At 33.1% G+C, this 72,089-nt stretch overlaps 2 protein-coding genes and 1 pseudogene across 2 annotated transcripts; 1 reads left to right on the forward strand and 2 right to left on the reverse strand.

Moving 5' to 3' along the window:
* Positions 1-4,820: 4,820 nt before the first annotated feature.
* LOC149555853 (uncharacterized) lies at positions 4,821-5,699 on the forward strand. Its single transcript, XM_089829575.1, has one exon. The coding sequence runs from the start codon at positions 4,821-4,823 to the stop codon at positions 5,697-5,699; it is 879 nt and encodes a 292-aa protein (XP_089685701.1).
* A 25,865-nt stretch (positions 5,700-31,564) lies between these two features.
* Positions 31,565-35,975, reverse strand: LOC149555854 (putative disease resistance protein At5g47280; annotated as a pseudogene).
* Positions 35,976-68,667: 32,692 nt separating this feature from the next.
* LOC149555855 (putative disease resistance protein At5g47280) lies at positions 68,668-69,767 on the reverse strand. Its single transcript, XM_089829578.1, has 3 exons — positions 69,703-69,767; positions 69,266-69,450; positions 68,668-69,149 (listed from the first exon to the last, which is right to left on the reverse strand). Exons 1-3 carry the CDS (start codon positions 69,765-69,767, stop codon positions 68,668-68,670), a joined length of 732 nt encoding a protein of 243 aa, XP_089685704.1.
* Positions 69,768-72,089: the final 2,322 nt, after the last annotated feature.

The raw sequence follows: 72,089 nt of genomic DNA on the forward strand, positions 1-72,089 counted from the left end.
CTCCTAAAGGTCCTTAATAGAAGCCCTAAGGGTTCTATCCTATAGGATATCTTCCTCCATGAAGTATCAATCCAACCAATATTCTTCTAAGGGACCAGTGATTGAGCAAAAATATTTGAGGAAACACAGGTTCCCCTTGTAGGAATCACTTTCTACCCAGAAGCCAATCGGATTTTCTATGAAGATGATTGGGTAAGTGACAATGGGTTCCCCACAAACATAAAGAATCAGAAGTTTTTTTTTAATGGGATGGTAAGGTCATCCCTAATAGTTGGGAGGATAGTGTCCAAGTCACCAAGCAAGGCATCTTCAAACAATTCCCTACATAAGATGTCTATGAGATCATGATCTGCATAAAAATAGTGAATGACTGCAATGAAAATGGATATAATATATGGGTTGGATTAGAATATATTAAGACTATTAAGAAGTTGAGTCCCTAAGAATTGAAGGATAACCTGCCAAATGACCATGTTCTTAAGTTTGACAATTCACATCATGCACTCTATTTTGATTGTTCTGTCGAAAACCATAAGTGGAGATGGGAAAGAAATCTTGATCATAGTATCCATTGAAGAAGAGTGGACCCTAGAAATCCAACCCTTGAGATAAATAGGTGAAGGGAAGCTTTCCAACCTATCACTATAAATGCCATAAAGGCATACAATCTAATCACTGAGAATTTTTTTTGAAAAGTATTGCCCTTAACACGAAAGTAACAAAGAAGGCATATATTGTATGGTGATATTCTTGGTAAAGATGCCATCTAGTGAGAGATGTGGAAAGGAAGAGTAAATGTGAGCTGTGTAAAAGAAAAGAAACCTTAAGAAGAGATACATGATGTCAAACTATCTCAAAAAAACATGGACACGTTTCTTCCTTACAAAGGACAATTAAAAAAATGAATCCTAACTTTAAACTTTTGTTCGAAATACAATTTGAGCCTTTGATTTTTTTTTAATTGAACTGATGGAAATGAGTGTTCATTATTTATGGCATTAAACTTCATAAGTGAAAACATTAATTGATGTTTGTATTAGTATTATTAATAATAATAATGTGAATTTTCTATTTGAGTATACTCGAAATGTGTCTTGTTTGTGGGGGAGGACAACAAAAACTTTTAAAGGGATTAACTTCATTACGAATGCAAAAAATTTTAAGATGAAAGCTTAATCATATTTAACTTTAAAATCACATTTCCAAATCTTTTAAGGAGTCTATAAGCCCATAATCCATTAAACAAAATTTGAAATGAAACCACATATTTTCATTAATATTCAAACAATAATTATAATATTCACAAGGAATGATGCATATTTTCTTGTAATTTGTTAAAACAAAGCAAAACCCAAAATACAACAATTACGGGTCCTCAACCCTAGGAAACCCTAGTGGTGGTTCCCATCATCAGTACAAAATTTTCATGTAAGGATTAAATTTGTAAATTCATCAAGATATGTATTCCATGCAAAGCCATCCACAATCTAGATAAAACTATTTTCTTAAAAAGTCTCTTCCACGTTGCACCCATTTCACATGGTGCCTAAACTACCCAACTATGAGGTCCAATATAAAAGGTTGTGTTGTCACATTTTGGCCAGGTTGTAAAAGCTTACACAATTGAAAAGCCCAAGGGATGCCCACCCCTAATTCTGCATGCATGACATCCATGTCATCACCCAAATACATTTCTTTGAATTTCTTCCTCAACAACATAAGCATGCCCACCTTTTGTCCTCCAATATCCAGGAGATACAGTAGAAATCAAGAAGTAATGTTCACATTAACATAGTACTCATTTTCATTCTCTATAAACTAGTGACCGTGCACCATTTTTACGGCCTTTTTGACAAAAGGACCAACATCATTGCAAATTTCATTTAGGTTTTCATCAAGAAAAGGTCCTAAAAATTCCCTTTGTGGTTCTTCCAATTTGTACCTCAATCTTATTCGAGTGTCCATTACAGGTAATTTACCTAAACCAAACAATTTGTACCACCAACACCAAAGGCGGGGGGGATTTACCTAAGCTAGATAGATTTTTCCTAAACTAGACAAAAATTATCACTACAAAACACTACCATAGTCACTTTGAATTTTTTTTTGATAAATGAAAAAGAAAAGAACCTACTAATAGCTTAATAAGGTCGATAGCCATGGCATTCATTTAACCTTTTGTATACCTTAGTCCTTAAAGTCAAATTCTATTAGTAGAAAATCTTTGGAAATCTTTCCCACATATGTAGGATTATAGTTTATAATTTTTCTTCAACACCAAAGAAAAAGTGAATCATTTGAAGTGAATGGTAAAGGGAATGTAATTAATAGTGATGGGACATATAATTAATGCCAACTTGTAACGCCCCGCCAAGGGATCCAAAGAATTAACCTAAAGTTTCACTAAGTTTGGTAGCATTTTTTTTTTTAAACATGAAAGTAAAACCATTCATAACATAGTAGCAAAAGCAATAACTATATCCAACTAAAAGTAGCATACATACATAACAAGTTACATTCTTAAGGATCCCTTAACGTTAAATCACATCTAACATAACTATTAATGTTTCCATCTAATACTACATCCACATAAAATAATAATGAAAAGTCCAATGTTCATACAATACATTTCAAAATGCTCAATCATCCGCTGTACATGCCACAGGGTATGAAAGGCTTAAAAGAATATACATATGTGAAAATAAAATACATCTTCATCCTAATTCTAGTTCATGATGCAATAAAGTAAACGTAATCACATGACATACATGATACATCATCATAAAAGATATAAACATTCATCGTAACAGATAACCATAAATCACAACATAACTAATTAAGTGCATGGTTCCTCCCAACTATAAATAGCATCATTAGACCATCATGGGCCCTAGCCATCCCTTCATGCGTAACATTCCAAATCATCGAAGGGATCATCGGTATTATCAAGTAGGAATGTCACTCCTAAATCATACTACATCATATGCAGAAAAGAAATCTAAGATGCAAAGTAAAGCATAAGATAACATCATCTAACATAAGCAAAACATCAATGTAAGGAAACGTGTCCAACGTCATAATCCATGAATAGAATGAAGATAGATGCCAACAAGGAATGCATCAGCCATGGTGTCTCAAACAAATCTCAAATGATAAGAGTGGAAAAGCATTACTACCCGACCACATGGAACCTAAATGGTCCACTCCCATCACGTTGAGGAGATAATCTCAAGTCCCAAATAGGCTATCAATCACATAGCACAAATACTCTCTAAGTCCAAGAATCCTAAAAGTATACTAACTCAAAGGTTCCAATCACAAAACTGACATCTAATCCCAAAGGCACACAAAGACATGTAAGAAACCTACTATGCAAGCGAGAAAGTGTCATCGCACGGGTCATGCTAGAGCTACCCTAGTAGTCTCCCAATAGACCCCGGCCCCCTATTGATCCCTGTGTGGCCACTAATATCATCTCATACTAACGAGGCTTACTACGGAATGCAAGGTCACAACCATGCATTCTCTCTACTCCCATCCTAGTCTGTACTAGCACTTGAGGCATGGGTGAGAACAAACAATTATTTTTTAGGTTCATTAAGTCAGTATTAGGTGTGAATGTTTTCTCTTATTAAAACAACTTACAATGAGTTACCCTAGCAACCTCTTAGGGTCCCGGCCCCCGTTGCAAGCCACTTCTCAACACTACAAGTAGATAACCTACCCTAAGCTCATGGAATCATAAAACACAAAATACCAAAATATAATCCACAATATAAACATCAAATCTCCATGAGTTAACTAAAAAGCATCCATAGATAATCATGACCACAACAGTTCTCTATTGGCAACTAAAGGTATCACCGATAATCACAATAATCATTGGTTCTTAATAAGCAACCAAAAAAGCATCTCAAAATAATACTGATCAAAAACTCCAAAATGGTTGAGTCAAAACATGTCCCAACATGACATCATCAAGATCAGATAACAATTCATTCCCATCAAAGTAACTAGAAAGTAATCCAATACAGCTGATCGATAACTCATAAAAAGGTTACATATATCACAACTTACACAAGAAGATTAAATACAATGTTAGTTAGCATGCCATCACATAACCATGGTTGAGTTTAAAAGATCGAGATCAAAAGACATTATCATGACACCACAATCATAACACCCAAGCCTCTGGTACATGTCCTATAACTGGTCAACACTAGTCAACTCAAAAACTCAAAACAAGAAGCATAGAGAAAACACAATGCAAGCACATGTTTTGGTTTGCTAAAATCTTATAATTGAACTAAGTGTGGAGGTCTCAATTTTCATTTCAAATTTAGATATCAAGTGGAGAAATTTGTACGTTATACCTAACCCACATATATGTTTGGTAGATAAAAATATTTTCCCCATCATTATCTTAAGATGTTTCTAAGAATATAATATTTGAAAAAGACCCCCATCATGTTTCCATTAAGACACATTGTAAAAAAAAACTACCAAGAATGATTACCAATTTCTCCTTATTATTTTCTATCGTTCACAACTAGATTTTATTAAACAACTAAATTAAATTTATATTGTAAAACTAAAATATTGCAAAATGATTAATTATTAAAGAGATAATCCATTAATAAAAATTTATTTATAATATGTATATTAATTAGTATTATATAATAATTAATATTATATAATAATAATTAATATTTTAATTATATATATTAGATATATATAGCATCGACCAAAAAAAAATCTCAGATAAGTATAGCAACCCATTCCATGATCTAAAGTCAGGTGAAGGTCTGTGGTTTGCTGTGATGACAGATGTCTTCAAATTGGAGAATCAAATCCCTCTGCTTGCCTTAGAGTCGCTCTATGCTTTTATTTGTGGTCCACTAAATCAGTCTAATTTCAAGAACTTTGTTGAAGGCATATGCTCTAGATACTCCCCCTTGTGGATTGAACACAGACATGAAGAGCCACTAGATGTAGATAGCTATCGACATCTCCTGCCTTCCATCCATGCGAGGCTCTATAGGAAGTGCCATCATGAGGGCTCTGACCAATGCCCTACTCAAAATGGCTGGTCTCCTCTTGCACGGCTTAGAAATAGAAATCACAAGGAGCGACAATCAGAAGAGGTCAGGCTTCGCAACCAACGAAAGATTGGTATTCCGTCCACTTCAGACTTGAGCAAAATTGGAGTAAAATTCAGCCGTTTCGATGGAGGCATTGAGCTGATACGGTTTGACACCACTCATTCTACTTTATATCTTCCCATGCTAAAGATTGGTATTATGACTGAGACGATCATTAGAAACTTGATAGCATTTGAGGTATGCTCACCAGAGATTAAAGAAAACGCTGCTACTGCTTTTATTCAGTTGTTGAAGGAGCTAATCCACAACACCAATGACGTGGAGTTGCTAAGGAAAAATGAAATCTTTCCAACCTTAGGCATGGACGATGAGGAGATTGTGGAGATTGTGAAAAGATTGAGCAGATCAACATGGAATCCAATCTGTGAACCTGTCAACAATGTCGACAAAGGCCTCTATAACTACTATATGAGAAATTTGGGTTTTGATCACAGCTTCGTGCGCAGGGTCAGTGGCGCTTCTTATGACTGCGGTGCAAGTTTTTTGTCTGTTCTACACCTGCAGTATATAATAGTAGTTTTTAGGGGTATGCAATAAGTGTTTTTTTAATAAAACTATTAGTAGATTTCTACGGTCATGTCTACTTACCGTAGGCCTTTTGAGTCTTACACCCGTTGTATTAGATTGTTGTGCGTGCAGCACTAGTCCCTGTTTGGGGTGGGGTTAGCACTAGTCCACTAGTCCCTGAATGATATCATACTCTGGTTTCTTTGTTTATGCTACATCTGTTAGTGGTTTATATGAAATTTTCTTTGTGAAGGAAAATGATCTTCGTAATGTGGTTAAATTTTAGAACAAAGCACCCTCCTCCAGATGGACGATTTGCAAGTTTTGGTAATGGTTTTAGTGGTTTCCTTGGTGCTCTTCTTGATTGTTATTTGATATCATACTAGATGCTCTATCCTACACTGTAAAATGGTCTCACACCTTTGAAAATATTTTATTGCGTAATAAATTATTATCATAATCAAAAAATAGATGTTTGAATTACTATTTAAAATACAATTTTCTTCCACTTTTTAAAAACCATAAGCCTCGTCTTTTGCTTCCACATTTTCCAAGCATTCTGTTCGAATAATTTTAGGGTCATTCCTGTGCATTTTAAAGGTAACAGTGCAGTTTGACCACTGTTTCACCTCTATTTCATGGACTCTTTTTGCACGCAAAGCTTCCATGTCCAGCTCCACTTCAAACTGGAGTCTTATAATAAGGAACAATAAGCATCGTTTCCATAGGAATTGTTCATTTCATTTCATCAGAAAATATACTATTATTATTTCCAGTTTTTGCTTTTCGTTCCTCGTTTCTCTAGTATAGAGAACGAGTTATTACCAGTGTAAAATTTGTAATATTCATATTTGGGTACAACGGGATGTTTTGGACAAGTTTTTGGGATGGCAACAGCGGGTCTCAATTTTGGAGGGGATGGTGACAAGGTCATTGATCATTTAACATGGTAACATATTACATATCTATTAGTAACATTCAAAAATTAAATTTCAAATAGATATTCAAGTACTTATCCTAGTTGCACCATGGTTGTAGAATGGCTGAGGTGGGGGGATGGAGTCCACATGTTTCACTGGTTATTACATTAAGCAATATGATGTTATTGAAACACCTCTTTCACAAGGTATCGATCATCTCATTTAAGGTTTTTTTTTGTTCAATTTTTTTCCATTGTCATTATGGTTTTTAAGACATTCAAAAATTTTAAATAATGTTTATTCAATTTTGATTTTTTCACGAACGATATTTTTTTTTAAATCTATGCTAATTTTTCTCAAATTTAGTGCTTTTATTATATTTTTCCTCAAGAAGAGGGCCTTCAAAAACATTGCCAAAGTGTGAAAAATAACAATTGCAATCATTGATTATTAATCTCCTATCTTGAAAGATTATTTACCTCTCAAAAACTAATTCACAACCAAACATTAAACAACAACACAATTGCAACTTCACAAATATTCTACAAAAAGAAATTTGAACACGATGACACAATATTTTTGGACAAAATTTTTCCTAGAAAAACCTCTAAGGGAAAACCAATTCTTCAAATGAAAAATATATTAATCTTCAGCAATATAAGAGTTACAAAAGAATTCCTTGCCTCTCACTGGAAAAACTCTAACAAACTCCCAATATCTCCCATTGATATTCCCCACTATTATCCCAATGCTAACATTGTGCCCTTGTCCCACTGTAACATTATTCTCTTTCATTGTGAATGCATTTTCTATCACTGCAAATGATTTCACAAAATTTGATCAACTACTTGATTTGCTAACACTACAAATACATTTGTTATTGCTACAAATGTGTCTTCAAGACTTGATGATTACAAATGCCCCCTAGCCCTCCTTTTATACTACTCTCTTTGAAAAGAAAATAATCAATGTCATTAGCTGAGATAAAATAAATCTTAACAACCATAATTAAATTGGTTGTAAGAATTTAATAATTAAACAATTATTTAATTAACCAAGGTTCTCGGTAAAATAAGTAATTATTTAATTAGGACTGGACAACTTTCTCACTACAAAAATTAACACTCCCTCTTAGCAAGGAAGTTGTTCCACATGATACCCAACTTATCCCTAAAGAAGATGAATTTAGCCTTCCCCAATGCCTTAGTCAGAATTTTTGCTACCTACCCATCTATAGGTATGCATTGTAGCTAAACAACCTATATATGTACACAACCTCTAATGAAGTAATATCTAATGTCTATAAGTTTAGAACTATCATGAAACATTGGATTCTCAAACAACTTGATGCAACTCTGATTGTCATAATGTATCACAGTAGTTTCAACTCTTTGACCAAAAAAGGCTACTAGCAACTTCCGAAGCCATATAGCTTCACATGTCACCGTGCTAGCTACAACTCTGATTGTCACAATACACCACAGTAGTTTCAACTCTCTAACCAAACAAGGCTATCAACAACTTTTGAAGCCATATAGCTTCACATGTCACAGTGCTAGTTGTTATGTATTGTACTTCTGCTGAACTTAAAGCCACAAACTTTTGTTTCCTACTGAACCAAGAAACAACTACTAATCCCAAACTGAAAAAACACCTTGAAGTTGTAATGCCCCACCATGTGACCCAAAATAAGTTAACCTAAAGTTTTGCTAAGTTTTTCAAACATTTTTTTTAAAGTTAAAGGTAATAACTTAACAACAACAGTTATAACATAGCAGAAGCAATTAACATACATCAACAACACATAAACAAGTTACAACTCTTAAGGTTTCCATGACGTTGAATCACATTGTACATGCCATAGGGTATGAAAGGCTGAAATAATATACATCATGAAATAAATTGCACCATCTCTTAAGATCTTATAAAATCAAATACAATACAATAGTACAACCATCCATCATAGAAATACAAGAATAGATAGAAAGGAACATCTGCACAAACACATCCACCAACGATATTTGACAGTCAGATCTCAATGGTATAAGAAAAAGTACTCCCATCCGACCTCGTGGAACCCAAAAAGGCCCACTCCCGCCATGCTGAGGAGATAGTCTCAAGTCCCAAACATGATATCAAACTCAATAATCAAATCCAACATCTAGGTTCAAGGAATCACCTAAAAGCAATCTAACTCAAAGGTACCGAGACACAAGTATCAACTAATCCTAGAGGCAACATAGACACGTAAGAAATCTACTATGCAAGTGGGCAAGTGTCATAACACGAATCAATGCTAGATTTACCCTAGCAATCTAACTTGACCTCGGCCCCCTAGTGACTCTATGCGGCACTAGTATCCTTTTGTACTGACAAGGCATACTAACAATGCATGGTCACAACCAAGCATCATCTCTACTTCCATCCTATTCTATACTAGAACTCAAGGCATGGGCGAGGAAATACAAAGACTCTTATTAGGTTCATTTTATTCCCATTTATTGTAATGTTTTCGCTTATTAAACAACTTACAATGGGTTACCCTAGCAGTCACTTTAGGCCCTCACCTCCATTGTAAGCCACTTCTCGACATGACATTATAAATAACTTACTCTAAGGTCAATAAAATCAAAAGATCACAAAAGACCACATACCATACATCAGTTCTTAAAGAAGCAACTGACAAGTACTAAAAAAACACTAATCATAATCACGGATTCCACCAATACGATCATCCTAATGGGACTGACCCCAAAATCAAGTATACAGAAACCAATCCATGGCATAACATGACATCACAAAGAAAAAATCATACAAACACCTTAGTCCTATAAAAGCGACTCGAAAGCAATCCAAATACAACTGATCGAAGACTCAAAGGTTATATTAGATAAGTCACACCATTCACCTCAATTTCACACAAGAACATTGGAAAGCAACAATCAATGCATCAAAACATCTCATAGAGCATACCAAACACATTATTGTGGTTGAGTATAAAAGATCGAGATCAAAACATCATCATGACATCACAAAATAGAACTCTCGAGCCTCTGGTAAACATCTTGACTGGCCAAATCTAAGTCAAACCCAAAAACCCAAACACCAGTAAATCGCACGTTACATAAAGTGCATACAAAAGTGAATTTCACAATTCATTAGGTTTTGAAAACCCTAAAGTTCAATATTTACTAAAATTTTTTAGATTAAATCACAAACAATTCTATAATAGAAATCAATTTTCTCAAACAAGAGTTTCAACCCAAAGAACTTCTGAAAATAGAAACACAACAGACATGAAGAAGACATGAATTTGAAAAATGAGCAACTACTGCACAAACCCACATTATCCTACATGGATATGATGCTAAAACAATGAATGCACAAACACACAAGAATCTTCCTTTTCCTTCGAAAACCCTATTTTCAAAAATTGGCTCCTCCAAACCTGTGTATCTAGAAATGAGCTCTAATTTCTTTAATAAAGAGTTTTCCCCCAAATCAAGGCTTTGATCATGCAATCATGTGAAAAGCCTTTGTCTTTAATTACTATATTTTAATTTTCATGCACACACTTTATGCAATTTAATTAAAGTAAACTTTATTAAATTAAAGCTTTCTCTCCCTTATCAAATCATGCGACGATTTTTTATATAATATTTATTAATTTAACTAATAATATTATTTAGAGTTTATTAAAAATAAAACTCCTAAATAAATTATTATCAAATTAAATAAATATAAATACACCTAAATTAGAACTTTAATCAAATATTTTAAATTTAATTAGTGTAAGCACTATTTAAAGCATAGTTTATTATTTAAATTAATAAGAATAATTAGCGCTCATTATTTAAATGCAACTCTAATTTAATATTTATTAATTAAAGAATCATAATAAAATAATATTTAATATTTAATTTTTTAATCTTTTAATTCTATTTTTATGCAACTTCTTAAATTAAACTTTTAAACTAAATATTTTAAACTGAAGTACATATTTAATTAATTTCTAATTAATTTCAAAACATCATATTCTAATCTTTCTTTAACCAATTTTCTAAATTTAAACTTTTTATTTAAATCATAAATTTAATTAGCTTTTAATTAATCAAATTAAAACATATTATAATATTTCTTTTTAATCAAATAATATTTATTACTCAACTGATAATATTATTTAGAGTTTATTATTAAAATAAAACTCTTAAATAATAATTATTAAATTGAATAAATATAAATATGCTATAATTAGAACTTTAATTTAATCTTTTAAATTTAATTATATTATTTAGTAATTTTTTCAATTAATTAAATATTGAATTTTCTATATACAATTTTCATGCGACAACTTTAAGCAATTTAAATTAAAATATATTTATTAAATTAATTTTTTTATCAATTTAATTAACCATGAGACATTTTTAATATAATATTTATTAATTTAACTAATAATATTATTTAGATTTTATTAATAAAACTCCTAAACAAATTATTATTAAATTAAATAATTATAAATATGCCAAAATTAGAACTATAACTTTATCTTTAAAACTTATTCTTTTATTTAAGTAATTCACGAGACATTTTTAATAATATATTTATTAACTTAATTAATAACATTATTTAGAGTTTATTATTAAAATAAAACTCCTAAATAATTATCATTAAATTAAATAAATATAAATAAATCAAAAATAAAACTTTAATAAAATATTTAAATTTAATTTTTTTATTTAATTAATCCAAGAGACACTTTTAATAATATATTTATTAACTTAATTATAAAAATTATTTAGAGTTTATTATTAAAATAAAACTCCTAAATAATTATCATTAAATTAAATAAATATAAATACGTCAAATTAGAACTTTAATAAAATCTTTAAATTTAATTCTTTTATTTAATTAATTTCTGAATTAATTAAATATAATTGAATATCAAATTTATTTATAAATTTTTTATTAAATTAAATCATTAAATTATATTTTAATTTGATTTAATTATAACAGAAAATCACCACATACCCATAAAACAAAAAATGACAACTCAACTGAAGGCAAAGAACACTTGAATCAAATACTAGGGTCAAAATCACAAATTCATGTCACTTGACAAATTCGGATGGGTAAACTAACTCGAATATTTGTCCTAATTTCTAAGATAATTAGCTTAGGGTTTAGGATTTGGACTCAAGAGTTATATCCCCACTTATACCATTGAAATACTATGATAAGGTGTGCTCATCTTGGCAATTCAGGGAAGTCGATAACCGATACCTATAATCTGCATAAAATCCACACATATACAAACACAATATTTTAAACTAAATAAGCAATGGCAGGAAGTGGTTCATCGTGCTGATCTCGACTAGCAGGTGACTACGAATCCCTTCCTCAACCACATCAGAAACATCAAACATAAACAAAACATACACGCACACCATACACATGCAACTATTGGATAAGTATCCCTAGAAATCACATAAAATTCATTCATCTAACTAACATAATTCAATAACTAAAATAATTGGCACTAAGTACCTCTATATATATATATAGATAGATAGATAGATAGATAGATAGATACATAGATAGATAGATAGATAGATAGATAGATATCAACTGAATATGAAATACAACTAATCAATTCCAGTAATCTAACACTGCTAATCATAAAACATAATAATAGAACATGCCTAAAAGAATCCAATCAAAAAAAATTAGAAAAGTCAAGTAGGGGTAGGCATTACAAAAGTGCTCCTTATGTCTGTCGCACTGCCTATCCAATCTGTGTCAATATAGCCCATCAACTTGATACCTTCACCTTGAACATATCTAGTCCCATACTCAACTTGATGTTGTGCAACATCATGATAATTGGAAGGCTCATTGTCTATCAATTGACTAACTAATGCCACATAGTCATTGAACTTGGATGGTTGCCTCCATTGTATAGTACTCTTCCTAGGAGATCCCACAAACTCCTGAGTATCCCTTTGTGCCTCTTGAACCTCATGGTTCCTATTGCCAACTATAGAGGATGAAATATCAACCTCTAAGTCTTCTAGATGCATTTCCTATTGCGCATGTTACTCCATACTCTATGAATCTTCACCACCTAAGTCTATGCTCGTACTAGTAACTATACTTGAGCTTTGTTACCCTTGACTAGAGGTCTTGGAGCTTCTGTTGGTTGCTCACTCTGATCATCTACAAGCCAAAATTTGGACCTTCTAAATATCTTGTCCTCCATGAACTTAACATCACGTCTAACTATAATTATTTTGATCCATAGATTAAAAATCTTATATGCCTTTGAGGTTTCATTGTACCCAACAAAGTACCCCCTCTCTATTGTCTGATCTAACTTGGTACGTGTATCACCTGGAATATGAGAATATGCCAAACTCTAAAATACTCTAAAGTGACCAACATTTGGTTTCTTTCCTGTAAAAGCTTCGTCTAGTATCATCTTCCCTAGCACCTTGTGTAGAACCCTATTCTGAATGTAAAGTGTTTTACTACATGCTTTTGCCCATTAATAGTCAAGCATGTCCTGGTCATGTAGCATAGCCCTTGCCACCTATGATATAGAATGGTTCTCCCTCTCAGCAACTCCCTTCTATTGTGGATTGTAAGGAAAAATCGACTCTCTCTTGATTCCTTCCTTAGTACAGAACTCTTGGAAGATGTTTCCTTTGTACTTGTCACCATTGTCTAACTAAAGGACCTTTGTCTTCTTTCTGTCACATTCTCCACAAGAGCCTTCAACTCTTAGAATTGACTAAAAACCTCATCTTTGGTCATCAAGAAGTATATCTAGGTCTTCTTGAAGAAATCATCAATAAAAGAAGCATAGTGTTCATATCCTTTGGGAGACTTCAACGACATCAGTCCACATACATCTAAATGCACTAGATCAAGAACACCCTCAAATTTGGTATCGCTCCTTGGAAAAGATGCTTTCACAAACTTTTCCAACACACATCCCTTGCATACATCATAATGCTTTGTGCTCACCTCTATAACACCTATCACTATCTCACAAAGAAATTTAAGTGCTCCACAATGAATACGGCCCATCCTGCTATGTCATAACTCTGAAAGATCTCTAGGATTATTTCTACTTATGAGTGCCTTAGGAGTATCAAACTACAACCTATAAAGGCAACCACTCCTAATTCTAATAGTTATGGGTGATTTCCAATCCTTATGCTTAATCAACACATGAGTCCCTCTAAAGAGTACACTATACCCCTTATCTTGAAGAACATATATAGAAATCAGATTCATACCTAAGCTAAGAACATGCAACAAACCATGAAGTGGAATTATCTTTCCATTCTCCCTTTAAAACTAAGCAATCCCTTTCCCAACTGGGTTGAGTTTGGACAAGTTTCCCATAGAAATTTGGATATTGGTTTTCTCCTTATAATTGGAGAAGTACTCTCTAACTCGTATCGCATGAAATAATGCCTCATCTATATATCAAAAACACTGTGAGGTTGAACTAACAAAACAAGCTATGAGTGCAAACTCATCTTCCCTTCTACTAGCGAGTTCTTTTGCACTTGTTGAAGTTGCTACCCACTTCTTTGCCTTCTTCTTTTTTGAGCAATCACTAACTTAGTGACCATACTCATGACAACCAAAGCACTTGACTTTACAAAGGTCCTTTATCTTCTCACTTTGTGAATTCGATCCTTTGCTAGACCCCTTCTTTTCTTTCCCTTTTCCTGCTAGGGCAACACTTTCACGTTCCACCTCATTTTTTTGACTCTTGTCGGCCTCATTGACAAGACATAGTCTAAAATCCTGCTGAGTGAAATCAATCCATAGTCGATCCCAACTTGATAAGGTGCATCGTCCACTAACAACTTGAACAAAGACACTCCACTACTTAGTAAACCCATTTAGGGCTATTCTCACTAGCTCGTGATCACTAAGACTATCTCCAACAACTGTTAACTCATCCTTGACAAGTCTAATCCTGGTGAGGTAACTTGTGACATCTTCTCTTTGGTTCATCAAGGTATTCTTCAACTTTTCTCTAAGAATCATCTTCATGTTGGTGGTAGCATTCTGGTACATATTCAAAATGGCATCCCGCATCTTCTTTGATGTATCTAGCTCTAAGATATGTGGAACAATATGATCCTTGACACCATCAAGGATTATCGTCCTCACCTTGGCATCGTCCTTCTTGTATGTTGCAAGTTGTATCACATTTGTAGGTATACGTACAACACTGGTAACATAATTTTTAATACCATTCTCTTCCAACAATAAAGATAGTCTAGCCTTCCAGACACCAAAATTTGAGGCACCATCCAATCTATCTCGATCTCTCACAAAAGCAGAAGCCATCTTAAGGGATTAAAGCAATAATAAATCTAAAGAGATTAGGTTTTAATAAACCCTTAATTTCTTTACTAGGATAGATTATTTCTACGGGGGGTTGGGGGTAGCGCCCCTGCAAGGTCCTAGGGTAGCACCCCAAGTGTGCTCCCTATCACATTACAAGGTGGGGTGAAGAGGCAATGCCCCCCAAAAACCAAAAATGCCCTTATATTGTAAAAGGCATAGGCTACTATTTTTCTATCATTCTAGCACTAATTTTGTAAACAACAAAATCTTGTATAAAAATGCTTAGGGTTAGGGATTTCATGATGAATGGTGATATTGTAGCTTCTTGCGGTGGTATTGATCTGTAAGGGATCACAAATCATAATTAATTTGTAATCACTGGATAATAATAATATTGGACTTCTTGTTGGTGGACATAGCCCAAGGATTGGGTGAACCACGTTAACTCTTGGTGTCTTGTGTTCTCTTTTATGCAATCTACTATTTTCTGGTATTGGTTATATTTGCATGTAATTGTTATTTATGTCTGAGGTTAATCCTAACATTCTTTACCCTCAACATTGCTCTAGTACTCTATGAAAAAGAGCTATTGCAATCATTGATTATTAATCTCCTATCGTGAAAGATTATTTAATTGTCGAAAACTAATTCACAACCAAATATTGAATAACAACACAATTGCAAGTTCACAAAAATTATGTGAAAAGAAATTTGAACACAGTGACACAATATTTTTGAACAAAATTGTCCTTGGAAAAACCCATAAGGGAAAACTAGTTCTTCAGATGGAAGATATATTAATCTTCAACAATATAAGATTTACAAAAGAATCCCTTGCCTCTCACTGGCAGAACTTTGACAAACTCCCAATGTCTCCCGCTGATATCCCCCACTACTATCCCAACGCTAGCATTGCGCCCTCACTTCCGCTATAAGATTATTCACTTCAATTGACAATGATTTCACAAAATTTGATCTTCTGCTTGATCTGCTAACAGTGCAAATACATATGCTATTACTACAAATCTGTCTTCAAGACTTGATCTTCAAACTTGATGATTACAAATACCACCTTGCCCTTCTTTTATTCTACTCTCATTGAAAAGAAAATAACGACTAACATTGGCTGAGATAAAATAAATCTTAACAACCATAATTAAATTGGTTGTAAGCATATAATAATTAAACAAGTATTTAATTAACCAAGGTTCTCGGTAAAATAAATAATTATTTAAGTAGGGCTAGACAACTTTCTCGCTACAAAATTTAACACTAGGGTCATGGGGAATGTGAGGACCCTAGGCAATGTTAGGTAAAAGGCAAAGTTATCAAGAAATTAATAAAAGTTAAGGATTTGGGCATCCTTAAATCACTTCTATTTCTTTTCGGTACATGTGTATGTATACAATTATTTTTTTCATTAATATGGGGTCTAATTGTAGACACCCAAAAATGGACAGACTTGCAAATTTACATTTAACATGCTTATTATTCTTCTATTGATTATTAATTATTTAATTATTAATTAATCATCTTATTTCTTCTATAATCAAATCTTTGCATCATTTAATCATTCCCTAATTTTAATTAAATTAATTAAATTTATTTAATTATTTAACCTTTAATTAATTGATCATTATTAGTTAGTTAAATTCAATTTCCCACAATTTAAATAATAATTATTGATTTTTTAAATTAACTAATCTATTCCTCTTTATTAAATTTAATTTAATTTCATCTTCATTTCACATCAATTTCAATTTCTAATTAAGCCGATAGGCTTATTGTGGGAGCTTTTCTCCTCAATTTGCCTTTTTTGCACGAAAATGTTGTAAGACTGGACGGAAATATTGTAAGACTTCACGGTTTTATGATTTTTCGTTGATCTAATAGACGCAGTTAAAAAAATTTGGAGTTTCCTTTATCATTGTTAATTTTGTAGGAAAGTTTCTAACTTTTATTTCTTCTTCAAAAGTTTCTATTTCTTCTTCTATTTAACTTAAATGTTTATCAATTAACCTATTTTTTCTCTCATTTCTAACATTGTGTAGGTTCTATTGGATTTCCTATCAACATTTTTGGTTATTATAATGCCATAAGTTTATATACTGGTTTGAATTGCTTGACAAGTTTATCATAATAATAAGTACATAATGAGTAGTTACAAAATGTATGCATATAGATTATAACAAGTTTATATATTCATTTGAATTGTTTGACAAGTTTCATATAGTAATAAATGCATAGTGAGCAATTACAAAATGCATGCATATTGATTATAGAAAAGTTGAGGAAGCAAATAGAAATGGTAATACATGCATGACAAGAAATAAATATGAACAAGATTAAATCATATTAGTTTTGTTTCAATTTATATATTGTTCAAATCATTTTTGATAGCCTCAATTTGATTTGCAAATATATTCATTTCTAAATATATTTACTCATAAATCTGTGTTATTTATGACAGATCTTAAAAATCTATTATTTTTATTATCAAATATATTGGCAATGATTCATATTTTTTTGAATAAATCTTAAAAATAATAAAGATAGTTAATTTATATACACATTTTGATTTTAAAATTAAAAAATTAAATTATCTTAAATTAAAACTTGAAATGCATAAAGTAAATAGAATACAAAATTTTAAAAGATAAAAAAAGATTGCATTTGAATCTAGATTTTATATTTAGAACTGTTGATTAAGAAAAAAATATTGAAAGATTGTTTTCATATCAATTACAATTTGAAATTATATGCATCCAAAAATATAAAATAGAATACAAATATTTATATTGTTAAAAAATATATAAAGTTCGCATTAAGTCTAGATTTTTAGTTTTTTGGTTTTAAATTTAAGTTGATTCATTTTAGAAAATTGAAAATATAATTTAATATAATTCTAATTTTTTAAGTAATATATAAGGAAGAAGAAAAATTAAAATATATATATCTAGCACATATATATTTATATTTTTTGGATTTAGTAATAATTAAGATAAAAATAAAATGTATGAAAAAATGTAGTTTACATATCTTCAATAGATATAGACATATTTCCTTTGTAAGTAGATTTTAGTTTTAAATTTTTAGTTTAATGTTATCATTTGATTTTTTACACAAAAATAATTTCATATTTAGAAAATTTTGTTATATACATAGATTACTTTCTATATTTTTTATAAATTCTAATACAAATGTTGTTTAGAGTATAAATATAAAATAATTGTTTTCTTATCAATATGCATGCAAAATCATAAAATAAAGTAGAAATGTTTTTTTTAAAAAAAAAATATCGAAAGGTAACATTTAAGTATAGATTTCAATTTTTTAGTTTTTAATTTATGTTGATTCATTTTGAGAAATAGATATAGAACTTTGTTTAGTTTTAAAATTTGAAATGATTTACAAACTAGAAGAAAAATTAAAATATATGTTATAAAAATTTATTTCTATTTTAAAATAAAATCATTTCTATTTTTTAATTTATTAAGTATTAAGATAAAAATGAAATGCATGCAATTAAATATTGTTTACATACCTTTAATAAATAGAGAGATTTTATTTGTATCTAGGTTTTAGTTGTAAAATTATAGTTTAATTTTATAATTTGAATTTTTTTTACTTTAAAAGGATTTGAAATTTAGAAATGTTTGTCATATATGTAAATTAATTTCTATTTCTTTTTTATTTTCATAATTTGAACAATTATTTATTTATTTAAAATAAATTATTTTATTTTAATTCCAACATAATACATAATATAAGCATTTATTTACCTATATTATAATAATGTATTCTAAGATCATCATATTCTCACAACTGATAGAGCTATCCATTATGTAAATCCTAGCAATAGCCATAATCTCAATCCTAACTATAATCATAATCCCAATTTTAACAATAATCATTTTCCCAAACCCTTAACCCTAGGCTAAACCTTAATCCAAACTTTAACCATAATGTAACTACAATGTGACAAGTTTATATACTGGTTTGAATTGCTTGACAAGTTTATCATAATAATAAGTACATAATGAGTAGTTACAAAATGTATGCATATAGATTATAAAAAGTTTATATATTCGTTTGAAGTGTTTGACAAGTTTCATATAGTAATAAATGCATAGTGAGCAATTACAAAATGCATGCATATTGATTATAGAGAAGTTGAGGAAGCAAATAGAAATGGTAATACATGCATGACAAAAAATAAATATGAACAAGATTAAATCATATTAGTTTTGTTTCAATTTATATATTATTCAAATCATTTTCTATAGCCTCGATTTGATTTGCAAATATATCCATTTCTAAATATATGTACTCATAAATCTGTGTTATTTATGAAAGATCTTAAAAATCTATTATTTTTATTATCAAATATATTGGCAATGATTCATATTTTTTTCAATAAATCTTTAAAAAAATAAAGATAGTTAATTTATATATACATTTTGATTTTAAAATTAAAAAATTAAATTATCTTAAATTAAAACTTGAAATGCATAGAGTAAATAGAATACAAAATTTTAAAAGATAAAAAAAGATTGCATTTGTATCTAGATTTTATATTTAGAATATAAAATATGCATCCAAAAATATAAAATAGAATAAAAATATTTATATTGTTAGAAAATATATAAATTTCGCATTAAGTCTAAATTTTTTGTTTATTGAAAGTCTCGGTTGGCTGCCGACTGGGCTAGGGTTTTTCCCCTAGCCTGTTCTTTGTGTTTGATCTTTACTATTTTTCTGTTCTGTTTGGATTGTTAGCTACTGGACATAATTTGCGTCGATGTTTTTGGAGATCTTCTGCAATCAATTTTGGATTGGGGGTTTTATTGTTTGCATGGCAGGGCCTAGGATTTCTTCTCCGTTGGTGAGAACAGATGGTTCTTCTCCAACTATGCATGCAATGCGATCTGAATCGTTTTATTCAGGGGAGAGCTCCAAGCTGAAAAAAGTTAATGGTTGTTTTCGCGTAGCCATGATCGCCCTGTTCTGGTTATTCCTCAAACGGCTATAATGGAGGACATTGATTATTGGACCAAGCATGCTTTGATATGCAAATTTCTTGGAATTCAAATTTCCCTATCCGCTCTTGAGGCATGGATCTGCCGCTCTTGGTAGGTGGAAGGCGATATGGAGATTATGTTGGCAGGGAATAGTTATTTTTTTGTTGTATTCTCTTGCATGTCTGATCGTGATCGTGTTTTTGAAGGAGGCCCTTATTTCTACAACAATGTGGGGTTATTTGTCAAACCTTGGCATTCAGGTTTTAATTCTGCTGAGGATCTCCCTTCAACAGTGCCATTTTGGGTTCGCTTGCCTTGTCTTCCCTTGAAATTTTGGCGTGAAGACATCCTTCGACAAATTGCTGCTTTTTTGGGGAAGCCAGCTGCGATCGCACATCAAACCCTCGATAAAAAGGTTATTTCTTTTGCTAGAATTTGTGTTGAAATTAATTTGAATAACCCAGTACCAGATTCTTTGGAAATTTGTCTGGGGGATTCTTCTTGGGTGCAGCAGTTAGATTATGAATCCCTCCCTTTCCATTGCCGAATTTGTCATGAGTATGGTCATTTACTGTGGCAGTGCCCCTGTAACTCAAGTTTCAAAGGAGTGGATCGATCTACAGCTGGAAATGCTGGTGGTTTGGCAGATACTATAGGGAAAGGACAATCTCAAATGGTTAATACTACCAAGGGGATGAATCCACAAGATGCTATAGGTAAGGGTAAGGCTCCAATGCAGGATAATGATGGATTTACCCCTGTTCGTCCTCGAGCTAAGGGACTTGGTCAAAAGAGGCCTTTGAAAGAAAGATTATCTTATTCAAGTTTTAACTGTTTTGAGGTGCTGGATAGTATGGTTCTAGAGGAGGGTATTTCTCCTCCTATCTCTTCTGATCCAGCTTGCCTAGATGAGAGATCTGTTCCTAATGATGCTTGTGGGGCATCTCAAGTTGTAGTATATCAGAATTGTGAGGTTCCTGTAGCTCCTGTGATAGCGGCTCTGGTGACTCCTGCAGTGTTGGAAGATGATGATGTTGTTTTGGCTGACTTGGTTAAGGGCGTGCTACCATCAGGTAAGGGCAAGGGATCTCCTCTCCCCTTGGGGTTGCTGCCTCGACCCTTTAAGCGGGCTTCTTCTTCTCCCGCTCTAAGGAGTGGGCGCAAAACAGACCAAGAGAAGATTAAACTCACAGGAGATATATTGATTGAGTCTGGTTCAGTGAAACCTTTGGATTATCTACCTAATGATGATTATTCTCTCATGGAATCTAAGGGGGTTGAATAGCATCCCTAGACAAAAGGCTATTCATAACTTGGTGGTTGATCATAGTCCTGATGTTTTTTATATCCAAGAGACTAAGCTCTCTATGGAGTCTATGGTCCAACATGCCTCTATTATTTGGTCTCGTGGCCAATGCCAGTGTGTTGGGGCAACAGGAAGTGCTGGTGGTTTAGCTATATTTTGGGATCCTCAAAAAATTTCTCCTCTTGGCTGGATGTCTTCTCGCTCAGCTCTCTCTATGGTAGCTTCTGCTCTAGACTCAGGAGAGGTAATCATGGTTACTAATGTGTATGCACCTGTTGATCTTGTGGGAAAGGAGGAACTTTGGGAACATATTCAATATGTTAGAAATTGTCATCCTTATCATCCTTGGGTGTTAGCAGGGGACTTCAACTCAGTTTTAAGTCTGGAAGAGAAGCATGGTGGTTTGGCTAGATTGGGGCCTTCTTCTGCTCTTCTTCGGCAACACATATCTCTTTTGCATCTCTTTGATGTTAAGCCTTCTAATGGCCTCTATACCTGGAATAATCGCAGGACTGGTGTTGCTGCTATCTCAGAACGCCTAGATAGATTTCTTGTTTCTTGCTTCTGGCTTAGTGGCACCCTTACTATCTCTTTAGAAATCCTTGATTGGAGGGGTTCAGATCATTGGCCAATCAAATTTTCCTCTATAGGGGATTATGTTTCAAAGCATCCTCCTTTTAAGTTCCAGTTGATGTGGCTTCGTGACTCCTCTCTTCATGATTTTGTTTTTTGTTGGTGGAAAGATGGTGCCCCTGCATATGGTACTGCAATGTTCTCATTTTCTAAAAGGCTTCAATATGTTAAAAGGCAGCTCAAGATATGGAATAGGGAATGCTTTGGGAATCTTCACTTTATGAAGAGGCTTGCTCAAGAAAATCTTGATGTCATCACAAGGGAGATTAGAGATCGAGGTTTCTCGGAGGATCTTGGCTAGGCTGAATCCCTTGCTTCTAGAGCTCTAGAAGAATGGGAACTTCAAGAGGAAATTTTTTGGAAGAAAAAGGCTCGAGTTGATTGGCTCCACGAAGGTGATCAAAGCACTGCCTTTTTCCATAAAACAGTGCAATCTTGCCGGAATCAGAGCACTATCTCTTCTTTGGTTAATTCTCAAGGTATCCAACTAAATTCCTTGCTAGCTTTGTTCTAGGAGGCTATTTTGTACTTCTCTACCCTCTTCTCTGAGGACTCTCCTCCTGCTGATAATGAAGAAAATATTATTTTGTCCTGTATTCCTTCCCTTATCACTCAGGAAATGAATGATTATCTCATGTGTCCTATCTCTTTGGAAGAGCTGGAGGTGGTGGTCTTTGGCATGCCTAAGGGGAAGGCTCCTGGTCCTGATGGTTTTCCAGTTGAATTCTTTCAAGAATTTTGGGACATCATTAATCATGATTTGTTGGAGGTGGTTAAAGAATCCTATGCTAGCAAGCAGATGCTTCGAGCTTTGAACTCTACATTCTTGACTCTTATTCCTAAGAGAGAGGGTGCTAATCAATTGGAGCTTTTTAGACCAATTGCCTTATGTAATGTGGTCTACAAAGTTATTACTAAGCTGATTGCTGAGAGACTGAAAAGCTGGCTTCCCATTATTATCTCAGAAGAACAAGGTGGTTTTGTTGCTGGAAGACAAATTTTGGATGGGGTGGTTATTGCTACTGAGGCTATTCACTCTATGGCTACTTCAAGGGAGAGAGCCATGTTTGTTAAGCTGGATATGGCTAAGCCCTACGATAGAGTTAAATGGAGCTTCCTAAGGAGTATTCTTCTTTCTTTTGGATTTAGCTCTGACTGGGTGAGTTGGATTATGAGTTGCATTACTTCTGCCTCTTTTTCTATTCTTATTAATGGTCAACCTTCACAACTATTTGGTGCTTCTAGAGGCCTCTGCCAGGGTGACCCTCTCTCCCCATATCTATTCATCATCATGGCTGAAGGCTTGGGTAGATTCATTAAGCATCAGGTGTCCCAGAATTCTATTCAAGGCTGGCGGTGGGGTAATGGCTTACCTTCTCTTTCCCATCTTCAATTTGTGGATGATTCTGCTCTTGCCGGTCTTGCTAGGATCAAGGAAGCTGACGCCTTTCGACATGCTTTGGATGTTTATTTGGCAGCTTCAGGCCAGAAAGTTAATGAGCACAAATCTTTCATTTACTTTTTTAACACTTCTGATTCTATTCAGCACAGGATTGTTGGTATCCTACGGTTTCAAATAGGTTCACTTCCTTTGACTTATCTTGGCATTCCTATTGCTGTTTTTAGGCAGCCACGTCTCTTTTGGCAAAATTTGATTACCAAGCTTCAGGATAAGGTAAATCATTGGACTCATAGATGGCTTTCTACTGCTGCTCGGGTTACTCTTCTTCAAGCTGTTATCCAAGCTCTTCCTACTTATAGAAGCATGGTTCATGCTGCACCTATTTACTTTCTCAAGGAGTTTGATGCTCTTTCTCGAAAATTCCTTTGGAGTGGTAATTTGCGTAGTACTAAATGGAGCTTGGTTAATTGGGCAACTGTTTTTAGGCCTAAAAAGGAGGGTGGTCTTGGTCTTTGTTCTGCTCTATTGAGTAGACAAGCTTTGGCTGCTAAACTTTATTGGCGATGGTGCTCTGGACAGCATCAACTTTGGGCTCGTATAATCACTCATAAATATTTTCATGGTGCTGATCCTTGCTCTGTTTCTGCACTTCCTCTTGAAGGTTGTGGCTCAATGGTTTGGCATACTTTGAATACAGGTGCGATGTTGGTGAAGAGGGGTCTGTTCTGGATATGTAAAGGAGGTTCTCAGGCTTTGTTTTGGTCTGATGCTTGGGATGGATTCCCTTCTATTTTATCCATATACCCTCATCTTCAGCCTCTTTGTGACTCTTTTCTGGCCGCTGGATGGGATAAAGTGGCTCATTACAAGACTCCTTATCAATTGGGACCTGTTGTTGGTTATAGATGGAAGCATTCCTCTTATTGGCCTCCTAGAGGTACAGACATGGATCATCAGGAGCTTTCTCAAATTCTGGCCTGTAGAGAGTGTTCCTCTTTGCTTGGTCCATATGTATTGGCTTGGGGCGGTACCTTGTCTGGTAAATATCATGTATCTGCTGGGTATCAGGAGATAACTAGACAATTATTTGGGGATGCTGAGGTCCCTTGGTGGAAGCAAGTCTGGAATAAAGTTTCTTGGTAGAAGTGCAATTTTTTCATGTGGCTAGTGGCTCACAACTGTTGTCTTACCTGGGATAATCTTTGTAAACGTGGATTTCAGGGCCCCTCTTATTGTGTTTTGTGTGGTAATGGAGAGGAGTCTGTCTCCCATCTGTTCTTCCATTGCTCCTATTCTACTCAGATATGGCACCTTTGGTGGAGCACTTGGGGTTGCTCTTGTCGGCATGCTTCCTCTTTGCCTGAGTTCTAGGCTCACTTGGGTAGTGCTCCCTCCAAGTCTTCTTCTCTCCATGCTGCTTGGATTTTTGGCCCATCTTTCATGCTTTGGCATATCTGGTTGGAGAGGAATCGTCGCATATTCCAAGATGTTTAGCTTGGTGTTTTGCATCTTTGGTGGAAAATATCAAATTCTCTCTAGGAAACTATTCTTGTGAAGTGTGAGCTTGATGGGGGTATGGATCTGGTTGATCTTGCTATCTGTAATCGCCTCAATTTTCATCTGCAGGATGGGGTTGCGGCTCATAGGTTTCCTTCTATGTCCAGGCAGCTTCACCATCAGAGGAAGGGTTGAGTTAACCGGGATGGGCACTCGACTCATCCTCCCTGTGGAGTTCTGAAAATTAACACTGATGGTTCTTCTCGTGGGAATCCTGGTCCAGCTGGTATTGGCGGAGTGGCTCGTTGTAGTTCTGGGAATGTTAAATTTTTCTTCTCAATTCATAAGGGTGATTATACTAACAATCTCATGGAAGCTCAGGCTATTTTATATGCTGTGGAAAATTGTTGCTTGTGGGGACGGAGTAAGATTATTTGTGAGACTGATTCCCAGGTGGTGGTGAACATGCTTTGTTCGCAAGAGCTTGAGGATGTTAGTTGGCAGCTGGCCACTGTTGTTACGCAAATTCTTTTCTTCTCTTCCTCTTTTCAGTTCATTAGGTTCAAGTATATTCTGCGAGAATGGAATAGACTTGCTGATTGTTTAGCCAAATGGGCTTCTAGTCATGATCCGGGTTGGAATATTAGGGATAGGGGACAACTGTCCTTTGAGATGGTGCAAGAATTTGATGATCTTGTTGCTCAGGATCGAGCTCCTTGTTGAGCTCTCCTTGTTGTATTCCTTTTTGTCTTAATAAACTTTTACCCCTCTTTTTGCTAAATTTTTAGTTTTTTGGTTTTAAATTTAAGTTGGTTCATTTTAGAAAATTGAAAATATAATTTAATATAATTCTAATTTTTTAAATAATATATAAGGAAGAAGAAAAATTAAAATATATATATCTAGCACATATATATTTATATTTTTTGGATTTAGTAATTACTAAGATAAAAATAAAATGTATGAAAAAATGTAGTTTACATATCTCCAATAGATATAGACATATTTCTTTTGTAAGTAGATTTTAGTTTTAAATTTGTAGTTTAATGTTATCATTTGATTTTTTACACAAAAATAATTTCATATTTAGAAAAGTTTGTTATATAGATAGATTACTTTCTATATTTTTTATAAATTCTAATACAAATGTTTTTTAGAGTATAAATATAAAATAATTGTTTTCTTATCAATATGCATGCAAAAGCATAAAATAAAGTAGAAATGTTTTTTTTTTTTAAAAAAATATAGAAAGGTAACATTTAAGTATAGATTTCAATTTTTTAGTTTTTAATTTATGTTGATTCATTTTGAGAAATAGATATAGAACTTTGTTTAGTTTTAAAATTTGAAATGATTTACAAACTTGAGGAAAAATTAAATATATGTTATACAAATTTATTTCTATTTTAAAATAAAATCATTTCTATTTTTTAATTTAGTAAGTATCAAGATAAAAATGAAATGCATGCAATTAAATATTGTTTACATACCTTTAATAAATAGAGAGATTTTATTTTTATCTAGGTTTTAGTTGTAAAATTATAGTTTAATTTTATAATTTGAAATTTTTTACATTAAAAGGATTTGAAATTTAGAAATGTTTGTCATATATGTAAATTAATTTCTATTTCTTTTTTATTTTCATAATTTTCACAATTATTTATTTATTTAAAATAAATTATTTTATTTTAATTTCAACATAATACATAATATTAGCATTTATTTACCTATATTATAATAATGTATTCTAAGATCATCATATTCTCACAACTTATAGAGCTATCCATTATGTAAATCCTAGCAATAACCATAATCGCAATCCTAACTATAATCATAATCCCAATTTTAACAATAATCATTTTCCCAAACCCTTAACCCTAGGCTAAACCTTAATCCAAACTTTAACCATAATGTAACTACAATGTGACCTTAACTATGGCTTAAACCTTAAACATAATCTTAATCCTAACTTAATTCAATATTGTCTATGGATTGAAAATTGTATTCACCTGCTAAAAATATAAATCCATCTATCTTAATAAATTAACCATTAACCTAAAATTAAGCTTTATTAAATCATAGTTAGAAATCGAAGCCTTACTCTAGAAATAATGAGTTTTCAATATTGTCCAAAATCTTCTCCAATAAATTAAGCTTTTAACCTAACTCGAATACCTACACATAAACAAGTTAACCCTAATCTTACACTATGTAATTGATTTTAAGAAATGTTAGTGTACTATTGCATTAATCCTAAGTGATATTAAAAATTTAAGATATATTTAAATCATAATCCTAAATCTAATCTTGGCCAACTTGAAACATGTAACCTCAAACTTAACTCTAACCCTAATTAAATATTAAGATAAATTGTAAACCTAATCTAATTATAATTCTAAATTTAACCATAATAGTTCTTTGTTTCCTTTCATTCAATTACACAAATCATTCCTATCGCTAATCATTGCACGTACATAAATGTGCAACTCCTAGTTAATTTCATCTTTCAAATCTAATTGAAGTTTTACTTCAATTAAATCTTCTAAAATTTGAAAAATTAATTTTATGAGAAATTGAAATTTAAAAATTAGAAAATCTTCATAAACTGAAAAATTAATTTTTTCTAAAAATACAAAATCAGAAATGATTCTGAAGTATCAATTTTCAATTTTTGGAAACTTTATCTCTCCAAAATTGAAAATATCTCAAATTTTATCCTTTGTCTTTTTCAATTTAAAATTGGAAACTTTCCAATTTTTCCTCCAGTCTCTTTCATCCTTGTCCATTCATTATGATTTTCCCAAATTGATCTCAACCATTTATGGATTTCCAAAAAATCTATATAAACAATTCTCATATATCTTAATTTCATAACTGACTTTCAGATTGAACCTATGTCATTTTGCTATCATTTGAAATCCTATCTTTTTATCATATTTCTTGGATCTCAGAGTCTAAGTGCTACCAAAATCACAGTTGTGTGCACACTTCATACGACCAAAGAGAAGTAACAAAATCTTGGAGTATTTGATTGGTTTGCATATTTTATTATGTGATTCCAATTATTTAATGCTTCTTATTTTGTTGAACATTCATAGGCTCATGTTTGGTAGCTTATGTGATTTCATTATTAGATTATTTGGTGCTACTAATCCTCATTTATTGAGTGTGTGGATTTAAGCCTATACACTAACTAGTTTTTTTATAGAGGTCTAAATAGAGAGGGGATTGGGGAAGTTATGTCTGAACTAAAGTACAAATCATTTTTATGAAAACGTAAGCCTCCTACTGACACCGAGTTAATCGATATTTTCCCCAACACACTAAAATAGCCCAGTCGCTACAATATAAATATATTGTCACTTCCATTTATAGTTATAGTCTTCAAGTTTGTCAATCTACCAATCTCATAACTAAATTTTGAATAGCTAATCTATAGCTAGACTAGTGAGTATCTTCATTTTCCACCTGATTGTTGTACCCATGTAAAAAAATTTGTCATGTTCATATGGCTTGCCACTTCCTCCCAAGTTGTTTTTGTCTGCATGATTAGTTTGATTTTATATGATTAGTCTGATTTTTTCGTTGTATTTTATCTCTTGATCAGTCCATGGGCCTTTTAATGACTTGGTCAAAAATCCACCAATTATTTTGGTTCATCCAAGTTTTATTTATTCTATTCAACTTTCGTTCCATACTAGAATGGGCCACTTGTCAGATTTCATGATCTTTTTGAGATACCCTAGTAGGTGAACTATAGCTACTTCTGTAATTCGACAAGTAACCATTCTCTATAGAGGGATCTCAAATAAGATTTTAGTCTTTAATCTTGAATCTATTCATGGTAACTTGCTTTTGAGCTCTTTTGTCTAGCTATATTTGAGATTCGATTTGCTGCTTATCCAAACATCCCATCCATAAAGCTCCATTGACATGACAAGTAACCCATGTTCTTGGATACCTGGATGTGTTTTGAAGAGTATATAGTGTTTTCAAACCTCCTTTATCTCTCTTAATCCTCTATGATTCCCAGCTAAGCTTTTATTATTTAAGATTAGTCCTATGCATAGGTATCCTTATTATGTCATGATCTCCGTGGAGCTCCACATAAGTGTGAAAGTTTGTATGTTACCACATTATTTTCCTTTTTAAGTGAAAAGACCAACATCTTGGTTTGTTGACGTTTAGTTACATCCATGTTTCTTTGGAAAATAGATGTGTTCCTTTCAAATGGTCGAGCTTAAGCAACACACTAAGCTTTGACTGCTTAGGTGGTTGTGGGCTCGTTTCTTCCCCTTGCTTCATTTCAATTTATAAAATAATTGTCATTAATGTTTGAGTTTGTACAATTTTTTGTTCCAACCTATTCAATTGCATAGAAAAAAGTGAATGACAATATATTGTCATCTAACTTACCACTGAGATATTTTAAAACATTTCCTACTTAATGCAATGAACACAAGCCATGGGCGTCCTAACAATTCAGTCACATCAACAGTTTGGTTGGATGCCCCGTGGTCTCATGAAAGGGTGTAGTTACAGGTTGCAAGTCATGGTTTTGGTCTTTGCACGGAGTAGCATTTATCACCTTTTTAAATATGTTTTATCATGTTTTATTCATATCTAACTAATCTAGAAATTTATTTCTATTACAGAGTAAGTATTATATTATATTTTATTAAGAAAATGATCTAAGGTAAGGAAAGTGGAGAGATAGAGGGGTACTGAGAAATGTTGTTGGTAAGAGAGGCAATATTAATTAATAACAATCAAACCAGATTACTGATCCAAGTCATAATCTAAGATTGAGGATGAAAAAAAGTCAGTGTATGAGTTGTTATTCTTAGAAGAAGCAGAGCCAAGGCTTTTATTCTCTAATTAGTTAGAGCCACCAAAATTTAATAAGTGCTTGTAAAGTGTGACAATAGGAGGGAAACAATGCAAGAGAAAATGCACCCTCTAGTGGAAAATAACACTTGTGATTTCCTTTCACTTCTCCTAAAGCACTGAGCTTTTAAAAATCAATAGACATTTTGATTGACATAAGAAGACAGGTAAGAAAAGATACAAAACCAAATTGATTGCAGAAGGCATTGATCAGTACAAGGAAATTGACTAGGGTTCATAATTTTAAAATTAAAAATTTTGAAGTTGAAAGAAGATTTCTTCCAATTAAAAAGAGAGAGTTGCACGGGGAAGTAGACGTCATACCATAAGATTTGCTAATTGGGCCTCATATTAGAAGAAAGGACTTCTCAATTTTCAATTTACAGTGGTTGGTTTTGGGTTGAGGCTAGAAAATCCCCTACGAATTTAAGTGTTGTTTGTAAAAATGATTTGATTTGAACACACTTAGTAGATTTTGGGTAAGATGTAAGTCCCTACAATAAAATGATACAGCATATCCAGATTGATGGAGGCTTTTTAGTTCCAGAAAAAATACTTTTAGCCCCTAACAAAAATATAACAATCAATAAGAATGATGAAATTAGTCAATATAAATAAATTTTAACAATAAATTATTTTCAATTTTAGACTATTAAGATATTTCTTTTTTTTAAATTAATTGTATGCCCGTACATTAATTTATAAGGACTAATAACAAAGTACAAAGCTTTCTAGAATAACAAAAAGATTAGCTCACCAACATTGAAATATATATATATTCCACTAATTGTCAAAATAATTTAAAAATGTTAATACAAAATTATAGTATACTATAAAATTAAAAAGTCAAATGTATTATTTATTGAAATAAAATAATAGTATATTAATTGTAAATGAATATATATACAAGTCCCTTATTCAATTAAATTATCAAAAGTAAAACAATATTATTAAATTTAGTTACATGATAATAAATTTAAAAACTATGTACCAATCAAAAAATTAAAAATTAAAAACTATCAAACATAAATATAGTCCAAATTAATTTTAATAATATGTTAAACTTTTTATAAAAGTGGTTCCTACTTTTAGAAGGATTTTGACTTCTGTCATACATAGAGTCCCACATCAGAATTTTTTTGGCAAAGGGCGTGATAGAAATTTTGCATGGAGTATTCATTTTTGTCCTCACTATGGATCTTCTTGTTCTCTTGTATCTTGATGATGGATCATGTAGTATGATCCAAAACATTGATGGTAAAAAAACTCTACACAATCAAATCCAGAAATTACGTAATTATACTGATGAATCATGTACTATGATCCAAAACATTAATGATAAAAAAACTCTACACAATCAAATCCAAAAATTATGTATTTATATTGATTCTGTTTGTTCTCCACCATCTCCTAGATGTATGTTAAGGCTTCAGAATTTATAAATTCCTTTCCATTTGCCAGACCTAGGAAAATGTAATATGCGGAAAAGAAAAATTTTGATCTGCTAATTTCTTACTCTAGGAAAACACGTTAAAGCACGAGCGAAAGGATTTAACTATTGCTCAGGCACAATTTACCATGAAAAGAACATTGCAGCATGATCACTCATGTGTCTGATGTAGCAAGGGACTAAAACCCTTAATAATTTAAAAATTAAAACATATGACATAAATACAATATTGACAGTAGTGCTAAGCACTCTGTGATCCTGCCATAAGTTTAAAGTGCATAGATAGAACTCCAACCCCAATGATACAAATGGTCTTAATTTCTAACTCCACTTCTAAAACTAGAAAGAAAATTACTCAACCCATGGTCCACAGTCACTGTTCACAATATAAATGATTGCCGGAGCAATGTTATGTGTCCAGAAACTCTAAACTAAATGTTGGTTCTGCAATTATCACATTAATCGACTCACGGAAATGAGACCACTCTTTTTTCAATTGCTTGTCGCAGATCACATCTGACAAAGACGTAAGCCTATTAACCATTCTAGGAAGTTTCTTGATTTTTTTGCAGTCACCCATGTTGAGAATTTTGAGTCTCTCCAACTTATTGAAGTCACATGGAAGAGCATCCAAGGCTTGATAAGGAAATGTAAATTTCCAAGTTCATAAATTGAGGCTGGCAGTTCTTTGGGATTCAGCCAAGCAACTAAGCTCAGCACTTGAAGAGATCCTGCAAGCTTCCCCAAATTCTCAGGAATCTTGCGAAGTTGATGGCAATTTGTTATAGACAGTGTTTTCAGTGAAGTGAAATTGCAAATACCAACAGGAAATTCCTCAATATCCTCACAGCAGTCAATATTAATCTCTTCAAGTTTAAGAAGCTTTGAGCACACTTCAATATCCAATCGTCCCTTATCAGTGCTGCAGAGACTCAGTGAGAGCTTCTTGAGATTTTCTAAATATTGAAAATAATCTAGATCAGGGACAATCAATTTTTCAAGCCGAAGGCTCTTCAGTTGAACCAATAAACTAAAGGTTGACATGCCGTCAATTTTAGCCCTACAGGGTTTTTGGTTGATTATGATAAGAATTATCAACCGAGACATTTCCTGTACAAATGGTGGAAGGAAATATTCATTTCCATCAAATATCAATACAAGAGCACGGGCCTCTGGAAACTCCAACTTAGGCCATTTATTCTCTTTCATTGGACCTACAAAAGTATTCAAAACTTTTTAAAGAAGGAATATATATATTTTGATGGGCCTCACTCATTTGCTTGAAGCCTGATACTTGTGAATATCAATAAACCAATTTAAAGCAATCAACCTGTGCGAATGGCAATAATCTCAGCGGCTTTTATATCTCCATGTGAGGGATCTTCCCAGCAAGAGAATGGAGATAATCTCAACCTTTTGCATATCTTGTCATTTTGGTTGTTGTCCGCAGATTCTGCACAATAAATAGCCAAACGCTGCAACATATCATGTTGAACTGAATATATCTCATAATTGCTGGGAAAGCAAGAGTTAAAATGCATTCAATCTTCAGTGAGACGTCTTTTTTCAGTTCTCAAAATGAAGTAGCAACATCTCAACGATTACAAATTTTGAGTTGAAGTAAAACAATTACATGTCCAAAATCCATTTTGAGCATGCTGGAAGAAATGGGAGATTTACTTTTTCGGCTTGATGATCACTATCTATATCTTTCTGCTACATATTTCAACGCAATTTCAACAAAAGAATCTAAAAGAAGACACTCACCTTGAATTATGAGTTAGCTGTACCAAATTCAAGAGCCCTCTTTTTTCGAGATCAACAAGAATCATCGACACATGCTCTAGGCTTAAGTTGTGAACATGAATCCAAATATCAAACGAACCATCAACAGGGATTTTTTTAACTTCAGGAAACAATATCAGGTCCAAAAAGCTTTTTTTTGTATCATTGTCCAGATCTTCTATGCTCAGTGCTAGGTGCTTGAGAACATCCTCTTCATAAGATCTAATATTGATTCATCTTCCTTGTGAAAGCTGCCTTTTGGCGTATTCCCAATATGCATTTTCACTGTATTTATGTAAATAACGTCCAATCACGTCCATTACATGTGGTAATCCTAGACATTCTTTTGCTACCTGTTAGTACAGACTAGTTAGCCCCAATATAATCTCAAAGGGTGGCCTTCAGATCTACACATATTGAACTAAACGAACCATGCTTCTTAAATTGCAAACACGGAATGGATAGTAGATCTACACAATATTAGCTAGCAAAATATAATGTCGTATTATGACAAATTTAGCAGACTTCAGGTTCACTAAAATCAACAAATGAGATGTAGATAGACATAGGTATACCTCTTTGACTGGTTGCTTGTTGAACCATCCATCCGGAATGCTTTCTTGTCCAAAGGCCCAATAACAGAAGAGGGATAGAGCATCTTCCTCTCCAAGCGAATACATATAATGAGTGCTATCAAGGTGTATGGAATTGACACTGTCCCTGACTGTAACAACAATCTTGCATCCCTCTACTTCAAACAATAATTCTTCGAGATTAACATTTGGCCCCACATCATCTAATATGACTAGAATATTTTCTCGCTTAAGCCTGAGTATTTCCTGAAGAGCCTCATGAATGCTCTCACTCTGAGAATCAGGCAACGGTTGATCCCCAGTAATCATATTCCATATGTTCTCAAGAATCATCTTGTTATCTAGTAGCTGTGAAACTGTTTGAAAAATTATCTTGTCTCCAAAACGTTCTGAGAAGAGGAATGGAGAACGTAAGGTCGGGGAAATCAGAAAAGAATGCAAGGGTCATTTCCAATAGATAGACAAGTATTAGTAAGGTCTCATTAGTAATTAATTAACAAACATAAATAAGTTTATTTGCTAAATTGCTAATTCATTGAGTCTGTATCGTATTTGTGTTGTTTTTCTTCTCCTACTAAGGGCAGTTTTTTCTGCGATGTGGTGGCCAATAAATTGCAAGGGTTGAGCACATATGCAGATTCGTAATCACCGCAGCAATATATGAATTCTTTCAACTCTCCCATTACTGCTGTCATTAGAATGCATCGAGAGGTAAGTTAGGATCAAGATATTGAAATTTGACTTCTTTATTGAGAGGTTGACGGGAAAGTCTAATCACGATTTGGTGATGTTACCAATATACACAAGTGTGAACACAAAGAGCATACTACAGTAAGTGAGATCAGGTCTTATGTTCTAGTCTGCCTAGAAGTTTAACGTAGGATTGTAGCCAGGCAAAAAATCCCCACGCAACTTTGCCAACCAGACTAGAAGCTCTAAATACACCACTTCCTCATTGGAAACATTTTCTAACTTGTCATTTTGATATCAGAGGACAAGCCCACTTCCCAGTGAAAATAAAAGCTATCCTAAGCATAAGTATTCCGCATATTGGCCACTTGACCTGATAGTAAGGTCTTGATAGATCAGGGGCTCGAATGGATGGATCAAAGATGAGTAGGGGAGGACAGATGTCTTCACAAGAGTGATCAAACAGGATAGCTTAAGAGGAAGAGGAGAGTAGAGCAGAAAAGAGTACAAATTAAGGGGAAGAAGAGAGGACTACACCAAGTAAAGCAAGATGATGAATAAATGCTCTTCATACGCGTAAAAGAGGAGAAGAGGGGGTTATTGAAGGGAAGATATGAGATATGAATGGTCGTTAAGCTCTTTAAGAAGAAGGAGAGGAAGAGGATATATTGAGAAGATGGGGGAGAAGATTGCATTAACATAAGCAAGTTGAGGATTCAATTTCCTTTAAGCACTTCAATGAAGATAGAAGAGAAAGAGGGGAAGGGGAGAGGATTTCACATCAAAGGTGGAGGCATGAATGGTGTTTAGAAACTTCGAGAAGGCGAAGAAAGATCAAGGGGAAGGAGAAGAGAACCCAGAAACCACATTAAGGCATGAATCATTTTCAGGCACTGTGAGGAGGAGAGGATGGAAGAGGACTATCTAGCCTTGTCAATAGGAGATGGTTCACACAATGAAGAGCTCATCAATAGCAGATGAGACACAGTTAACAAATACCAATGGAAAAGGATTCCCCTGCTTGACTAATTGAGGAAGATTTCCATGCTAGAGCATTAAAATAGCCTCCTCTTCTTAGATCTAATTCCTATCAAAGCGTAGACAATACAAAAACAAGTATTTAACAAAATAGCCTCCCGAGAGCAACTCCCAAAAAATGCATTTTATGAGATTACTTGATTCAAAGAGTAAATATATGGTCTACTTACATTGGACATCAGAATCCCTACAGAGAGCAGCAACCAAGGTTGTTTTGACACTGCCCGCAATTCCCATCACCCCGATCTTATTGAAATTATCTTCAAATAACCACCTTTTCAAATCCGCTACTTGATTCTCCAAACGCACGCTATGTTTGGGTAGTTTTGGAATGTATGAGTCTGAAAATGAAGATGAGGGTTGCAAGCATAACAACCCCTCACTCACCCATTGTCCCAATTTTTGACAGCCTAAGAGAAGGGTATCGACACCCACATCAACAGGCCTAGAGAGAAGCGCTCTAACAACCTCTCCAACAGCTCCTTGAACAAGCGCGAGAACATAGGCAGAAACTATTTTGTTAGCGTATCGGGGGTGATTAGGGCAGCCACTTATTTATCAATGACTCCTAGAGGGAAGTGGAAATGGCGGGATATGAAAGCTGAGAGGAAACTTCTTGTAGTGTTGATTCCACGCTGAATTGTACTCATTTAGCGAGAACGCAAACAAATTGAACGCGAGATGTTGGAAGTAGAGTGGAAATTTCTCGCACATTTTCTCCACGATGAATTGTCTGCATTTAGGGAGTGAGCAAGCAAATTTTCCACATATGGGGCCCTTCTTCCCGCCTTTACCTCTCTTCAGTTTACTGTCTAGGAAAACCCGAAGTCTTTCAAGAAAATTAGAAAAATAAAAGTTTTCAAAATAGTACAAGACAGGGAGAGTCAGTCAACCATTTTTGTAATTATTAATTAATTAAAATTTAAAAGCTAGAATAGAATCATAATTATAATATTAAATATGACATTTTGAGCACCACAATGGTTTAGTGGGCATAATTATAAACCAATTTAATCCAATGAAATTTTTTTTTGACAAATGACAAAGAAAAGAGCCTACTAATAACTTAATAAGGTCGACTGCCATGGCATTCATTTAACCTTTTGTATACCTTAGTCCTTAAAGTTAAATTCTATTAGTAGAAAGTCTTTGGAAATCTTTCCCACATATGTAGGATTATAGTTTATAATTTTTCTTCAACACTGAAGAAAAAGTGAATCATTTGAAGTGAATGGTAAAGGGAATGTAATTGACAGTGATGGGACATATAATTAATGCCAACTCACATTGCAAGTGTGAAGTGGAGGTGGTGGTGAGGATAGTGGACACTTCTCACCATTATGGAAATTAAAATTGGATCGATGTTTCATTTCAGGCATTCGACCCAAAATAAGACTTCCACCATTGATATGTAATCATCAAATGATATTTTATTGTTCGGTACAACTCCACTGTGTTGTATTTATTACCCATTTCCATTTTGTAGTTGTTACGTAATACATTTTAAGATGTACATTTTTCCAAACAAGGAGGGCCTTTCGAGATAAAGTCTAGTAGGCAAAAAATACCTTGATCAAACATCATCTAGTAAGGCATAAAATAGTCTGGATTTATATTAATTTGAAAAATATGAGTACAATCAAGCTAGAAAATTGAAATAGTTGCATAACCTTATAAATTATATTCTATGAACATTTAACAAAGTACAATAACTTATAACTGTACATATTATATGTTGTATATCCTATAAATACAAGTCCCAAAGGGTCTTGGTACCCCTTCTTATAGAAAATGAAGGGGTGCATACAAGCTTCAGTACCTTTGGTAACTAATAACTAATTTGCAGAATTTTCCCAAATTTTTTACAAAATGATTTGGGAAACAAGCAATTAATGAAGTACCCACCGCATAGCTTGAAACAGTACCAATAAATTGTCAAGGTGTTCTATGTTTGTAGCATGTGGATTGAGCCTCTTTTGTCATCGCAAATCATGAATTGCCTGGTCCAACACCTCCCTTTCTACCTCCTGCTCTAGTTAATGTTGGTCACTGATATATCGAGGATAATTTATCTAGAGATTCCACATAATGTTCATCATGCTACTAATAATATCATACTAATCTTCTTCAAACCCAACCTACCCTAGGTGCACTATAGGGTCTAGTGCCTGTCCTTTTGGATGCTCATGAATATGAAGTCCTGGGATGCTCATCAAATTTCCCAACCGCAGTTGTTAATCTAGAGAAAACCTTGTGCTTTGAGTACACGTTCTCATTTTTTTCAGCAACTTGGTTTTATAAAGCATGCATTTAATGCCAAAAGGAAATTAATTGTCATGTTTCACATGCTTTGAAAACAAGTTGTACAACATTCACCAATGTATTACATTTGCTTGCATTAATAGCCACCAAATTGCCTCCTTAATTATGTACCCTTTCCAGCTAAGGGGAAAAATTGCCTCATTAATTATGTATTTTTTTCCATCAAATGGGGAAACATCACCTCATAATTTATATATTATTTCCATTCAAGAGGGAAAAAATTGCTTCCTAAGTTATGTATTTCACTAAAAAAAAGGAATTAATCACACTGATTTTATGAAATTCTTCCACATTGGCAAAAAATAGTCAATTAAAACAAAGTTTTTGTACGTTGAAAATTTGGCCAAGTGAAAAATTTTTTTTTCCTCTTGAAAAATGATGGATTTGCCAACATTTTATAATTTTTTTGGATAGGGGGTTTCTTAAAGTTATCCTTGGATGAAACCCATAACTCTTTATTGTTGCAATAATAAAAGTTCACCTGTTAGGGCTACAATTTGATCATATCTAATGATCTACCCTATTAGAGGTATGCTCTATTAAAATATTTTAAGACTATTAGGTCATACCTTAATTGAAGGATTTAATACTTACAAGAAAGTAAGGACTCTGTTAGAAGAATTAAATAGGACTACTAAAACCACTTTGTTAAGAAATTTTCCCTGACTCAGTCTATTAAAATTGATTTAGTACTTGATCCTTTGGTTTTCTCTAAAAGATATTTATGGATCTCCTCTCTTCAATATCTCTATTTGACCTCCTTATCTGATATACTCTGTTTCATCCTTCACTGCTTTGGTTGCTTTGTCTGATCTCTTATCTGACATAGCTTTCCTTACTCTGGTCTAAGTTTTTTCACTCCTCCACTTCTCCATTCATCACACATAATGATTTTACGGTTAGAACCCCCCCTTAAATAGATAATTGTAGAAAGTTGTAGATCATAATCAACGATCCATATTTCATCTTTTTGTCATTTAATCCTTCTAATTTTTTGATTGGTTAATATGCTTATCTTGGGATTAATGTCTTCATCCAAAATGTGTAATTTTCTCCTTAACTATCTCTAAAATCATTCAATATCATGTAGAAGTCAGCTAAAATGTTTTACATAAGTGTTTGCATCATCACAAACTCATATGTCAAACTTGGTTTACTCAGCACTTGAATGTTCTAATGCTCAATCATAACTAACATTCATGTTGTCACTCAGCTTCTATATGCTCGACATATACTAATTCAATCGACATTAATTAACTTTCCAAATTCTCAATATCTACTCTTCTACTTGGCATCCTAACACTTTCTCTACTGGGGTACTTGACAACCTTTGACTTGTTCGGCATGTGAAGAAATATAAACAAGTCCTTTGTAGCTTGACCTTCTCTAGATGGCTCAGCCATAGTGATGACTGACCAACACTACCATGGAAATGACTAAGTGTTAGACACTAATAGGAAACTTGGGCTTAGAGATCAACACGATGTGCATCCATGCTTGAGACCCATTTTTGTGCCCCTCTAAAGCCATGTTCAAGGATTCATTTAAGGAGTTATTTAAGGTTTAGTCAACTTGTGGGATAAAGATCACTTTGAACCCTTTATAAGCCCATCCATTTGCTCCATTTTGCATCATGCATTCATGACATCATCCCACACACACTAGCACTCAAGCACTCAAGCCTTCAAGTCTTTAGTTCTTAGTTTTTCTAATTATTTGAGTTTATTTTCTTAATTCTATTCGTGTTGATTTTGCTAATTAATTTAATTTTTTGATATCAAAAATAATTTAGTTTCTTTCTTAGATTATTTTAATTCTAATTTTTAAACTAGTTTAATTTTTAATTTTTATAATTATTTTTTTCTCTTATCTTTATTTGTGCTATTTTGTTCATTTTATTTTTCTATTAATTTTTTGAAACAATTTTTTTACATAGAGATTTTTCAAATGGTCATTTTATTCATATAAAAAAAATAATAATTAAATAACATATTTAATCTATTTAAAATATATTTTAGAAGTAAATTTTTTACTTAAATTAAAAATTAAAAATTACTTATAATTTTCGTGTTAATAGATCTCGTTGGGTTAACCCTCTTAGATTCAACAAGAAAAGAATTTGTAGAAGGTCCCAGAGGAAGGTTGGATCAAAGTCAATTTGGAAAGGACTTCCAAAGGAAACCTAGGACCCTTTGGGATTGGTGTAGTTGTTAGGGATGAGACTAGCAATACTAGCAATAGCAATAAAAAAGATAGTAGAAAAACCAATAATCAGGCTAAGTGTCTAGTTGTAGTAGGAGCAGTATTGTTGGGCATGAGAATTGGGGTCGAAGAATCCATTTGGAAGGTGAATCGCAACTAGTGTTGAATGACATCGCCCAAGGTGAAATGCGAACTTGGTAATTAGATAAACATGGCATGTTGATACAAAGTTCATTGGACAAATTTGATGAATTATATTAATCATGTGTAGTAAGGGAAGCCAACGAGGTGGCATACACATTGTCAAAGTTGGGAGCTAATTTGAAAATTTGTATTTTAGAGGAGGATTTTTGCAACCTAGACCTATACAAACTGATGCCACCATTGCATCAAAATCTCTAAAAGTACACATTGAGGCACGGAAGAGAGGTGTAGTGGCAAGATGGAGGCAAACTTTTCTTTGGCTACAGATGGGAAAATCCTATGCTTCAAGGGGTTGATTTCAACCATGTGGCTCAAGAATGTGTTCATGTTCGATGGAGAATTTTTCTAATAGGCGCTAAAGTTATTTTTTAGTGAAGAATATCTACAAAAAGATTAATGTCCAAGGTCAAATTTGGAGATTTCATCTCTGTTTTTGGCTTTATCACTTACGGTGGTTGATTTGAAACTAGAGGTGATGTATTTGGTGAGAGAATGTGTAGAGTCGAAGTGGGGTGGCAGAATTGAAGATATTTTCATAATGGCAGAGTTGGGGGTTATTATCCGCATGGAAAATCAACCTCGGTGGATGATTGGTGGTGCCCCAAGTGAGTTGCAACCCTTACCAGTGTGCTTGGCCAATGCTCTTGTTGAAGTACATCTCCCATTTTCTCAAAAAGGGTGGTGCAAGTTGCTAGAGTTCTTGCATGCTATGGAGTTGGATCAGGTTTTCATTAGGTACTGAGTGGTGAGGAAGTGTAAAGTGACAAACTAGAAGTCAAATGCGCTTATGGGTGAGGATAGGAAGTTGAGAATCTGAAGGAAAATTTTGGTAAGATAGAGTAAGAGGAGCTTTGAGCGCGATGGTGTTGGTTCTGTTGGGGCCAGGCTTAATCGACTCATACGAACATGGGCCTAGCCACTCTTAGCCAATAGCCTAGGGCCACTGTTATGCATTAGGCTCAAGCTATTGGCTAAGAGTGGGCTGAGCCTACTCTTAGCCAGTATTAGTCAATGGTTCGAGTGTGTCAGTTAAGCCCCTTATTTTGGGGGTGGTTTTTTGTCCATGGATTCAAATGCCTCTAGTTAGCAGGGAGTTAGGCCAGGTGTTGATCTGGTGATGGGTTCCCTAGCTAAGTTTATAGATGTCTTTGGAACAAGCATTGATGTGTCTTTCCTTCTTCTCGTATGAAAGATTCTGGTGGGAGGTAGGCTTATTGCAAGGCTGGTGTTGTTAGGGCAAGCATTGGGTTTCTAAATTTTACCAAAAGAGATGTAGGGAAGTGGTTTTAATAAGTTTAGGTTGAGTAGCGTTTGGTTTGGTTTTGGAAGTCTAGGTGTATGGATCATATTTATGTAAATTATGTGGTCATTTTGCTATGATGTATGTAAAGGGTTGGGTGGCAATTTTTGTTGGGAAGGTTTTTTTTTCACTGGGTTGGCATGGATATGTCCATGACATATGGAAGGGTCTTCTTGCCTCTAATGCCATATCTTGATATATAATTTCTTTTTTAGTATTAATATAAAGACTTTATTAATGATTAAAAAAATTAATTACAATTTAATTTATTGACATTAAAGTATATCTAAAAAACAATTGTATTATTAAAAACGTACTAGTCTATCATTGTAAGCACAAAATAATGATATAATAATTTTTAATGATACTATATTCTTCATGTACTAACAATTTTAATTAATTGATAAGGAATTCCCTATGTGGGCACTACCCACTGGATTTGTCTCGCATTGGAGATAAACAATGTTTTTTGACCTCTTTCACACTGTCGACAAAAGCAAAGGGTTTTTTTTCGACTTGTTTAACTCACCCTATAGATGTTTGGGCTGCTAAAGTTGGGTTTCGCACCAGAAATGCGATTTCCTGGTTGTTGGGAAAGGTTTTTCGATTTATCTTATCCAACTAATAGTGGTTTTTTGTTTCCAAGGATTTTGAATGTTCCACAGGTCGAACCTCATGCATGGTCTATCTTCATTAAAATGAGAAGTTGCTTGAGGAGATTGTAGTGATTTGTATCAGCAATAGTTTTTACATGAAGGAGAAATATTGCCATGAAGAAGAAGTTCGTCACATGATTTCTCACGGCATAGGCTTTGCTTCTCTAATATTTTTTTAATTCCATTTAATGTTTATATTAATCATGCATACTTTAAAATTTTTTATTAAACATGAGATAAATGAGATTAATATTTTGAATATAATATTCCACCTCATTTGTTGCGTGGGATTTAATTTCGATTGTCGCCAACCCGTCCGAGAATCCCTGGATTCGGCTACAAATGCATCATTTGTCTTTCAACATTCCTCTCTGCTTTTGAGTCGCTTGATTTCGACCAAGTTAACCGGATTCTTATTATAATAAAAAGGTGTTCCCAGGAGAAGCAGCAGGAGTATTCTTCTCACAGAATATGAGGCTAAGAGTCCGTTTGGTTGTTGGAAGATGACAGGGATTGGTTTTTCTAAATCTAGATTTGAAATTTTTTGTGTTTGTTTCAAAATTGGCAAAATGGAATTAACGAACTGGACTTCCAATTTTGCCTCAAAACCAGGTTTTCCAACTTCCTACTAGCAAGTAGGAATTGAAAATCAAAACCTGGTTATGTCTTTTAAGGAGTGTGAAAACAATAGATTGGACTACTTTTTGAAATTTGTCTTCAACTCTAAGCTTACTCATAAAAATGTGCCTTCACATGCATCTTCCAAGTGAAACAAATCATTTAAGTAAAATCCCAAAAATTAGATTGAAGATTTGCAAAACCTTGATTTGTCTAAACCAAGATTCGTAGAAATTCCAGTTTTTTAAATTCCAGAAACCAAACAGACCTTAAGCATAAAGCCACAGAATACGATTTTCCTTAAAACAACATAATAACTATGCAATTATTTCGCAAGCTAAGTAAAAGAAAACATAATATCATTTGTGAGCGTTCCAAAACAAAGTACATTATTTCGACAAATCGAAAGAAAGGAATTTGAAGTCTCTTTTATTAATAAATTTAGAATGACTTGACTTCAAAGATAAAATCAAAGAGATAATCTAATGTGGGAAGGTAATTGTAATATTCACAACTATGGGGGTGTTTAAAAAATAAATACCAGAATGAACGTGCCTTTATATAGAGTGAAGTAATCAAATAATTGCTGCTGCTTGTGTCGAGATTGTGAGAACTGTGCTGGGGCAAAATTCCTCGGGCGATATTGTTAGGGCCCTATCACTTCCTCAAACCACACCTTGCTGAAATGGAGTCTGAGAAATCTCAAGTCATTGCAAGGACGGTTATCAGCAAGCTTCCCGCAGATTTCTTTGACCAACTTTAAAAAATTCGAAATGGCGGGAGTCTTTCAGATCTTAAGGATGACAATTTCTTTGCAAGTGCAGTCCCTCGTTGCAGGGACTTCTATGGTGATGCTCATTTATTCAAAAATCTAAACGATGAGGCTTTCGCCACGATGCTATTTAGGGATGCTTCCTTCCTCCTCCTTTTCCTCTCCCACCATCGACCAAAAAAAAATCTCAGATAAGTATAGCAACCCATTCCATGATCTAAAGTCAGGTGAAGGTCTGTGGTTTGCTGTGATGACAGATGTCTTCAAATTGGAGAATCAAATCCCTTTGCTTGCCTTAGAGTCGCTCTATGCTTTTATTTGTGGTCCACTAAATCAGTCTAATTTCAAGAACTTTGTTGAAGGCATATGCTCTAGATACTCCCCCTTGTGGATTGAACACAGACATGAAGAGGCACTAGATGTAGATAGCTGTCGAAATCTCCTGCATTCCATCCATGCGAGGCTCTATAGGAAGTGTCATCATGAGGGCTCTGACCAACGCCCTACTCAAAATGGCTGGTCTCCTCTTGCACGGCTTAGAAATAGAAATCACAAGGAACGACAATTGAAAGAGGTCAGGCTTCGCAACCAACGAAAGATTGGTATTCCGTCTGCTTCAGACTTGAGCAAAATCGGAGTAAAATTCAGCCGTTTCGATGCAGGCATTGAGCTGATATGGTTTGACACCACTCATTCTACTTTATATCTTCCCGTGCTAAAGATTGGTATTATGACTGAGACGATCGTTAGAAACTTGATAGCATTTGAGGTATGCTCATCAGAGATTAAAGAAAAAGTTGTTACTGCTTTTATTCGACTGTTGAAGGAGCTAATCCATGACACCAATGACGTGGAGTTGCTGAGGAAAAATGAAATCTTTTCAACCTTGGGCATGGACGATGAGGAGATTGTGAAAAAATTGAGCAGATCAACATGGAATCCAATCTGTGAACCTATCAACAATGCCAGGAAAGGCCTCTATAACTACTATATGAGAAATTTGGGTTTTGATCATAGCTTCGTGCGCAGGGTCAGTGGCACTTCTTATGACTGCGGTGCAAGTTTTTTGTCTGTTCTACACCTGCAGTATATAATAGTAGTTTTTAGGGGTACGCAATAAGTGTTTTTTTAATAAAACTATTAGTGCATTTCTACAGTCATGTCTACTTACTGTAGGCCTTTTGAGTCTTACACCCGTTGTATTAGATTGTTGTGCGTGCAGCACTAGTCCCTGACTGGGGTCGGGTTAGCACTAGTCCACTAGTCCCTGAATGATATCATACTCTGGTTTCTTTGTTTATGCTACATCTTTTAGTGGTTTCTATGAAATTTTCTTTGTGAAGGAAAATGATCTTTGAAATGTGGTTAAATTTTAGAACAAAGCACCCTCCTCCGGATGGATGATTTGCAAGTTTTGGTAATGGTTTTAGTGGTTTCCTTGGTGTTCTTCTTGATTGTTATTTGATATCATACTAGATGCTCTATCCTACACTGTAAAATGGTCTCACACCTTTGAAAATATTTTATTGGTAATAAACTATTATCATAATAGAAAAATAGATGTTTGAATTACTATTTAAAATACAATTTTCTTCCACTTTTTAAAAACCATGTGCCTCGTCTTCTACTTCCACATTTTCCAAGCATTCTGTCCGAATAATTTTAGGGTCATTCCTGTGCGTTTTAAAGGTAACAGTGCAGTTTGACCACTGTTTCACCTCTGTTTCATGGACTCTTTTTGCACACAAAGCTTCCATGTCCAGCTCCACTTCAAACTGGAGTCTTATAATAAGGAACAATAAGCATCGTTTCCATAGGAATCATTCATTTCATTTCATCAGAAATTATATTATTATTATTTACAGGTTTTGCTTTTCGTTCCCCGTTTCTCTAGTATAGAGAGCGAGCTATTACCAGTGTAAAATTCGTAATATTCGTATTGGGGTACAATGAGATGTTTTTGACAAGTTTTTGGGATGGCAACAGCGGGTCTCAATTTTGGAGGGAACGAGTTATTACCAGTGTAAAATTCGTAATATTCGTATTGGGGTACAACGGGATGTTTTGGACAAGTTTTTGGGATGGCAACAGTAGGTCTCAATTTTGGAGGGGATGGTGACAAGGTCATTGATCATTTAACATGGTAACATATTACATATCTATTAGTAACATTCAAAAATTAAAATTCCAATAGATATTCAAGTACTTATCCTGTTGCACCATGGTTGCAGAATGGCAGAGGTGGGGGTAGTCCAATGCTCCAAGTATCTGGCATGGTGATGTCTCGGGATGGGTACTTTGAGGTTTAGGGTGGAGTCCACATGTTTCACTGGTTATTACATTAAGCAATAAGATGTTATTGAAACACCTCTTTCACAAGGTATCGATCATCGCATTTAAGGTTTTTTTTTGTTCAATTTTTTTCCATTGCCATTATGGTTTTTTAGACATTCAAAAATTTTAAATAATGTTTATTCAATTTTGATTTTTTCACGGCCGATATTTTTTTTTAAATCTATGCTAATTTTTCTCAAATTTAGTGCTTTTATTATATTTTTCCTCAAGAAGAGGGCCTTCAAAAACATTGTCAAAGTGTGAAAAATAACGATTACAATCATTGATTATTAATCTCCTATCTTGAAAGACTATTTACCTCTCGAAAACTAATTCACAACCAAACATTAAACAACAACACAATTGCAACTTCACAAATATTCTGCAAAAAGAAATTTGAACATGATGACACAATATTTTTGGACAAAATTTTTCCTTGAAAAACCTCTAAGGGAAAACCAATTCTTCAAATGAAAAATATATTAATCTTCAGCAATATAAGAGTTACAAAATAATTCCTTGCCTCTCACCAGCAAAACTCTAACAAACACCCAATATCTCCCATTGATATCCCCCACTATTATCCCAATGCTAACATTGTGCCCTTGTCCCACTGCAACATTATTCTCTTTCATTGTGAATGCATTCTCTATCACTACAAATGATTTCACAAAATTTGATCAACTACTTGATTTGCTAAAACTACAAATACATTTTTTATTGCTACAAATGTGTCTTCAAGACTTGATGATTAAAAATGCCCCCTAGCCCTCCTTTTATACTACTCTCTTTGAAAAGAAAATAATCAATGCCATTAGCTGAGATAAAATAAATCTTAACAACCATAATTAAATTGGTTGTAAGAATTTAATAATTAAACAATTATTTAATTAACCAAGGTTCACGGTAAAATAAGTAATTATTTAATTAGGACTGGACAACTTTCTCACTACAAAAATTAACACTCACTTATTAAACAACTTACAATGGGTTACCCTAGCAGTCACTTTGGGCCCTCACCTCCATTTTAAGCCACTTCTCGACATGACATTATAAATAACTTACTCTAAGCTCAATAAAATCAAAAGATCACAAAAGACCACATACCATACATCAGTTCTTAAACAAGCAACTGACAAGTACTAAAAAAACTCTGATCATAATCACAGATTCCACCAATACGATCATCCTAACGGGACTGATCCCAAAATCAAGTATATAGAAACCAATCCATTTCATAACATGACATCACCAAGAACAAATCATGAAAACACCTCAGTCCTATAAAAGCGACTGGAAAGAAATCCAAATACAATTGATCGAAGACTCAAAGGTTATATTAGATAAGTCACACCATTCACCTCAATTTCACACAAGAACATTGGAAAGCAAAAATCAATGCATCAAAACATCTCATAGAGCATACCAGACACATTATTGTGGTTGAGTATAGAAGATCAAGATCAAAACATCATCATGACATCACAAAATAGAACTCTCGAGCCTCTGGTAAACATCTTGACTGGCCAAATCTAAGTCAAACTAAAAAATCCAAACACCAGTAAATCACACGTTACATAAAGTGCATACAAAAGTGAATTTCATAATTCATTAGGTTTTGAAAACCCTAAAGTTCAATATTTACTAAAAGTTTTTAGATTAAATCACAAACAATTCTATAATAGAAATCAATTTTCTCAAACAAGAGTTTCAACCCAAAGAACTTCTGAAAATAGAAACACAATAGACATGAAGAAGACATGAATTTGAAAAATGAGCAACTACTGCACAAACCCACATTATCCTACACGGATATGATGCTAAAACAATGAACGCACAAACACACAAGAATCTTTATTTTCCTTCGAAAACCCTATTTTCAAAAATTGGCTCCTCCAAACCTGTGTATCTAGAAATGAGCTCTAATTTCTTTAATAAAGAGATTTTCCCCCAAATCAAGCCTTTGATCATGCAATAATGTGAAAAGCCTTTGTCTTTAATTACTATATTTTAATTTTCATGCACACACTTTATGCAATTTAATTAAAATAAACTTTATTAAATTAAAATATTTCTTTTTAATCAAATAATATGTATTACTCAACTAATAATATTATTTAGAGTTTATTATTAAAATAAAACCCTTAAATAATAATTATTAAATTGAATAAATATAAATATGCTAAAATTAGAACTTTAATTTACTATTTTAAATTTAATTATATTATTTAATTATTTTTTCAATTAATTAAATATTGAATTTTCTATATACAATTTCCATGCGACAACTTTAAGCAATTTAAATTAAAATATATTTATTAAATTAATTTTATTATCACTTTAATTAACCATGAGATGTTTTTAATATTATAATTTTTAATTTAACTAATAATATTATTTAGAGTTTATTAATAAAACTCCTAAATAAATTATTATTGAATTAAATAATTTTAAATATGCCAAAATTAGAACTATAACTTTATCTTTAAATTTTATTCTTTTATTTAAGTATTTCACTAGACATTTTTAATAATATATTTATTAACTTAATCAATAACATTATTTAGAGTTTATTATTAAAATAAAAATCCTAAATAATTATCTTTAAATTAAATAAATATAAATACATCAAATATAAAACTTTAATAAAATATTTAAATTTAATTTTTTTATTTAATTAATCCACGAGACACTTTTAATAATATATTTATTAACTTAATTATTAATATTATTTAGAGTTTATTATTAAAATAAAACTCCTAAATAATTATCATTAAATTAAATAAATATAAATACGTCAAAATAGAACTTTAATAAAATCTTTAAATTTAATTCTTTTATTTAATTAATTTCTGAATTAATTAAATATAATTGAATATCAAATTTATTTATAAATTTTTTATTAAATTAAGTCGTTAAATTATATTTTAATTTGATTTAATATAAACAGAAAATCATCACATACCCATAAAACAAAAAATGACAACTCAACTGAAGGCAAAGAACACTTGAATCAAACACCAGGGTCAAAATCATGAATTCACGTCACTTGACAAATTCAGATGGGTCAACTAACTCAAATATTTTTCCTATTTTCTAGGATAATTAGCTTAGGGTTTAGGATTTGGACTCAAGAGTTATATCCCCACTTATACCATTGAAATACTATGATAAGGTGCGCTCATCTTGGCAATTCAGGGAAGTCGATACCCGTTACCTATAATCTGCATAAAATCCACACATGTACAAACACAATATTCTAAACTAAACAAGCAATGGTAGAAAGTGGTTCATCACGCCGATCTCGACTAGAAGGTGACTATGACTCCCTTCCTCAACCACATCAGAAAAATCAAACATAAAGAAAACATACATGCGCACCATACATATGCAACTATGGGATAAGTATCCCTAGAAACCACATAAAAATTATTCGTCTAACTAACATCATTCAATAACTAAAATAATTGGCACTAAGTACCTCTATATATATATATATATATAGATAGATAGATAGATAGATAGATAGATAGATAGATAGATAGATAGATAGATATGTACTGAATATGAAATACAACTAATCAATTCCGGTAATCTAACACCGCTAATCATAAAACATAATAATAGAACATGCCTAAAAGAATCCAATCAAAAAAAATCAGAAAAGTCAAGTAGGGGTAGGCATTACAGAAGTGCTCCTTATGTCTGTCGCACTGCCTATCAAATCTGTGTCAATATAGCCCATCAACTTGATACCTTAACCTTGAACATATCTAGTCCCATACTCAACTTCATGTTGTGCAACCTCCTGATAACTGGAAGGCTCATTGTCTATCAATGGACTAACTAATGGCACATAGTCATTGAACTTGGATGGTTGCCTCCATTGTATAGTACTCTTCCTAGGAGATCCCACAAACTCTTGAGTATCCCTTTGTTCCTCTTGAACCTCATGGTTCCTATTTCCAACTATAGAGGATGAAATATCAACCTCTAAGTCTTCTAGATGTGTTTCCTGTTGCGCATGTTACTCCATACTCTGTGAATCTTCAGCACCTAAGTCTATGCTCGTACTAGTAACTATACTTGAGCTTTGTTACCCTTGACTAGAGGTCTTGGAGCTTCTGTTGGTTGCTCACTCTGATCATCTACAAGCAAAAATTTGGACCTTCTAAATATCTTGTCCTCCATGAACTTAACATCACGTCTAACTATAATTATTTTGATCCATAGATTAAAAATCCTATATGCCTTTGAGGTTTCATTGTACCCAAAAAAGTACCCCCTCTCTATTGTCTGATCTAACTTGGTACGTGTATCACCTAGAATATGAGAATATGCCAAACTCTAAAATATTCTAAAGTGACCAACATTTGGTTTCTTTCCTGTGAAAGCTTCCTCTAGTATCATCTTCCCTAGCACCTTGTGTTGAACCCTATTCTGAATGTAAAGTGTTGTACTACATGCTTTTGCCCATTAATAGTCAAGCATGTCCTGGTCATGTAGCATAGCCCTTGCTACCTCTGATATAGAATGGTTCTCCCTCTCAGCAAGTCCCTTCTATTGTGGATTGTAAGGAACAATCCACTCTCTCTTGATTCCTTCCTTAGTACAGAACTCTTGGAAGATGTTTCCTTTTTACTTGTCACCATTGTCTAACTAAAGAACCTTTATCTTCTTTCTGTCACATTCTCCACAAGAGCCTTCAACTCTTAGAATCGACTAAAAACCTCATCTTTGGTCTTCAAGAAGTATATCTAGCTCTTCTTGGAGAGATCATCAATAAAAGAAACATAGTACTCATATCCTTTGAGAGACTTCATCGACATTAGTCGACATACATCTAAATGCACTAGATCAAGAACACCCTCAAATTTTGTATCGCTCCTTGGAAAAGATGCTTTCACAAACTTTTCCAACACACATCCCTTGCATACATCATCATGCTTTGTGCTCACCTCTATAACACCTAACACTGTCTCACAAAGAAATTTAAGTGCTCCACAATGAATATGGCCCATCCTCCTATGTCATAACTCTCAAAGATCTCTAGGATTATTTCTACTTATGAGTGGCTTAGGAGTATCAAACTACAACCTATAAAGGCAACCACTCCTAATTCTAATAGTTATGGGTGATTTCCAATCCTTATTGATGGGGACACAAACCAAAAACCAGAATAGACACAATAGAAAGAGGAAATTATATTAACTGAGAAAATAAGCTGGTACAAACAGTGCAGAGAAAATAAACTCAAAACATGCCCTGCGGGCTTACAATAGCATAAATCTGGAGAATATTTCTCCTTTTAGCACCTCCTCTCAAGCTCTAATCCGAACTGCCTTTTACAATGCCAAAAATCTCCTTAAATAGACCCCGGAGGGTTAAGGACTAGGAGTAGATTCTAGAAAGTGCTAGTAGGCATCCACCGACAAAATAGAAGGTTCCGGAAGCTGCGTTAGAAGTCGGTGCAATTCTAGAAGAATCCAAAAATGGTAGCCGAACTTCCGGGAGGCATAACTTTTGAACCATAACTCCGATTGACGAACCGTTTACATTTTCGGAAAGCTCTCAAAGCGCTCTATAGCCCTATGGACAAGCTTTTCTCGTCCCCCATTTTTTGACCCTTTTTGAGGTCATTTAATGCTCCAAACCTGACTTTGAAGCATTCTTAGGGGGTCTCCAAAACTCAAAAAACTGCAATAACTTTCAAACCGTGGGGCCTTTTGACCTAATTCTTTTTCTGGAATGCTCTAAATCTCGATTACATTCATCTAGCCAAGTCACACCTTCTAGGTCACCAAAATGATGGTCAAATTGCATGCTCCTATTTTTTCGGGATTTTTAAATGCACTGATAGTTGAACTATGAGAGTTGGAACCTTTATTTGAGCCAAATGGGTATCCAAAAATGCAAATACATAAAATAGAAACTAAGTCTAAGTACATTTTTTTTGGGTGACACAGGATTGCCCTTATACCTCTGGATGCTCCTGCATCAGACACCCAGGGTAGATTGAAAAGTGACCCTGTCACTTTATGGATGGTAGAGGAAATCCCAAATGGGAAACCTCAGCTGCTGAAATCCAAGTTGAGTCTTTGATCGGTCGTCCTTTCCATTTGACCAAATACTCTTCGTACTGCCTGTTTCTAGTACTCCTACCCACACGATGATCTAGAATGTCTTCTATCTCCTCCTTCTTAGAAGCAGGAATTGGACATGGCTCTAAAACCAGCTCCTCATCAGTACCATCATCATGATACTCTGTCAAATCTGCAATGTTGAAAATGGGAGAAATGTGAATACCATCTGGCAGCTCCACCTCATATGCATTTCCTGAGTTATGTTTCTTCAAAATTTTGCAGGGGCCAAATTTCTTCATTTTCAGCTTGTTGTAAGTACCAACTGGAAATCTTTCTTTTCGTAAGTGCACCATGACAAGATCCCCTACTTGGAATTCCTTATGTCTTCTCCTTTGATCAGCCCTAGCTTTATACTCTTGATTCATCTTGATAATGTGTGCTTGGACATCCTCATGTAGACGCTTGATGTGTTCAGCAAAATCCTCAGCTTCAGCACTTGTTCTCTCCCCTTGTTCTATCTTCCTCAATTCTGGTGCAGTCCTTGGGCTATTTCCATATACAATTTGAAATGGTGATTTTCCAGTACTCCTATTTACAGAGTTATTATAAGCAAACTCTGCCTGTCGTAGAATCAAATCCCATCCCTTGGGCTTATCCCCAACTAAACATCTCAGCAAATTGCCCAAACTTCTATTTACCACTTTTGTTTGGCCATCAGTCTGTGGGTGATGCGTGGAACTGAATTTCAAGTCTGTTCTCAACTTCTTCCACAATGTCCTCCAGAAATACCCCACAAATCTAGTATCTCGGTCAGAAACTATACTCCTTGGAAGACCATGTAGTCTTACCACCTCTTTGAAAAACAAGTCTACAATATGGACAGCATCATGAGTTTTATGGCATGGAATGAAATGTGCCATTTTGGAGAACCTATCAACCACCACGAATACTGAGTCATTACCCCTTTGTGTCCTTGGTAATCCAAGAACAAAATCCATACTTATGTCCTCCCATGGCCTTGATGGAACAGGCAATGGCTGATATAGGCCAGTATTTTGACTAAACCCCTTGGCAACTTGACAAACCTGGCAACTCTGTACAAACTTCTTCACATCCTGTGTAATTTGAGGCCAAAAAGAATGTTCTCTAAGAATGGCAATGGTCTTATCCCGACCAAAATGTCCTGCCATCCCTCCACTGTATTTCTCCTTAATCAGATTTTCCCTCATGGAACTCCTTGGAATGCACAATTGACTACCTTTGAACAACATGCCATCCTGAATCAAATAGTCTAACCACTTGGTTCTATCTACAGCAACAGGTTCTTTACAAGCTTTCCATGCTTCAGCAAAATCAGGATCCTCAGGGTACAAATTCTTGAGTTCATCAAACCCAACTACTTCAACCTGCATTGTTGTAAGCAACAATTGTCTCCTACTTAATGCATCTGCAACCCTGTTAGATTTTCCACTTCTATGCTTTAACACAAATGTATAACTCTGCAAGAATTCTACCCACTTCATATGCCTCTGATTCAATTTACCTTGGCTATTTAGGTACTGTAATGCCTGATGATCGGTATACAAAACAAATTCCTTTGGCAACAAATAATGCCTCCATTTCTTTAAAGCCTGAACTATCGCATAGAACTCTTGATCATAAACAGAATACTTCTTCTTTGCATCATTCAATTTTTCACTAAAATATGCAATAGGCTTACCTTCTTGGCTTAATACAGCCCCAATAGCGCTACCACTAGCATCACAATCCACCTGGAATACTTTTCTAAAATCTGGAAGTGCCAACACAGGTTGTTCAGTCACCTTCTTCTTTAGCAATTCAAAACTTCTCGCAGCTGTTGCAGTCCATTTGAACTCTTTTCTATCCCCTCTTATTGTATCAGTTAGGGGTGCACATATGCCACTGAAATTCTTAATAAACTTCTTGTAAAAACTAACCAGACCATGAAATGATCTTACCTCAGTAGTAGACCTTGGAGTAGGCCATTCCAAGATGGCTTTTACCTTCTCTGGATCCATTTTGAGACCTTCAGGTGATATAACAAATCCCAAATAGACTAACTCCCTTTTTGCAAAGACACACTTCTTTAGATTAATTAACAGTTTCTCTTCCCTTAGCCTTTCAAGGACACTACGAATATGTAGTAAATGTTCTTCCAAAGTCTTGCTGAAAATTAAAATATCATCCAAATAGACAATAACAAATTTTCCCAAGAACTTCTTAAGTACCTCATTCATGAGCCGCATGAAGGTGCTTGGGGCGTTCGTCAATCCAAAGGGCATGAATAACCACTCATAAAGACCCTCCTTGGTCTTGAAGGCTGTTTTCCACTCATCTCCTTCTCGAATCCGTATCTGATGATAGCCACTCTTCAGATCTATCTTTGTGAAGTACTCAGCTCCACTCAAGCAGTCCATAAGATCATCCATCCTTGGCAAAGGAAATCGGTACTTGATGGTTATCCTATTTATAGCTCGGGAATCTGTACACATCCTCCACTCTCCATCCTTTTTTGGTGCGAGTACTGCAGGTACTGCACATGGACTCAGGCTCTCTCGAATCAAGCCCTTCCTCAACAGCTCCTGAACCTGTCTATTTAGCTCCTCTGTTTCAGTAGGAGTCATCCTGTGAGCAGCCTTGTTAGGCAAACTAGCTCCTGGAATCAGATCTATTTGATGACTGATTTGCCTTACTGGTGGCAATCCATCTGGAACATTATCAGAGATAATATCTCCAAATTCTCCTAGTAAATCTGAAACTTCAAATGGTATTTCACTACTACCTTCTTTATCTTTTCTAGGAATCAAAGCATAGCACATGCGCTGATGTTTCATGCCATCTAAAAACTTCCTTCCATCAACAAGAAAAATCCTAGCACTGCTACATACCTTTTCACCTTCCTTTTTCATGGGCTTCAATTTGTGGCGAACTCCATCCTTTGTCAGAGAGTATGTGTTTGCATGTCCATCATGTATTGCATGTCTATCAAACTGCCATGGTCTACCCAACAATAGATGGCAAACATCCATCGAAATAACATCACAGAGAACTTCATCATGGTAATTCCCAATTTTGAATTTTACTAAACATTGTTCACTTACCAGGACCTTATGATCATCTTTTACCCAAGAAATCCGATAGGGCTAGGGATGTTTCTCCCTCTTGAGCTTCAGCTTAGAGACCATCTCTTCGGATACCAAGTTATCAATGCTACCACCATCAATGATCACATCACAACATTTATCCTCACACTTGCATCTGGTACGGAACAAGCTCCTCCGTTGTCCTGGTTCATTTTCACCACTTTGTAGGACTCTTTCATTTACCAAGGTCTCTCCTCTTTTTGCATCCTCTAAATGTGATGATTGTGCGTCCTCATCCACATGAGCAACCCTAACTTGGCCCTCAGCTCTCCTATCTGTCCTTCCTTGTCGTTGAGGGCATTCAAAGGCACGATGACCTTCTTCATTGCAATGGAAACAGGTACCACGGAAGCCTCCTCTTCCTTGCCCACGTCCTCTACCTCTTCCTCTTTGATTTCCAAAGTCTTGATCACGGGAGCGGTTGAAACCCTCATTCCTCTGGTTCCTGCTAGTACCCTCATCTTCATTTTTCTTTTGAGTTTCATTGCGGCCTCCAGATGATCTACCGCTTCCCCTTCCTCCTTGACCGTGCCCTCTTTGTCTTCCTTCAAACCTTTTACTCAGCTTCTCTTCAACTCGTAGGGCAAACTGGTATGCTTCTTCAACGCTGGTCATTCTTACCAGACTTAGTTCTTCCTGGATGCTAGGTCGTAACCCACTGATATAATGAGCAACCTTCTCCTTGTTTGCTTCTACATGCCCCGCTCTAATCAGGAGTCGGTAAAACTCCTCTGTATATTCTTGGACTGATCTTCCTGCTTGCTTTAACCCATGCATCTTCTTAAACAGATCAAGCTCGTAGTCCACAGGAATGAACTGCTTCTTCAATTTGTCCACCATGCGATCCCATCTTGTGATCTTCTCCTTTCCTCTTCTAAGTCTTTCCAATTGAATCTCTTGCCACCAGATTTTGGCATGGCCTTTTAGTTTAGCCTTTGCAAACTTAACCCTATCTGGGTCCCTTATATCCTCATATTCAAAGTATTCGTCCAGTTCATTAATCCAATCGATCAACTCATCTGGTTTCAAATTTCCCGAAAATATACCCACTTCAATTGTAGGTCTTTTCCCAAACCTAGAAATGGCCCTAAAAAGTCTTTCCTCTACAGGATTCAGAACTTCCCCATCAACTTCCATTACTTCCTATTCATTTTCATCCTCACTATTGTCATCTGCGGCAATATTTGCTCCTCTACGAAGCTCCTCTTGCAATGCTTGTACCTGTCTCTGGAGGGCTCTAACCTCCTCAGGATCAACAGCTCTAGCCCTTCCACCACGCTCTCTTCGTGGAGGCATCTTCTAACTCGAACCCACAACCACATAGTCCTGGTGCAAACTGCCTCACAGTCGGCGCTCTGTCTACACACTCAGGAAAACCCGCTCTGATACCACTTGATGGGGACACAAACCAACAACCAGAATAGACACAATAGAAAGGGGAAATTATATTAACTGAGAAAATAAGCTGGTACAAACAGTGCAGAGAAAATAAACTCAAAACATGCCCTGCGGGCTTACAATAGCATAAATCTGGAGAATATTTCTCCTTTTAGCACCTCCTCTCAAGCTCTAATCCGAACTGCCTTTTACAATGCCAGAAATCTCCTTAAATAGACCCCGGAGGGTTAAGGACTAGGAGTACATTCTAGAAAGTGCTAGTAGGCATCCACCGACAAAATAGAAGGTTCCGGAAGCTGCGTTAGAAGTCGGTGCAATTCTAGAAGAATCCAAAAATGGTAGCTGAACTTCCGGGAGGCATAACTTTTGAACCGTAACTCCGATTGACGAACCGTTTACATTTTCGGAAAGCTCTCGAAGCGCTCTATAGCCCTATGGACAAGCTTTGCTCGTCCCCCATTTTTCGACCCTTTTCAAGGTCATTTAATGCCCCAAACCTGACTTTGAAGCATTCTTAGGGGGTCTCCAAAACCCAAAAAATTGCAATAAATTTCAAACCGTGGGGCCTTTTGACCTGATTCTTTTTCTAGAATGCTCTAAATCTCGATTACATTCATCTAGCCAAGTCACACCTTCTAGGTCACCAAAATGATGGTCAAATTGCATGCTCCTATTTTTTCGGGATTTTTAAATGCACTGATAGTTGAACTATGAGAGTTGAAACCTTTATTTGAGCCAAATGGGTATCCAAAAATGCAAATACATAAAATAGAAACTAAGTCTAAGTACATTTTTTTTGGGTGACACAGGATTGCCCTTATACCTCTGGATGCTCCTGCATCACTTATGCTTAATCAACACATGAGTCCCTCTAAAGAGTACACTATACCCCTTATCTTGAAGAACATATATAGAAATCACATTCATACCTAAGCTAAGAACATGCAACAAACCATGAAGTGGAATTATCTTTCCATTCTCCCTTTAAAACTAAGCAAACCCTTTCCCAACTGGGTTGAGTTTGGACAAGTTTCCCATAGAAATATGGATATTAGTGTTCTCCTTATAATTGGAGAAGTACTCTCTAACTTGTATCACATGAAATAATGCCTCATCTATATATCAAAAACACTGTGAGGTTGAACTAACCAAACAAGCTATGAGTGCAAACTCATCTCCCATTCTACTAGCGAGTTCTTTTGCACTTGTTGAAGTTACTACCCGCTTTTTTGCCTTCTTCTTTTTTGAGCAATCGCTGACTTAGTGACCATAGTCATGACAACCAAAGCACTTGACTTTACACAGGTCCTTTTTCTTCTCACGTTGTGAATTCGATCCTTTGCTAGACCCCTTCTTTTCTTTCCCTTTTCCTGCTAGGGCAACACTTTCATGTTCCACCTCATTTTTTTGACTCTTGTTGGCCTCATTGACAAGACATAGTCTAAAATCCTCCTGAGTGAAATCAATCCATAGTCGATCCCAACTTGATAAGGTGCATCGTCCACTAACAAATTGAACAAAGACACTCTACTACTTAGTAAACCCATTTAGGGCTATTCTCACTAGCTCGTCATCACTAAGACTATCTCCAACAACTGTTAACTCATCCTTGACAAGTCTAATCCTAGTAAGGTAACTTGTGACATCTTCTCTTTGGTTCATCAGGGTATTCTTCAACTTTTCTCTAAGAATCATCTTCATGTTGGTGGTAGCATTCTGGTACATATTCAAAATGGCACCCCACATCTTCTTTCATGTATCTAGCTCTAAGATATGTGGAACAATATGATCCTTGACACCATCAAGGATTATCGTCCTCACCTTGGCATCGTCCTTCTTGTATGTTGCAAGTTGTGTCACATTTGTAGGTATAGGTACAACACTGGTAACATAATTGTTAATACCATTCTCTTCCAACAATAAAGAAAGTCTAGCCTTCTAGACACCAAAATTTGAGGCACCATCCAATCTATCTCGATCTCTCACAAAAGCTGAAGCCATCTTAAGGTATTAAAGCAATAATAAATCTAAAGAGATCGGGTTTTAATAAACCCTTAATTTCTTTACTAGGATAGATTATTTCTACGGGGGGTTGGGGGTAGCGCCCCTACAAGGTCCTAGGGTAGCACCCCAAGTGTGCTCCCTATCACATTACAGGGTGGGGTCAAGAGGCAATGCCCCCCAAAAACCAAAAAATGCTTTTATATTGTAAAAGGCATAGGCTACTATTTTTCTATTATTCTAGCACTAATTTTGTAAACAACAAAAGCTTGTATAAAAATGCTTAGGGTTAGCGATTTCATGATGAATGGTGATATTGTAGCTTCTTGCGGCAGTATTTATCTGTAAGAGATCACGAATCATAATTAATTTGTAATCACTGGATAATAATAATATTGGACTTCTTGTTGGTGGATATAGCCCAAGGATTGGGTGAACCACGTTAACTCTTGGTGTCTTGTTTTCTCTTTTATGCAATCTACTATTTTTTGGTATTGGCTATATTAGCATGTAATTGTTATTTATGTCTGAGGTTAATCCTAACATTCTTTACCCTCAACATTGCTCTAGTACTCTATGAAAAAGAGCTATTGCAATCATTGATTATTAATCTCCTATCTTGAAAGATTTTTTAATTGTCGAAAACTAATTCACAACCAAATATTGAATAAAAACACAATTGCAAGTTCACAAAAATTATGTGAAAAGAAATTTGAACACAGTGACACAATATTTTTGAATAAAATTGTCCTTGGAAAAACCCCTAAGGGAAAACCAGCTCTTCAGATGGAAAATATATTAATCTTCAACAATATAAGATTTACAAAAGAATCCCTTGCCTCTCACTGGCAGAACTTTGACAAACTCCCAATGTCTCTCGCTGATATCCCCCACTACTATCCCAACACTAGCATTGCGCCCTAACTTTCGCTATAAGATTATTCACTTTCACTGCAAATGATTTCACAAAACTTGATCTTCTACTTGATCTACTAACAGTGCAAATACATATGCTATTACTACAAATCTGTCTTCAAGACCTGATCTTCAAACTTGATGATTACAAATACCACCTAGCCCTCCTTTTATTCTACTCTCATTGAAAAGAAAATAACGACTGACATTGGCTGAGATAAAATAAATCTTAACAACCATAATTAAATTGGTTGTAAGTATCTAATAATTAAACAAGTATTTAATTAACCAAGGTTCTTGGTAAAATAAATAATTATTTAAGTAGGGCTAGACAACTTTCTCGCTACAAAATTTAACACTAGGGTCATGGGGAATGTGAGAACCCTAGGAAATGTGAGGTAAAAGGCAGAGTTATCAAGAAATAAATAAAAGTTAAGGATTTGGGCATCCTTAAATCACTTCTATTTCTTTTCGGTACATGTGTATGTATATAATTATTTTTTTCACTAATATGGGGTCTAATTGTAGACACCCAAAAATGGACAGACTTGCAAATTTAAATTTACCACGCTTATTATTCTTCTATTAATTATTAATTAATCATCTTATTTCTCCTATAATCAAATCTTTGCATCATTTAATCATTCCCCAATTTTAATTAAATTAATTAAATTTATTTAATTATTTAACCTTTAATTAATTGATCATTATCAGTTAATTAAATTCATTTTCCCACAATCTCAATAATAATTATTGATTTTTTAAATTAACTAATCTATTCCTCTTTATTAAATTTAATTTAATTTCATCTTCATTTCACATCAATTTCAATTTCTAATTAACCCGATAGGTTTATTGTGGGAGCTTTGCTCCTCAATTTTCTTTTTTTGCACGGAAATGTTGTAAGACTGGATGGAAATATTGTAAGACTTCACGGTTTTATGATTTTCCGTTAATCTAAAAGACCCAGTTAAAAAAATTTGGAGTTTCCTTTATCATTGTTACTTTTGTAGGAAAGTTTCTAAATTTTATTTCCTCTTCAAAAGTTTCTATTTCTTCTTCTATTTAACTTAAATGTTTATCAATTAACCTATTTTTTCTCTCATTTCTGACATTGTGTAGGTTCTATTGGATTTCCTATCAACAATTTTAGTTATTTTATCTTCTGTGCATGTTCAATTTTTTTTTTCATATCTGCAGTTATTATAATGCCATAAGTTTATATACTGGTTTGAATTGCTTGACAAGTTTATCATAATAATAAGTACATAATGAGTAGTTACAAAATGTATGCATATAGATTATAACAAGTTTATATATTCATTTGAATTGTTTGACAAGTTTCATATAGTAATAAATGCATAGTGAGCAATTACAAAATGCATGCATTTTGATTATAAAGAAGTTGAGGAAGCAAATAGAAATGGTAATACATGCATGACAAAAAATAAATATGAACAAGATTAAATCATATTAGTTTTGTTTCAATTTATATATTGTTCAAATCATTTTTTATAGCCTCAATTTGATTTGCAAATATATTCATTTCTAATTATATATACTCATAAATCTGTGTTATTTATGAAAGATCTTAAAAATCTATTATTTTTATTATCAAATATATTGGCAATGATTCATATTTTTTTCAATAAATCTTTAAAATAATAAATATAGTTAATTTATATACACATTTTGATTTTAAAATTAAAAAATTAAATTATCTTAAATTAAAACATGAAATGCATAAAGTAAATAGAATACAAAATTTTAAAAGATAAAAAAAGATTGCATTTGTATCTAGATTTTATATTTAGAACTGTTGATTAAGAAAAAAATATTGAAAGATTGTTTTCATATCAATTACAATTTGAAATTATATGCATCCAAAAATATAAACTAGAATACAAATATTTATATTGTTAAAAAATATATAAAGTTCGCATTAAGTCTAGATTTTTAGTTTTTTGGTTTTAAATTTAAGTTGATTCATTTTAGAAAATTGAAAATATAATTTAATATAATTCTAATTTTTTAAATAATATATAAGGAAGAAGAAAAATTAAAATATATATATCTAGCATATATATATTTATTTTTTTTGGATTTAGTAATTATTAAGATAAAAATAAAATGTATGAAAAAATGTAGTTTACATATCTTCAATAGATATAGACATATTTCCTTTGTAAGTAGATTTTAGTTTTAAATTTGTAGTTTAATGTTATCATTTGATTTTTTACACAAAAATAATTTCAAATTTAGAAAAGTTTGTTATATACATAGATTACTTTCTATATTTTTTATAAATTCTAATACAAATGTTGTTTAAAGTATAAATATAAAATAATTGTTTTCTTATCAATATGCATGCAAAAGCATAAAATAAAGTAGAAATGTTTTTAAAAATAAATAAATATAGAAAGGTAACATTTAAGTATATATTTAAATTTTTTATTTTTTAATTTATTTTGATTCATTTTGAGAAATAGATATAGAACTTTGTTTAGTTTTAAAATTTGAAATGATTTACAAACTAGAAGAAAAATTAAAATATATGGTATACAAATTTATTTCTATTTTACAATAAAATTATTTCTATTTTTTAATTTAGTAAGTATTAAGATAAAAATGAAATGCATGCAATTAAATATTGTTTACATACCTTTAATAAATAGAGAGATTTTATTTGTATCTAGGTTTTAGTTGTAAAATTATAGTTTAATTTTATAATTTGAAATTTTTTACATTAAAAGGATTTGAAATTTAGAAATATTTGTCATATATGTAAATTAATTACTATTTCTTTTTTATTTTCATAATTTTCACAATTATTTATTTATTTAAAATAAATTATTTTATTTTAAATCCAACATAATACATAATATAAGCATTTATTTACCTATATTATAATAATGTATTCCAAGATCATCATATTCTCACAACTTATAGAGCTATCCATTATGTAAATCCTAGCAATAACCATAAACTCAATCCTAACTATAATCATAATCCCAATTTTAACAATAATCATTTTCCCAAACCCTTAACCCTAGGCTAAACCTTAATCCAAACTTTAACCATAATGTAACTAAAATGTGACAAGTTTATATACTAGTTTGAATTGCTTGACAAGTTTATCATAATAATAAGTATAGAATGAGTAGTTACAAAATGTATGCATATAGATTATAACAAGTTTATATATTCATTTGAATTGTTTGACAAGTTTCATATAGTAATAAATGCATAGTGAGCAATTACAAAATGCATGCATATTGATTATAGAGAAGTTGAGGAAGCAAATAGAAATGGTAATACATGCATGACAAAAAATAAATATGAACAAGATTAAATCATATTAGTTTTGTTTCAATTTATATATTATTCAAATCATTTTTGATAGCCTCGATTTGATTTGCAAATATATCCATTTCTAAATATATGTACTCATAAATCTGTGTTATTTATGAAACATCTTAAAAATCTATTATTTTTATTATCAAATATATTGGCAATGATTCATATTTTTTTCAATAAATCTTAAAAATAATAAAGATAGTTAATTTATATACACATTTTGATTTTAAAATTAAAAAATTAAATTATCTTAAATTATTACTTGAAATGCATAAAGTAAAGTGAATACAAAATTTTAAAAGATAAAAAAAGATTGCATTTGTATCTAGATTTTATATTTAGAACTGTTGATTAAGAAAAAATATTGAAAGTCAATTACAATTTGAAATTATATGCATGAAAAAATATAAAATAGAATAAAAATATTTATATTGTTAAAAAATATATAAAGTTCGCATTAAGTCTAGATTTTTAGTTTTTTAGTTTTAAATTTAAGTTGGTTCATTTTAGAAAATTGAAAATATGATTTAATATAATTCTAATTTTTTTAGCAATATATAAGAAAGAAGAAAAATTAATATATATATATATCTAGCACATATATATTTATATTTTTCGGATGTAGTAATTACTAAGATAAAAATAAAATGTATGAAAAAATGTAGTTTACATATCTTCAATAGATATAGACATATTTCTTTTGTAAGTAGATTTTAGTTTTAACTTTGTAGTTTAATGTTATCATTTGATTTTTTACACAAAAATAATTTCATATTTAGAAAAGTTTGTTATATACATAGATTACTTTCTATATTTTTTATAAATTCTAATAGAAATGTTGTTTAGAGTATAAATATAAAATAATTGTTTTCTTATCAATATGCATGCAAAAGCATAAAATAAAGTAGAAATATTTTTAAAAATAAATAAATATAGAAAGGTAACATTTAAGTATAGATTTAAATTTTTTAGTTTTTAATTTATGTTGATTCATTTTGAGAAATAGATATAGAACTTTGTTTAGTTTTAAAATTTGAAATGATTTACAAACTAGAAGAAAAATTAAAATATATGTTATACAAATTTATTTCTATTTTAAAATAAAATCATTTCTATTTTTTAATTTAGTAAGTATTAAGATAAAAATGAAATTCATGCAATTAAATATTGTTTACATACCTTTAATAAATAGAGAGTTTTTATTTGTATCTAGGTTTTAGTTGTAAAATTGATTTTAAGAAATATTAGTGTACTATTGCATTAATCCTAAGTGATATTAAAAATTTAAGATATATTTAAATCATAATCCTAAATCTAATCTTAGCCAACTTGAAACATGTAAGCTCAAACTTAACTCTAACCCTAATTAACTATTAAGTTAAATTGTAAACCTAATCTAATTATAATTCTAAATTTAACCATAATAGTTCTTTGTTTCCTTTCATTCAATTACGCAAATCATTCCTATCGCTAATCGTTGCACGTACATAAATGCACAACTGCTAGTTAATTTCATCTTTCAAATCTAATTGAAGTTTTAATTCAATTAAATCTTCTGAAATTTGAAAAATTAATTTTATGAGAAATTGAAATTTAAAAATTAGAAAATCTTCATAAACTGAAAAATCTATTTTTTCTAAAAATAGAAAATCAGAAATGATTCTGAAGTATCAATTTTCAATTTTTGGAAACTTTATCTCTCCAAAATTGAAAATATCTCAAATTTTATCCTTTGTCTCTTTCAATTTAAAATTGGAAACTTTCCAATTTTTCCTCCAGTCTCTTTCATCCTTGTCCATTCATCATGATTTTCCCAAATTGATCTCAACCATTTATGAATTTCCAAAAAATCTATATAAACAATTTTCATATATCTCAATTTCATAACTGACTTTCAGATCAAACCTATGTCATTTTTCTATCAGTTGAAATCCTATCTTTTTATCATATTTCTTGGAGCTCAGAGTCTAAGTGCTACCAAAATCACAACTGTGTGCACACTTCATATGACCAAAGACAAGTAACAAAATCTTGGAGTATTTGATTGGTTTGCATATTTTATTATGTGATTCCAATTATTTAATGCCTCTTATTTTGTTGAACATTCATAGGCTCATGTTTGGTAGCTTATGTGATTTCATTATTAGATCATTTGGTGCTAATAATCCTCATTTATTGAGTGTGTAGATTTAAGCCTATAGAGTAACTAGTTTTTTTATACAGGTCTAAATAGAGAGGGGATTGGGGAAGTTATGTCTGAACTAAAGTACAAATCATTTTTATGAAAACCTGAGCCTCCTACTAACACCGAGTTAATCGATATTTTCCCCAACACACTAAAATAGCCTAGTGGCTACAATATCAATATGTTTTCACTTCCATTTATAGTTATACTCTTCAAGTTTGTCAATCTACCAATCTCATAACTAAATTTTGAATAGCTAATCTATAGCTAGACTAGTGAGTATCTTCATTTTCCACCTAATTGTTGTACCCATGTAAACATTTTGGTCATGTTCATATGGCTTGCCACTTCCTCCCGAGTTGTTTTTGTCTACATGATTAGTTTGATTTTATATGATTAGTCTGATGTTTTCATTTTATTTTATCTCTTGATCAGTCCATGGGCCTTTTAATGACTTGGTCAAAAATCCACCAATTATTTTGGTTCATCCAAGTTTTATTTATTCTATTCAACTTTCGTTCCATACTAGAGTGGGCTACTTGTCAGATTTCATGATCTTTTTGAGATACCCTAGTAGGTGAGCTATAGCTACTTCTGCAATTCGACAAGTACCCATTTTCTATAGAGGGATCTCATATAATATTTTAATCTTTAATCATGAATCTGCTCATGTTAACTTTCTTTTGAGTTCTTTTGTCTGCCTACATTTGAGATTCGATTTGCTGCTTATCCAAACATCCCATCCATAAAGCTCCATTGACATGACAAGTAACCCATGTTCTTGGATACCTGCATGTGTTTTGAAGAGTATATAGTGTTTTCCAACCTCCTTTATCTCTCTTCATCCTTTATGATTCCCAACTAAGCTTTTATTATTTAAGATTAGTCCTATACATAGGTATCCTTATTATGTCATGATCTCCGTGGAGCTCCACATAAGTGTGAAAGTTTGTATGTTACCACATTATGTTCCTTTTTAAGTGAAAATACCAACATCTTGGTTTGTTGACGTTTAGTTACATCCATCTTTCTTTGGAAAATAGATGTGTTCCTTTCAAATGGTTGAGCTTCAGCAACACACTAAGCTTTGACTGCTTAGGTGGTTGTGGGCTCGTTTCTTCCCCTTGCTTCATTTCAGTTTATAAAATAATTATCATTAATGTTTGAGTTTGTCCAATTTTTTGTTCCAACCTGTTCAATTGCATAGAAAAAAGCGAATGACAATATATTGTCATCTAACTTTCCACTGAGATATTTTCAAACATTGCCTACTTAATGCAGCGAATACAAGCCATGGGCATCCTAACAATTTAGTCACATCAATAGTTTGGTTGGATACCCCGTGGTCTCATGAAAGGGTGTAGTTATAGGTTGCAGGTCATGGTTTTGGTCTTTGCACAAAGTAGCATCTATCACATTTTTAAATATGTTTTATCATGTTTTATTCATATCTGACTAATCTAGAAATTTGTTTCTATTACAGAGTAAGTATTATATCATATTTTATTAGGAAAATGATCTAAGGTAAGGTAAGTGGAGAGATAGAGGGGTACTGAGAAAAGTTTTTGGTAAGAGAGACAATATTAATTAATAACAATCAAACCAGAGTACTGATCCAAGTCATAATCTAAGATTGAGGATGAAAAAAATGTCAGTGTATGAGTTGTTATTCTTAGAAGAGGCAGAGCCAAGGCTTTTATTCTCTAATTAGTTAGAGCCACCAAAATTTAATAAGTGCTTGGAAAGTGTGACAATAGGAGGGGAAAAATGCAAGAGAAAATGCACCCTCTAGTGGCAAATAACACTTGTGATTTCCTTTCACTTCTCCTAAAGCACTGAGCTTTTAAAAATCAATAGACATTTTGATTGACATAAGAGGATAGGTAAGAAAAGATACAAAACCAAATTGATTGCAGAAGGCATTGATCAGTACAAGGAAATTGACTAGGGTTCATAATTTTAAAAATAAAAATTTTTATGTTGAAAGAAGATTTCTTCCAATTAAAAAGAGAGAGTTGCATGGGGAAGCAGACGTCGTACCATAAGATTTGCTAATTGGGCCTCATATTAGAAGAAATGACTTCTCAATTTCCAATTTACAATGGCTGGTTTTGGGTTGAGGCTAGAAAATCCCCTACCAATTTAATTGTTGTTTGTAAAAATGATTTGATTTGAACTCACCTAGTAGATTTTGGGTAAGATGTAAGTCCCTAGAATAAAATGATACAGAATATCTAGATTGATGGAGGCTTTTTAGTCCCAGAAAAAATATTTTTAGCCCCTAACAAAATTATAACAATCAATAAGAAGGATGAAATCAGTAAACATAAATATATTATAAAAATAAATCATTTTCAATTTTGGACTATTAAGATATTTCTTTTTTTAAAAAATTAATTGTATGCCCGTACATTAATTTGCAAGGACTAATAACAATCTACAAAGCTTTCTAGAATAACAAAAAGATAATCTCACCAACATTGATATATATATATATATATATATATATATATATACATATACATATACATATATATATATATATATATGTATGTATATATATATATATATGTATGTATATATATATATATATATATATATGTATATATATATATATATATATATGCATATGTATATATATATATATATATATATATATGCATATGTATATATATATATATATATATATATATATATATATATATATATATATATATATATATATATATATATATGTATGTATGTATGTATATGTATATGTATATGTATATGTATATGTATATGTATATGTATATACATATACATATACATATACATATATATCTATATATACATATACATATATATCTATATATACATATACATATACATATACATATGCATATACATATACACATATATATTATATATATACATCTATACATACATATATATATATATATATATATATATATATATATACATATATAGATACATATATATACATATATATATATATATACATATATATACATATATATATATACTAATTGTCAAAATAATTTAAAAATGTTAATACAAAATTATAGTATACTATAAGATTAAAAAGTCAAATGTATTATTTATTGAAATAAAATAATAGTATATTAATTGTAAATGAATATATATACAAGTCCCTTATTCAATTAAATTATCAAAAGTAAAACAATATTATTAAATTTAGTTACATGATAATAAATTTAAAAACTATGTACCAATCAAAAAATTAAAAATTAAAAACTATCAAACATAAATATAGTCCAAATTGATTTTAATAATATGTTAAACTTTTTATAAAAGTGGTTCCTACTTTTAGAAGGATTTTGACTTCTGTCATAAATAGAGTCCCACATTAGAATTTTTTTGGCAAAGGGCGTGATAGAAATTTTTCATGGAGTATTCATTTGTGTCCTCACTATGGATCTTCTTGTTCTCTTGTATCTTGATGATGGATCATGTAGTATGATCCAAAACATTGATGGTAAAAAAACTCTATACAATCAAATCTAGAAATTAGGTACTTATACTGATGAATCATGTACTATGATCCAGAACATTAATGATAAAAAAACTCTACACAATCAAATCCAAAAATTACGTACTTATACTGATTCTGTTTGTTCTCCACCATCTCCTAGATGTATGTTAAGGCTTAAGAATTTATAAATTCCTTTCCATTTGCCAGACCCAGGAAAATGTAATATGTGAAAAAGAAAAATTTTGATCTGCTAATTTTTTACTCTAGGAAAACACGTTAAAGCACGAGCGAAAGGATTTAATTATTGCTCAGGCACAATTTACCATGAAAAGAACATTGCAGCATGATCACTCATGTGTCTGTTGTAGATAGGGACTAAAACCCTTAATAATTTAAAAATTAAAACATATGAAATAAATACAATATTGACGGTAGTGCTAAGCACTCTGTGATCCTGTAAACACTCAGTAAAGTGAAATTGCAAATACCAACAGGAAATTCCTCAATATCCTCACAGTAGTCAATATTACTCTCTTCAAGTTTAAGCAGCTTTGAGCACATTTCAATGTCCAATCGTCCCTTATCAGTGCTACAGAGACTCAATGAGAGCTTCCTGAGATTTTCTAAATATTGAAAATAATCTAGATCAGGGACAATCAATTTTTCAAGCCGAAGGCTCTTTAGTTGAACCAATGAACTAGAGGTTGACATGCCGTCAATTATAGCCCTACAAGATTTCTGGTTGATTATGATAAGAATTTTCAACAGAGACATTTCTTGCACAAATGGTGGAAGGAAATATTCATTTCCATCAAATATCAATACAAGAGCACGGGCCTCCGAAAACTCCAACTTAGGCCATTTATTCTCTTCCATTGGACCTGCAAAAGTATTCAAAACCTTTTAAAGAAGGAATATATATATTTTGATGGGCCTCACTCATTTTCTTGAAGCTTGATACTTGTGAATATCAATAAACCAATCTAAAGCAATCAACCTGTGCGAATGGCAATAATCTCAACAGCTTTTATATCTCCATGTGAGGGATCTTCCCAGCAAGAGAATGGAGATAATCTCAACCTTTTGCATATCTTGTCATTTTGGTTGTTTTCCGCAGATTCCACACAATAAATAGCCAAATGTTGCAACATATCATGTTGAACTGAATATATCTCACAATTGCTGGGAAAGCAAGAGTTAAGATGCATTCAATCTTCAGTGAGACATCTTTTTCAAGTTCTCAAAATGAAGTAGCAACATCTCAATGATTACAAATTTTGATTTGAAGTAAAACGATTACATGTCCAAACTCCATTTAGATCATGCTAGAAGAAATGGGAGATTTACTCCTTCGGCTTGATGATCACTATCTATATCTTTCTGCTACATATTTAAATGCAATTTCAACAAAAGAATCTAAAAGAAGACACTCACCTTGAATTATGAGTTAGCTGTACCAAATTCAAGAGCCCTCTTTTTTCAAGATCAACAAGAATCATCGACGCATGCTCTAGGCTTAAGTTGTGAACATGAATCCAAATATTAAACGAAGCATCAACAGGGATTTTTTTAACTTCAAGAAACAATAACAGTTCGAAAAAGCATTTTTTTGTATCATTGTCCAGATCTTCTATGCTCAGTGCTAGGCGCTTGAGAACATCCTCTTCATAAGATCTAATATTGATTCATCTTCCTTGTGAAAGTTGCCTTTTGGCGTATTCCCAATATGCATTTTCACTGTATTTATGTAAATAACGTCCAATCACCTCCAATACAAGTGGCAATCCTAGACATTATTTTGCTACCTATTAGTATAGACTAGCTAGCGCCAATATAATCTCAAAGTGTGGCATTCAGATCTACACATATTGAACTAAATGAACCATGCTTCTTAAATTGCAAACATAGAATGGATAGCAGATCTACACAATATTAGCTAGCAAAATATAATGCCATATTATGGCAAATTTAGCAGACTTCAAGTTCACTAAAATCAACAAATGAGATGTAGATAGACATAGGTATACCTCTTTTACTGGTTGCTTGTTGAACCATCCATCTGGAATGCTTTCTTGTCACAAGGCCCAATAACAAAAGAGGGATAGAGCATCTTCATCTCCAAGTGAAGACATATAATGAGTGCTATCAAGGTGTATGGAATTGACACTGTCCCTGACTATAATGTAACAATCTTGCATCCCTCTGCTTCAAACAACAATTCTTCGAGATTAACATTTGGCCCCACATCATCTAATATGACTAGAATATTTTCCTGCTTAAGCCTGAGTATTTCCTGAAGAGCCTCATGAATTCTCTCACTCTGAGAATCAAGAAACGGTTGATCCCCAGTAATCATTTTCCATATGTTCTCAAGAATCGTCTTGTTATCTGGTAGCTGTGAAACTATTTGAAAAATTATCTTGTCTCCAAAACGTTCTGAGAAGAAGAATGGAGCACGTAAGGTTAGGGAAATCAGAAAAGAACGCAAGGGTCATTTCCAATAGATAGACAAGTATAAGTAAGGTCTCATTAGTAATTAATTAGGAAACATAAATAAGTTTATTTGCTAAATTGCTAATTCATTGAGTTTGTATCGTATTTGTGTTTTTTTTCCTCTCCTACTAAGGGCAATTTTTTTTGCGATGTGGTGGCCAATAAATTGCAAGGGGTGAGCACATATGCAGATTCATAATCACCACAGCAATATATGAATTCTTTCAACTCTCCAATTACTGTTGTCATTAGAATGCATTGGGAAGTAAGTTAGGATCAAGATATGGAAATTTGACTTCTTTATTGAGAGGTTGACGGGAAAGTCTAATCACAATTCGATGATGTTACCAATATACACAAGTGTGAACACAAAGAGCATACTACAGTAAGTGAGATCAAGTCTTATGTTCTAGTCTCCCTAGAAGTTTAACGTAGGATTGTAGCCAGGCTAAAAATCCCCACGCAACTTTGCCAACCAAACTAGAAGCTCTAAACACACCACTTCCTCATTGGAAACATTTTCTAACTTGTCATTTTTATATCAAAGGACAAGCCCACTTCCCAATGAAAATAAAAGCTATCCTAAGCATAATTATTCCGCATATTGGCCACTTGACCTGATAGTAAGGTCTTGATAGATCAGGGGCTCGAATGGATGGATCAAAGATGAGAAGGGGAGGACAAATGTCTTCACAGGAGTGACCAAACAGGATAACTTAAGAGGAAGAGGAGAGCAGAGTAGAAAAGAGTACAGATTAAGGGGAAGAAGAGAGGACTACACCAAGTAAAGCAAGATGATGAATAAATGCTCTTCATACGTGTAAAAGTAGAGAAGAGGGGGTTATTGAAGGGAAGAGAGGAGATATGAATGGCTGTTAAGCTCTTTAAGAAGAAGGAGAGGAAGAGGATATATTGAGAATATGGGGGAGAAGATTGCATTGACATAAGCAAGTTGAGGATTCAATTGTATTTAAGCACTTCAATGAAGACAGAAGAGAAAGAGGGGAAGGGGAGAGGATTTCACATCAAATGTAGAGGCATGGATGGTGTTCAAAAACTTCGAGGAGGCAAAGACAGATCGAGGGGAAGGAGAAGAGAATCCAGAAACCACATTAAGGCATGAATCATTTTCAGGCACTGTGAGGTGGAGAGGATGGAAGAGGACTATTCAGCCTTGTCAATAGGAGATGGTTCACACAATGAAGAGCTCATCAATAGCAGACGAGACACAGTTAACAAATACCAATGGAAAAGGATTCCCTTGCTTGACTAACTGAGGAAGATTTCCATGCTAGAGCAGCTCCCTAACTTAAGCATGAGATTATATA

Source organism: Cupressus sempervirens, chromosome 5, assembly GCF_028749045.1.
Source record: "Cupressus sempervirens isolate cs-2001-9-10 chromosome 5, ASM2874904v1, whole genome shotgun sequence".
Classification (NCBI taxonomy): Eukaryota; Viridiplantae; Streptophyta; class Pinopsida; order Cupressales; family Cupressaceae; genus Cupressus; species Cupressus sempervirens.

What these genes read in the sequence shown, in the direction of transcription:
- LOC149555853 (XM_089829575.1), top strand. Translation starts at nt 4,821, where the DNA reads ATGACAGATGTCTTCAAATTGGAGAATCAAATCCCTCTGCTTGCCTTA.
- LOC149555855 (XM_089829578.1), bottom strand. Translation starts at nt 69,767, where the DNA reads ATGATTCTTGTTGATCTTGAAAAAAGAGGGCTCTTGAATTTGGTACAG. An exon ending in CAGCTAACTCATAATTCAAG is followed by an intron (nt 69,451 to 69,702) that starts GTGAGTGTCTTC and finishes TTGCTTTCCCAG; the next exon opens with CAATTGTGAGATATATTCAG. An exon ending in GATTATTGCCATTCGCACAG is followed by an intron (nt 69,150 to 69,265) that starts GTTGATTGCTTT and finishes ATACTTTTGCAG; the next exon opens with GTCCAATGGAAGAGAATAAA.